General features: G+C 40.9%; 4 protein-coding genes across 5 annotated transcripts; 2 read left to right on the top strand and 2 right to left on the bottom strand.

The window, feature by feature from the left end:
- Nucleotides 1-3287: 3287 nt before the first annotated feature.
- On the bottom strand, nucleotides 3288-4185 carry LOC6562388 (NADH-quinone oxidoreductase subunit B 2). 2 transcript variants are annotated; one of them, XM_001988626.3, is made up of 2 exons: nucleotides 4095-4185; nucleotides 3288-4029 (listed from the first exon to the last, which is right to left on the bottom strand). In XM_001988626.3, exon 2 carries the CDS (start codon nucleotides 4026-4028, stop codon nucleotides 3399-3401), a length of 630 nt encoding a protein of 209 aa, XP_001988662.1. In that variant the 5' UTR covers nucleotide 4029; nucleotides 4095-4185; the 3' UTR covers nucleotides 3288-3398. The 2 variants fall into 2 exon arrangements, with proteins under 2 accessions (XP_001988662.1, XP_032592207.1); XM_032736316.2 differs by having other exon boundaries at nucleotides 3288-4034.
- Nucleotides 4186-30102: 25917 nt separating this feature from the next.
- Nucleotides 30103-36618, top strand: LOC6562385 (protein tiptop). The gene is made up of 3 exons (XM_001988623.3): nucleotides 30103-30513; nucleotides 31926-34504; nucleotides 35834-36618. The coding sequence occupies exons 1-3, from the start codon at nucleotides 30458-30460 to the stop codon at nucleotides 36490-36492; spliced, it is 3294 nt and encodes a 1097-aa protein (XP_001988659.2). The 5' UTR covers nucleotides 30103-30457; the 3' UTR covers nucleotides 36493-36618.
- A 17870-nt stretch (nucleotides 36619-54488) lies between these two features.
- Nucleotides 54489-55979, top strand: LOC6561958. Its single transcript, XM_043214736.1, has 3 exons — nucleotides 54489-55439; nucleotides 55502-55663; nucleotides 55869-55979. The coding sequence occupies exons 1-3, from the start codon at nucleotides 54489-54491 to the stop codon at nucleotides 55977-55979; spliced, it is 1224 nt and encodes a 407-aa protein (XP_043070671.1).
- A 2098-nt stretch (nucleotides 55980-58077) lies between these two features.
- On the bottom strand, nucleotides 58078-59145 carry LOC6561957. The gene is made up of 2 exons (XM_001988621.3): nucleotides 59142-59145; nucleotides 58078-59054 (listed from the first exon to the last, which is right to left on the bottom strand). Exon 2 carries the CDS (start codon nucleotides 59026-59028, stop codon nucleotides 58078-58080), a length of 951 nt encoding a protein of 316 aa, XP_001988657.1. The 5' UTR covers nucleotides 59029-59054; nucleotides 59142-59145.
- Nucleotides 59146-61049: the final 1904 nt, after the last annotated feature.

A 61049-nucleotide genomic window follows, 5' to 3' on the forward strand; every position in this document is an offset into this window, starting at 1 on the left:
AAAATTTGGCTTTGGATAGATGCTTTTTTTTATACAAATTTTAATCTTTCACAGCTAGCTCTACATAATTGAATTGAGTAATATGTTACCTAAGTTCTATTTCTATTTAAACTCAACCAATTTTCTATATACATATTTAAGATATCATAATAAATATTATATATTGATTTCTTTCCAACTCTCAGATAAATAAGATGACAACTGATAATAATTTTTAAATTTTTTGAGTTTTATTTGAAGAAAATTAGAGAAGATGATGGCAGAGCGTACAAAAACATTTAAGTATATGAACAGCTCCAAGCCGAGCACAAAAGTATTTAACAAAAACACCTCATTTAAATTAATTTTGGAGAAAAAAAAATAAATTGTTGATAGAAAAAAATGAATAAATACAAATGAAAAAGTAACAGAAAAAACAAACCGAAACCGCTAAGAAAAAGCTCATTAACCTTTATTTGTGTACTCTCGACTATTTGTGCACTTGAATCACAAGATGGAAAGAAAAGAAACCAATGAACGTTATATAGTAAAGTAAAGGCAACAGCTCAAGTGCACAAACACAAATACAACCAGCACACAGATGGATGGAATTGAATTGGGATCGGGTTTGGTTTTGGATCGATTGTCGATGATCTGTCAAATGATTTCGTATGTGCGCCATTGAATTAGAATCTGAACTGGTTTTCAGAGCTTGGCTCAAGTCGGTCAGATGGTCTTGGATATGTGTTTGATTTGTTGCTTTGATTGATTGATTGCTTGACGCGGCGCGCCGCTTGTTTGAAGTAATGATTTTCGATATTTTTGCGCGCGCCTGGAACTGAGCGTGATATACAAATTTCTGGATTGGTTCCCACAAATAATGACATTGCGTTATTTTGCGCACGCACAAAAATACTCAAATTGACACCACAGTGGAGCCTCGTCTCCGCTGCCTGATTGACAACTCACTGCCAGAGAGGCGAACGCTGAGAGTCGCTGCGTTAAATGCGTGACTGTTGCAACTTAACTAACCCAAATATTTTGCATGCCATACGAAAACCGAATCGGAATCCGTATTCGAATCTGACACAGAGAGTCCCAGTCGTTGTCCTGGACAGACTAATCAACAATGCATCGATATAAAGGTGAAGCTTCAGTTTCTGTGAAACGCCGTCAGCTGATGCTGCAGATATCTCTCATCCCATATATACTACACTATGCCATGCTAAGTAAGTCTGCCAATCGTCTGGCTCTGTTTCTCCGTCTTCAGCCTCTGATGCCTCGTCGTCGTCGTCGTCTGGCGCTATATCTTTAGCATCTCTGGCCATAAATAAGCGCAGACAGTCGAGTGCTTCTCGCAAGGGCTTCGGCTTCTTATTTTCTTTTTTGTTTTTTGACCCGGCATACGTTCGAGTAACCAAGTAGGCAACTTATTGTACGAGTACTCGCACTCGCACTCGCACTCATTCCTCCATTGGTAGAGTCACGTGTGTTTTGTATCTGAAGCGAAGCATTTCGCACTGTCGATGGCAGATTGGCAAACTTCTGATGTTGAGTATTTTAGGAGCATGCGAACCACTTACACATCCAAATAGACACCTACTTTACCGATAAAGGTATACTAGCTTAGCAGTAAGTTGAAGACTTACCATCATTTTTAATTCCCTTTTTAAAAGAACTTACTGAAATTTTGATCGGAAATTGTATTTCCAAATAGATATTCAGTATAAATATAGATTACAAATTAATTGCTTTTCAAAACCAATACGGTCTGGATGATGGGGATGTTCAAAAGAGATGGACCTTAAGAATTTCAGATCTGTGCATTTGAAATCGAATCTGAAAGGTAACTTTCTGCAACAAGTCAAAAGCTGTGCAAATGTTAAAGTCAACTTTCAATTCTGTTAAGACAAATAACAATGCCAATTAGACAACTCGTTAACAGATTCCCATTGCCAGTTGCAGAAGGCAAGTGGTCTTATATCTAAATCCGAGTCCGTAAGCCAAACCCAATTCCAAATCGTATCGGTAACCAAATGTCTGACAATTGCCACAGCGCTAAGAAATATCGCCAAATGCCAAAGAAAACTCGTGAACTGTCAACATCAAACGCTTAGGCACTGAGTGGCTGTTGGAGCTCGAGTTGGGGTTGGATTTGGTGTTGGAGTTGGAGTTGGAGCGGGGTTTGCGTGTATGTCGCTTGGCTCATATCAGTCAAGACGAATCTCTCTGGGCCGCCGAACAAGAAGAGAAACACACGGCCAAAACGACAGACAGGCCAAACAGAAGACGCGACAGAAAGTGAGAAGCCACAAACGAAGACGAAGCCGAGAGAGATTTTAATTACATCTGCAATGGTCGTCGACTGGGATTCGAATTGGAGTTGGAATTGGATTGGGTCTAGAGTATGGAACGATGGGGCGCTGGCAATTATTTACATTAACACGATCACAACTCAGAGACACTGCACATGCATCATCGTGTGTTTATTTATTTTTCTCTTGCTTCTCTGCGATGTCGATCGAGATCGTACCTCAGACCAGGGTCCCCAGACGGCGACAGGCGTCGTCAGAGTCGAAGTCGAAGTTGGAGCTGGGGCTGAAGCTGAAGCTGAAGCTGGACCTGGTGCCTGCCTTGTATGCATATTAATTTATTGGAATCATGTTAGTGAGTCGATATTGATACAAATCCATTTTCGATCGCACTGCTCCGATACGACAGCGCAAGTACGAGTTTACACATTCACAACCACATCTACATTCTGCATTCTGGAGCTGTAGCTGGGCTCCCCGAGCTGCTCGGGCTGCTGGGCACACATGCTGAGGCACAGACGGCAGCAACATTGCACAACACACACTGCAATCCGCTACCAACTGTGGTCCAGTGGTGGAGGCTGCAGTCAGCACCACCTTCCGAACTCACCCGCGAATCGCATGCACTGCGATCGTATTGAGCTTTAATCCCTCGGCAATGGCTATCATGCGATTGCGGACAGTTGCGGACAGGCGGACAAAATGGGGAGCTGCACCAACAACAGCTGCATGCCACATTTGATGGTTGCTGTTTTCTAATTAAATTCAATCGATTAAACATTCGATTTACTGCCGCACACACAAGTCTCATCCTTATCCAGCTTCGACTTCGACCGATCAATACACATGGAAAAATTATTGAGCTCCCCCACTTACAGAGTTTTCTACAATATGAAGAATTGCGAATTCTTTTAAATTTAGTGATTTCAAATAAATTTCATATATATAAAATAAATTTGAAAATTTACATTTGCCAAGCATTCTTATGAAGAATGGTTAGTGCTATATATTATTTATTGTAGCATCCACCCGATAGGGTAGATTTCTGGAAGAACAAACATGAAATTATATTAACTACATATCAGCAATAAACCGTTTGTTCGTTGCCTATTTCCTGTACCACATCTGCAGGGTCCTCATACGTTTGATTTTCTTCTGCAGCTGCAATATGCCATACATAAGTGCCTCAGCTGTGGGTGGGCAGCCGGGCACGTAGATGTCAACGGGTACGATGCGATCGCAGCCGCGCACCACCGAGTACGAGTAGTGGTAGTAGCCACCGCCGTTGGCACAGCTGCCCATTGAGATGACCCAACGTGGTTCGGGCATTTGGTCATAGACCTTGCGAAGAGCTGGTGCCATTTTGTTGGTCAGTGTGCCGGCGACAATCATGAGATCCGTTTGCCGTGGCGATGCACGGAAGACGACACCAAAGCGATCCATATCGTAGCGTGGGGCAGCAATGTGCATCATTTCCACGGCGCAACAGGCCAGGCCAAAGGTCATTGGCCAAATGGAGCCCTTGCGTCCCCAATTGAGCAAATCATCTAAGCGAGTCACCGTCCACTCACCCCAGCCCAGCTGGTTCCTGCCAAATGGGGAGTAACCCTTCCTGGACGGCACACCATGCTTGTCCACATCGTGCATAGTCTTCTGCTGTCGCATCCACATGCAGTTTATCTGCGGACCCAGCTTGGTTTTACGCACAATCTGTGCCAAAATACCTACAGCCAGCATTCTGCTCTGAAGGAAATGAGTGTGATATGAGTGTTAATGATTTTATTATGCAAAAATTATATTCACCAAGTTTATTTCTCGTGTTTCGCTTTCCCTTCAGCTTTCACAGTAGAAAGTTTGACTAATATTTTACAGGATTGTACAGCACTGGTTGAATTTTATCGATAGTTGCTCAACAGCCCTAGCTATAATTATTTTATTTACAATGTGAAGTAAATAATAAAAGTAAGGTGTATTAAGTAGGACGAGAAAAGAAACAATGGAGATAAATATATTATGTCCGAGAAATTGAAGAGTTCAACGTTAAGTGAGTAAGAAATATGTGTATATTCTCAAAATGTTTGACACGAGCTTTATCTGTGTAATCTAGTTTTGACTTGAATCTGCTCTTCAACAGTTAACAGAGTTCCACAACATGGTCTGGTCAAACACATACATACACATACATATATAAATACATATTTACTCTAATAAAAATGTGGCCTTTGGTGATAAATGGCAAACTGAAAGTTGGTCGAACGCCCATTTTTGGCGTTGTTGACAGAGTTGTCTGGCCGTGTGTGGTATGGCTTTTAATCATTCCGTTCGCGTCATGTCGCACTAATTGTGGCAATTAATTGCCGAGCATTTTTCGAGAACTTTCTATGGCGAATTGATTAAAACGTGATGCGATATGGGCGTGAACACACATAAAGACAGATCTATAACAGTATTGCTGCATCAAATCACACACAAAATTCCAGAGCGCTGTTCGATTCATCGATGTCATATTGCCCTGGGCCAATTGGGAGAGCATGCCGATGCCAAGAGGGAACAGGCAGCGAGAAATGACAACGACACGTTGACGTCCAAGTTCGAGTTCGAGTTCGAGTCCGAGTCCGAGTCGAGAGCCGCTTGTGTGTTGGCCTGTAGTCTGCCTAAGCAAGCTGGGCATGTCAACAAGCGCAACTTGGACTGGGCCGGCTAGGGGCTGCCAACGGGGCAGCCCCGAACAGCAACAAGTCAAGGCACGCTGACAGCAACATGAGCGCAACAGCAACAGCAGCAATAGCAACCACAACGACTGCAACAGCAGCAGCAATAACAAAACAAGAGCTAAACGATCGTCGATGCTGAGCTCAATGATTGGGATTGAGATCGGCATCTCGGGATCGGCATCGGCATCGGCATGGGGAATGTGGTTACGGGTATTGGCGGAGTATGGAGTGTGGAGTGCAGAGTTGTGCTCATCTTCATCTGTTTGGGCTGATCGCACGCACTGAGACACAAACCGCGTGTGTTTTTGTCGCAAATCGCCAGATTGCGATCTCATTAAAGCGAATTATTTGTGTTGCTGCTTATGTTCGGGCCTGTTGCAACTCTCACACTCACTATCCCCAAGACTCCAGTTCCAGTTCAGATCTCCACAGATCCAGGAGCAGGCATTTGCCATTGGGTTCGCTCTCAGTCGATTTTTGCTGTTGCTGTTGCTGCTGCTGCTGCTGCTGTTGCTGCTGCTGCTGCTGCTGTTGCTGCTGCTGCATTCGTGATTGTTATCGTTTAAAACAAAGTTGTTGTTGGTGGTATTTTTGTTGCTGTAGTTGCTGTGAGTTGTTCTCGTTGCTCTGCAGTCGCCGATTTGCCAATCGTTTAAGCTCCCATTCCCCCCTGTCTGTTGTCAGGTTGCTGCTGCTTCTGCTTCTGCTGCTGCTGCTGCTGTTGTTGTTATTGTTGCGAGTAAAATGTGCGATTAACGCGCTGCCTTCGCAATAATTTATGCTATGCCCGTTGTCAATAAGTTTTAGGGTTGTCACCCATTCCCTGTGTCACACGATCGGTGGCCAAATTCAAATTTATGCCCAACGCTTTCAATTTGACCAGCAAATACAGCTCTGTCTGATTACAACCAGGAACCAAATTCCTGTTTTAATACATTCTTACGATTATTTGTGACTAGATGTGATTTTACACTAAGAAGTGTAAAAGCTACGCAAATAAAGTGAATATTAATTAGTTTTGAGACATGTTACGCGAATTTCAATTTAAAATTTAAATAGAATTTATATTTTTGAATAAATACTAAAAACACATTTTTCACTCTATTTTATTTGCACATTTTTATACTACTTCAAAATAAGGAATGCAAAAATCTTTCATATCTCATTAAATTTTGCACAGGATTATATATATTTAAAATTTATTCATAGATCAATCTTAAATGCCAAATTTAGTGAAGTGAATGCTTTAAATTCTAGTTGTTCCAAAAATTTAAAGAATTATAAACGATGAGGTAAATGAAAAAATAAGGCATTTAAAAACTGAATGCTACTTGTATGTCAAATCCATCAATTAAATGAGCAAAATTAATCCCAATAGAAAACGAATTTAACATTGAGTGGTTGGTTTTTCGGTAAGCCACATGCCACACTAAAATAGTGAGAGTTTCAGTTTTATTTATTTGGACTAACACTTTGATTCACTGGCGAGTGTTGACTGCGGACTGGTGACACATGCCGAACCATATTTGTTTATCTCGAGCACCGGTTGAGCTATTAGATAGTCACAGACCACATCAATTCTGGCGCTGTTGTTGTCAGCCAAAACAGATGACTGTAGACGATAGCAGTACCCGCCGTGGTACAAGAGTTGAGGGAGCAACAGCAACAGGAATTTTGTCCCACGAGTGTAATCAGTTGGTAATTTGAAGGGCACAGCGAGTGATAGCTAAGCATCAGAGTTGGTCCAGTGTTGCCTGACTTATTGCAGCTGACTCTTTTTTGTGGGACACCGTTGAAGGGTATGAAAAGTGTTGCTCAGCCTTTGCACTTTTTAAGGATTTTTGTGGGCCATTTGTCCGCTTGCTGGACATTTGGTAAATGAATGGCCAGTGATTTGGCGGGGGCCAAATGAATGAATTAGTTCCTTGGAGACTTGCAGGGGTTTTGCGGCTGAGATTTGCACGCTGATGGATGTTGTACAGTTTCGAAGCACACTTTCCATCAGCCAGACCACTTTTTAAAAACTGAGTTCGTGTGTGTGTGTGTTTGTCTGATAAATTTACTTTATTGATAATAAATTTAATTTGCTTACGAGCTACAAAAGCGAAGCGCTTAAATATTTATTTTAATTTGAAATTGAAATATCGCATTGGGCCGCGCGTTGAGAGATTTATGCGTTTGCATCAAACTGTGAGATAAATTGCCGCCAATGGGCAAGAAAAACAAAACCAATGTTTACATTCCCAACAACAACAAAAAAGAAACAAAATCTGATTGTGAGTGGATGCGAGTTTGTGTGGGCAGCAGCAGCTCCTACAGGGCATATATGTACATATATTGATAAATACTTTTAGTTATTTTCTAATAGTCGTACTCAACTCATCTCATCTCATCCCATCTCATCTCGCTGATTGCCGCATTCAATTGTAATTAGGCGCTAGATTTGGCAGACTGCTGGCATTCCATTGCAACGAGCCCAATATGGATCTGTCCGTGCTCACATTTGGTCAGTGGGATTCCGAGTACGTTGCACGTGGCCAAAAACCTGTTGTGGTTGCTGTTGCGCATGCGTGGATTTTTTTATATATTTTTTGGCTTTGGATTTTTGCCTTTTGGCTAGTTTTCTATTAATTACACTGATTTATGTGCTCATTGTCCATTGTTGTTGCCGCTGGCCACTCACTGCTCCTTTAACCAGTTGCTCGCTGACTTTATGATGGTTCACTTTTAATGGATCGGTTGCCAGCGACAAAAGAAAAGAAAATTCGGCAATTGCATGCGACCATTGTTATCTCGGCTCTAAGAAAGTTGATTACAATACCCCTAACGAGATGCATAGATAAATAAGGAGTTACTCGCTCACCAAATTCCAGTTAACATTCAGTTATATTCTCCAACTGCAGTCTTGTGCATTTTTCCTGATTTCTTTACTTCTATTGTTGTACAAAATTACGCATGACTGAATTTGCAAATAGTATTTAAGAGCATTGATCGGTATTCAAGTGTTCCTCCAAAAATGTATAAACTAAAACCAGCTGCTGAAAAAATGCTAGTCAGTAAAAATTATAAACATTTTTAAAAATCCATTTACATTTTTATGATAATCTTTAAAGTTTAACTTAATTTATTAGTCATATTTCAAGCAACATTTATTGGATATACGCTAAACTATCAAAGATCGCTTTTCTTTTAAAAAAAAATGTATCACATCATGCTAAAATAATAAACTAAATATATGTGTATGTAGTCCATTCCAACACACTCCAAGTACATCCATCACAGGGTAATTATCTAAATTCCAACTAAGTAGAACTCGATGCTAGTGTTCGCTGGGCTAGAACTGTTTATTTGTGGAGCTCCCCTAATAGGACTCAAGTGCCAATGATGATGCACTCGTCGTGGCAACTGTTTTGACGGATTGTAAACCCATCGACAGCACATTAGGCACTCAGCGTACGCAGGCGGACAATTGGTTTCGATCGAGTATGGAATGGATGCTGGAACTCTGGCCACAATTGTGGCCAAAAGTGGCCGGCTGAAATGCTGCCCCCCCGTCACAAGTGGCGATGGAAATAATTCAAATATCGACAAACAAATGCAGCGAATACTCGCACATGCATGCCACAAATCGCTTGTCCGTATCCAAAAAAAATTTAGATACACAAATGCATCTCTGTCGATTGTTTATTTGTTGCCTGTTTTGAGTGTGAAACTTGTGACTAATTTTAAGTATCGAAAACACATAAATTAGTCGTCAGCATTTCAAATAGTTGCACTACCTATTACACAAAGCTTTTAACATCTACAATAAACATTTAATATTCAATTTAGTTTTCATTTATACCAGTTTCAAAAGAAATTCTACATTTTATAAATTAAATACCGTCACATAAACATCTACGTAATGTCAATAAATTCTTTTTTAATATTTAACAAATGCAGAATTGGAATTTTCATTGAAATTTGAAACATTTGTCGGGTGGACATCTGTTGTGGTGCTGGCCTGTTGGGTGTCTGGGTGTCTGTAGTTGGCGGCAATAAATTGCATCTATTTTGCAAATCATAAAAATTATTATTTATAATGCGTTAATTTTGGTGCTTCGCCATGGCCATAAAGCAGTTGGACTCATAAATTGGCCAAGTCATGCCCATGGCCGCCGTCTAGTGTCTCGGACGATGATGCACTGATGGAATCCATGAGATACAATGCCAATACTTATGGCAAAAAAAAAACGCAGTACTCACTCACTCAGCCTTTTCCCGCCAGTTGGCTGCTTGATACTGAGATTTTCCATGCACGGCGATGCCGACAACTTTGCCGCGAAAATTATTTCTGTTGTTTTATTTATGTTTACAAGCTGATTTATTCACGGTGTTGCCAGCTCGTTTGCCTGAAATTTATTTTGACAGACATGCATATCGCAAGGATTGCCGCATGTAGCTACATCTGCAGCTATGTCTATCTCTGTATCACATCGCATCTCGGCATTTGCCCCTGCATCCGTTTCAAATCTGTTTGGCACTTGATGCGCCAAGTTATCAAGAAAAGGCAATAACATTGCTGCCACTCACACCACACTTGCCATTTGGTGTTAGAATTACATACTAGTTCCAAGAAATACATATCTATATTTGGAGGGGACTTTCACCTAATAAACAACCAATAACCAAATATAAAAGTAATTGTAAATTATTGAATACCTAAGTGCAATTAATTTGAGTGTGATTAAATATTTTATTTACATTTTTAGCTTATTTTGCAAATCAAAATTCGAATAGGGTTGATAAATATTTTATTATTAATTTACAACTTCTGAATGTTTTATTTTCTAAGATAAATCGATTGACTTCTGACTTGAGTAAGACAAAGTTCGCTTAAGAAAGCTTCAGCAACGATAAGTGCTCTGGTTGTACTTCATATGGCCATTTGGCGATGGTAATTGATGTTCCCCCGGATCGGTCAACCAATGAGCATAAACTGGCCACAGCAAGTACGAAAAAAGAGAAGAAAACCAATTGAGAAAACCTGCTCGGCTGCTTTGACAGTGGCTTTGGCAAAAAAAGAAATAAAAAAATACTGTTGAACAATGGTAGCAGCTATCAAACTTACAGCCTGGCCATGTATCAATGTCAAGTTGGGTGCAACGGGAACCACCTTTAGCATAAAAATGAACAGCTGAAAAAAACTCAAGCTGCTTCCATTGGTGGAGCAACGAGCGGCAGCTACCAAATGTGGCCATTGTCTGTGCATCAAACGGGGGCGCGATCACTTGCAACCTGAGGCCGGGCCTCCAGATGTCAACTGTTTGAGATGTCCGGGTGCAGCCCGGTAGCTCATTGGTGGACCCAGCTTGGATGCCATTGTTTATGCCGATCGGCAGGCTTCAAGCTGTTCCCGCTGCTGCTGCTCTATCTCTCTCTGTCTATATGGACTCGCGTCAATGTTGTTGGTTGTTGTCATCGCCGTCGCCGCCGCTGTCAGAACGTAATCGCATGCCAAACAAAAACACTCCATAAGAGAAAATAAACAAATCATTTCGCTGAGGCGTTGATTCCAAGACAAACATTTTGCACGCATTCCGGCTGCTGGCCACCCGCACACGATGCCGATATTGATTCGATCGCCAGTCTGCCAGCCAGCCTGCCAGCCTGCCTGCCTGCCTGTCATGCAATGCCCGTGCCCCACCCCCAGCACCTCTCAATGAGGTAGGTTGCCCATCGCATTGCATCGAATCCAATCCAATTCGATACCAAATTCCCATTGCAGAGCCAACTGTGTGGCTGTCGAGCCACTTGATTTCATTTCTTATAATTGCATGTCTTGTACGGAAAAATTGCACACAGCCAAGAACCAAAGAGTGGAAGAGATGGAGAAATATGTTTCAGTTGCAGCCAGAGCGTATCGAACGATCTTTCTCCAATCCACAGAGCGCTGCATAATTTTATGGCAGACACAAATCGATTCTTCATCATTTGCTCTATTTTAATATAATATCTAATTATTTATTTTATATTTGGTACATGCTATGTGATAGACTAAATGAATTCTTATATTTCTGTTTATATGATTTTATTAAAACTATATTTTGACACCTTACCTATTATATGATTATGGATCGGAGTGTGCTTGCCTTACTCAATGCTTGGCAATGTCTATCAAGCTGGCAGGAATGCCAACTGCTGTGCAGAAGACAGCAATGTACCATGATGTTGCGATGTGTGTGTGTGTGTGTGATGCTACTACACACAGAGCACTAGCACTGGCAGCAGAGAACCACAAAACCACAATAGCACCACAGTCAACACCACTGGGGAATCGAAGCCAGCGTTTATTCTCGCGCCTGTTGATTGCTTGAGTGCATATGAGTATCGCAGCTGCTGCTCCAATCGATGCTTGTTTAAGTTGGGCAAACTGTCAAAGATATCCCAGCTTGTTGCCTTGTCCCACCGATCGCAGCGACCGCAATACCCACCCCCCACCCGCAATTCAACCCTAACCGATCGAATTGTTTGCTGCTTAATTCTTTGTTTTTGTTGTGTGTTTTGTGGCGTGCAGATCACTTGATTGATGATTTGTTTATTTTGATATGAGAAATCTCTTCGCACCAGCCAGCAGCCCAGTCGCAGTCGTGCAGGGTATATATGTATATGTACGTATTTTGCCAATACGACGCCCGAGTTCTATATTCGAATACTATTTAGAGCAGCCGACTGGGAGCCACCCCAGTGCGAAAGTGCGAACGGCATTGTTTTAATTTATGAATTATAATTTATTTTTTTTGTGAAAGATGAGGCCACATTTCGGTTGGCGCGCAAATTTCTACATCATTTTGATGCATAACAGCAATTAAATTGATCATTGCGTTGGAATGTTTTGCAGATAATACGAGTTCAACATTCAAAATTTGATTTTCAGTCCATCAATCAATGGGGGCTCGCATTAAAAGTGCTGATGGATATGCATCATATGTGGGCACACACAAAATTTGCAGATGTTGGCAATCTAGCACGGAAAATTTCAATTCGAAATCATAATCTGCCAGATGTGAAATTATATGTGCAACTATCAGAAACAAATTGTCTAAGTTTGGACTAATTCCTAAGTGTGATTCTGTGGGGAAGCAAAAGGAAAAGCTCAAATCATGTTTTTCAGATTTAAATATAGTATTATTTCAGAAGTGAAATCATGTTCAATAAACTTGAGAATCACAGTAACCCTTCCAACTTTTCTTTCTTTCCACTATCCTCAACTCAAACTCACTTGAAGTGTTGCATATTTGGCCCGTTCCATTGCAAGTAAGTAGCTACTTGGAAACTTGTGTTGCAGCCTCAATTCAAAATCCAAGCAGACGCTGGACTCCCTGGTCAGGAGTACCAGAAGGCGATGATAATTGCTTGGGACACATTTCTTATGCCTGTCGCTGACACTGACGCCTTCTTAGTCCAGTGCCAACGCCAGTGGCTATATGGAGAATGGGATTGGGGCATGGCTCAGTGAGTGGAGTGAGGAGAACGGCAGCTGTTATCAGTGGAATTTTAAAGCGCATCTTGCGCCTTGTGCCGAAACCGGCGCAAAAAATGTGAACCGACATAGACATGGACATGGGCAATTCATCGCCGACTCTGTGGTCTGTGGGAGCCTTGGAGTCTTGGAGTCGTGGAGTCGTGGATTGTCTTGACTTGGCGCGTTGCTAATTCGCTGGCATTTTCTTTATTTTAGCCAAATGCGTCTGTTCTGTGATAGCCGTTGTCGTCTTTTCGTTTTCGTTTCCTTACTTTTTTCATCTGTTTTTTGTATTTTCCTTCGCTTTGCTTTCGGTTTCCTTTGCACATCTTCAAGTGGCGCATTCGCCTAAGCCTGGGTCGTGTTTTTGGGGTTTGATGTTGGGGTTTGGGGTGGGCGGGGTGCCAAGAAATGAAATTCTTGATATCTTTTGTTTGTTGTCACTGCCCGACTGTCCTGACGCATCTTTGTCCTTTCGCAACGTCTCTAATTAAAAAAGTAAAAAAAAAAAATAGAAAATAAAAAAAAGGAAGGCTGCCGAGTGACCGCACTAATTAGCCTCAAAGCAGCAGCAGCCACATTTGGTGATGTTGCCGCTACCCCGAAATGCTTTTGATTTGTAAAAGATTTGTGCAATCCCTTAAAACACTCGAAAGTTCGAGGTGGGGCAGGCATTCTGATTGTGGGTGTAGTAGTTGCCTTGAAAATTCGCTGCCATTGCATTTTGTCCAATAATTACAGCACATTCCGTTCAGTTTTGTCTTTGGTTATTTGGTGAAACAATTCCGTAAACATGTCACATGCAACCGAATCAATTTTCGGATCAATTCGTGGGCATTGTGTGAAATGAAATGACAACTCCAAACTCGAAAATCCAACTCCTAGCTCGATGTCAAAATCCTGCCATGCTGTTGACTCTGCAGGCCAAAGGACAAGACAGGACATGAGTACAACAGTGTAGCCATTCAGTTACATGGCCAGCATTTAAAACCAACCACAAGACCAGCTTTGTTTCTGGCTGCGCATCAGAAGTCTCCAAAGAATGCACTGCAAAATAAAATTGAAAATCGAATTTTTGTTTGGTTTTTCATATTGCTTTTTTTTTGCCAGTGGCGCAGCTAGTTGGGTGCTTTCTTGGCAATCGCTGATTAAGAAAATTATGAAGTGTTTGAAAAGGTTGCTCGAATGCGTTGCGAAAATGCTGCAATTTTTACTTTCGATTTTATTTTGTGGTTTTCTATTTTACCTTCGATCCTGCGGTGTTTTTTAATTTAAAATTGAATTACATTTTTTATTTAATTTATTTGTTACTTTTTATAATTTTCATTCTTAACTGATATTGGTCGACATGAAAAAAATATTGCTATACATTTTTTCTCACACAGTTTTAAGACGATCCCTCTTGACCTCTACGCTCTGCTCTGCCAGGATGAGGATAACAGCTTTTATCGCAATTTCAGCTGCTGAGAATGCGGTTGCTGCTGCTGCTGCTGCTGCCGATGATGCAAGGATGACGCTGATGGCTGGACTTGACTTGGGTTGTGGCGCTGACCAGCGCGATTCAAGTTCTTGTCGACTGTAATTAAAAGCAATGCACTAAATATGTGTGCTGCTTGGAAGGAGGTGGGAAGGAAGCAGTGAAAACAGTACTTGTTTGCACACATCGAAATTGCGCAGACACTTGATGACAATTTCAGTTAAAAGGAAACTGCTAACAGAACACATTTCTTAAAACAGGATGAGCAATAGGACATGCGGGACTCTTGGGGCTGCAGGGGGTTGAACAACATTTTAATCAATGTGTGTGTGCTGGCAAGAGAGAGAGAGAGAGAGAGAGAGAGGGAGAGAGAGAGAGACAGAAAGAGAGAGAGAGAGAGAGAGCGATATAGTGAGACAGAGATAGAGCTTAAAGAAGACGAATAACTTTTGACCAAAGTCTGCTTGCTCGAAATTAGCCATGGCAAATAGAAATCACAGATGGACAAGGACAATAATGTCGGCGAAAGGTCCTGCTAACGTTTGCGTTCCACCTAATGATAACACCCCTCGCCTCCACCCCGCCCATCACACAGAAAAAAGTACGTGTGAACCGTCGAACAGCCAAAAGAATCGAAATCAATTAGCCAATTGCTCTCGAAGATGCGCATCGCCTTTGACACAAGCCTTGGCGGACAGTGTCCTCAGTGCAGCTGCTGTTGCTTCTTCTTCTCCTTCTTCTACTCCTGCCACTGAATCTGCTGCCAATTGTTATGTGGAACGTCTGGTGCTTTGAACCGAGGGTAGCGACATCACAGGACGTGAATGCGAACATAAACGTGATGTGGCTGTGCCGTCAACAGGGCCACAACAATTGAGATGATTGTATGCGGAGCTTCTTGGCTTTTCCTTTGAGTTCCCTTTTTCAGGGCATTTCGGACCTGAAGGACAATCGTGGCTAGCTACACTCTTTAATATGAGTTGCCAGCTAAACTCTTGACCGCATTGAATGCAACTTTTATGCAGAAATGGAACACAACAACAACAAAAGCGACTTGCACAAGAACAACAACGGCAATAAGGACAACAACAGACAACTGAAAAGTGTGCTTGAATTATTGATGAATATGTCCCAACCGAATTGAGTCCAACTGAAATCACTCATGGTCAAAAACTACCAAAAACAAAACCAGTGAGAGTAGCTAACTTGAGCAGGCCGAGGTTTAGATACACTTTCAGTCTGATGTCCAGCTAAATTGTAGCTAAATTCAAATATGTATTCATTTAAAAAATGTCTAATTTGTTATTCACAAAATAAACTTAACTGGCGAGAATATATATATCAACTATTCAGAGCTATTCAATTGGGATGTCCCAAATAGTACCATATAAATAGTTTAAGAAATGTATATAGACTAACTTAAAAAATGGGCAACAATAGTTCTGAAATGGTTAATATTGAATTTTGAAGAGAGCTGAACTCATCTGCTTACGAATATATATACCAAATTGTTTTGAATATGTCCTTTTCCATTTACCATTTGCAAGAGTATAACAAAACGAGTGTGAGACAGGGACCCACATGAAAGGATTCATCCTTTGAGGTACGTCGCCAATGAATGGGAATGGATAATGTATTGGGCATCATGATGAACAATGATTTCATGATTTTGTTTTGTTCTTTGCACTTTCCACCTCTGGTCCCATTTCCACTTGCACACTTCCACATCTATTTCCACTGCAGGACACTACGACTACGACTACTGCGGTCAAGTCAGGGGCGCGACGCGACCCCAGGGAGGCTTCTTTTGGGGATTCTACTAATGGGTCAACCGTCAACTTGGACGGACGTCAAAGTGTCTGTAAATCACCCACAACAAAAACAAACACACACACATACAAAAAAAAAAGAGCTGACAAAAAAAAACGGGACACAAAATGAAACCAACGCCTGACAATGGACACTCGAGGCTGAGGCTGAGGTTCGGGTTAGGGTTGGTGATGAGGTTGAGGGCCTGAGGTGAGTCTGAACCACTGGACACTACAACAAATACATCATGACAAACCTGAGTAGGCATTGGGGCGACTGTGGACCTCACCTCACCTCTTTTTTGGTCAGCTATTTTTATTTCTATTATTTCTTTTTTTGTATTTGCTTTTTCTGGTTTGTTTTGGCTTTCCTATCTATCCCATGCCGCCACAGAAATTCTACTCTGCATCTAATAAAGAAGGAAAGCACGTAAATTACTCTCAAAGGTATAATTTAGTTGCTCACTTGTTGTTGCTGTTGTTGCTGTTGTTATATATAGCTCAGCTTTTGATATCCCTTTTGCATCAAAGTCTGTGACATGCAATACATTTTTATGCGGCTCTCCCTTAGACAGACTGTACTTTAACCTCAGAATGGAATACACTTTTTGTGTATTTAATTTATAATGGATACTATCATGTATATAAAGATCATTAAGTAGATTCAGTATGTACTTCAACACATTTAGTTGAGGCTGGCAAATAATGTTAAGACTTAAGTCAAGGATTATTATAGATATTATATTGTATTGTCTGCTTAGTCGTATTACATTAATTTGAATATTCTTCAGCAATTTATATGCTATGATTATGGCGGCAACAGCTTCCCATGCCAAGTAAATTCGAAAAAATAAAGATAAATGAGAATTTGGACTAAACCGAAAGAGCATTATGCGAAGTAGGCTTAAAGCGAATGGCAACATTTGCCTCAAAACCAAACCTTTTGGATACTTATAATAAAAGTAAATCATATGCAGTTGAAGCAGCAATAGGTTGAATGGGTTTTGGGAGAGAGAGAGAGAGAGGGCTTTCGAGGGTTACCTAATCCCCAGTTGGCATCAACTTACCTTCATTGCTGAACTAATCACCATGGCTGAGATTTGGCCGGGACAACTTCTTAGCCATGCCAACAAATATTAAAAGCCAAAAGCAATATTCATTAAAATGACGATAAAATGTGCCCAACTTGATGCAAACTCTATTCGTTATTTTTTTTCTCCCTCTCTCTACTTACAATTTTTTTTCTTCGTTTTTTTGCACAGTGTACGCCCCACACAAATGAAATTCATTGCTCGTCAAAGGGTTGAGTTGGGTCGAAGAGTAGTGGGGAGATTCTGGGCCTAGACGCTGTCGTTAGTTTGCTACGTAATGCGCCAGTCAACGAGTTGACTGTGTGAACATTTCATTTTAATGTGGCGACTACCCGTAACACGGGAGGTGATCCCAGCCCCAACCCCTAAAGCACACACATACACAAACACAGTCGCACACAAACACGGAGTCGCCACTAGCCATGTGAGACGAGAGTTGGCAGTTGGCCGTCGCTGCCCGTTGCTTCTTCATATTTCGTACTTCAAACGTAATTACTTTAGAAAATAATCGTTAAAAGTAATGGTCTGTATCAAATATATTAAAATATAACGCAACGATGTCGACCAGCAGCACCAGCAGCACCAACAACACCAGCAGCAAAAGCTAGCGTCCGACGCTGAATGTTGCCAACGTCAGCAACAGCAGCAGCAGCAACAGCAGCACCAGCAGCAGGCGGGTTAAGTAGGAGCTGGAATCAGGAGCTGGTAACTGGTAGCTGGGTGCTTGGCAAGTGGGAACTGGGTGCTGGGAGAACTCGAAGCATTTGCACTCGTCATGTCAGGAGTCGTCAAAACGCGCAGCATTTGTACGTCAAGCGAAAGGAGTCGAGACACGGCGAGTGCCGAGCGGAAACGGAGCACTTCTATGCACTGCAAAAAATTTGGCGGACACACAAAATATTTGTAATACAAATTTTATTTCAATAATTATTGTGCAATGCATTAAATCGTTTAATTAAATTCAAAGTTGTTGGTCCATTTCTTTATTTTTTAATCAAATTATTTGATTTATTTTATAAGAATAAAATGTTGTATATTTAAGACTTCGCTTTTCTTACTGTGTGGGCGCCATAACGCTCCATTGGACACCATTTGCTGTGGAGGGGTGGGGCTGGTTTCGTTTTGGGTTGGTGAGTTTGGCCATCAGTTGAAATGAGTTTTTATCAACGTCTGTCTGGGGCTATCGCAGTCGCATCTGGTCTTCTTCGCTGCCCTGGCGCACATTAGTGAGCACAATTTTATTGCACCTCTGTTTCCATTCTACGATTATAATATAATTCTCAGTGACATTAAAAAAAAGCAAAAAGAAAACACAAAAAAAAACAAAGATGGCGAAGAAAATGAAAACGCAATTCGCATTTGGCATCTCAGTTGCAGCATAGTTTGTTGTCCAACTAAGACATCACTTTCATAATACATAAGGCAATCGGGTGCTGGTGCTACCCAATCTTATCACACCCCTCAACAGCACCTCCTCGCCGGAGGACTCGTCTGGGAATGGAGTCGAGGCACCCCACTTCCCTTTGTATGTTAAATTTAATTTCTTTTGTTTCGTTACTCGCACGTCATTTGCAAAATGAAATTATTACAAAATGTTTTTCTCGCTAGCTATTTGCTTGCCATTTCTTTAAGTTGTCTTCCTCAACAGTCTCTTCCACTTTGGTTTTTTTGGGGTTTGAGTTTCGCTTTTACTTTTCCTCGTACATATTTCTCGTTGCTTTCTTCTGGTTTCATCTCAAGGAACGGTTCCCGCGGGCATATCATCTGCTCCATCAGTGTGCGGGATTCTTTCTCATTTCATTTCATTTTATTTCTGGTTTTTGGTTTGGTTTTACGTTCATTTCTTTTGTGGCACCCCACCAGCCCCCGCCGCCTCCCAATTACGCCCCTTCTCCAACTACCTTTCTCTTTCTTGCTCTGTCTACCTCTCTCTCTCTCTCGTTATCAAACGCATTTCTTTTCATTTGCCTTTTGTTTTTGCATTTCTTAATCATTTTTGAGTGTCTTAATTTAACTTGTATACTCGGCTTTTAATTTCGAGTGTGTTCGCTATCTTTCCTATGTATTTGTGTGTGTTTCTGTGTGTGTTTCTGTGTGTGTGTGTGTGTGTGTTTGCCCCTTAACTGGCCCTGATAGTATCATTACCATTTTCACAGTTTCCCTCGCGTCATTTTGCCCGCAGCAAAATATTTGAAGGAATTCCAAAGTAGCTGCAAATTAAATTTGCGCATAAACTGGAAATTCATGAAAACTTCAAATTAGATGAGTTAGATTTACAGCACTTTTTAATACGGACCTTTTCAATTTGCTAAGGATCTGCTGCAGATAATTGTTTCAAAGGTTCAAGCTTTGGTCAGTCAACAATTTTCAATAGACTACAATTTTCTATACAAAACCATAAGATGCCTTAAGTATATTAAAGCAGATACGAGATAAGAACTGGAAAATATTCCTGGATTAACCGTTTAATGTTCAAATTTATTTTTGGAATACAAAAAATATTTTTGGGTTGAACTAATACTAATAAATGAATCAGGCACAGATTTAAGGGTAAAGCTGCTGACAGATTTAATTTAGAACAAATTAATTTACGATATTTCCTATACTTAATCAAATTTAATTCAGCTAACATTATTATTATCACTGGCAAAAAGTTTACAGATCGAGCTCAGCGATTCATCAGTTTTAGCACGGTTCCATCGTTGTAATCCCAAACAATGCTGGCTATGCGTTTATTTTGTGGCATCTTTTACTGTCAGAAGGGGCATCTAACAATTTGCACAGCACTCAGTGCCAACGGCTCACAATTCTCGATGCTGTGGGCTGTTTGGTATTAATTTCAATCATAATATCACAAATACCACAAACCAGGCGACAACGAATCCTCGCTCTCCTCCCTCGACATCATCTCCTGCTACGCGTTGCGATGCGTTGCGTTGCCCGGCAGTCCAATCCTAAGTCCACAACAAAAAGGTGACAAATGACATGGTGGACTCAAAGTAATTTCTTTCAATTAGGACGCTGCGCATGCGCTGTCCGAGATCAGCAGCCACTTTTGTTGCCGTTGACATTGACATAGCGCGCATGTGCAGCACTCTCTCTGTCTCTCCCCCTCTCTGTTGCTCCCGCTCTGTCCTCTCATTTACTATCTCGCTTGCACGAATCAAATCGGACTTCGTGTCAGTTATTAATGTTGCACATTTTGTGCCTTAATGGCTAATTCAAGAGCTGACAGATGTGCGTAATTTATTCGCGTTTCTCTTTCTCCCCTCTCTCTCTCTCCCGCTCTCTCTCTCTCTGCCTCTCTCTCTCTCTTTCTTTCTCCCTCCCTCTCTGTTGCCCCCTGCCGCATGTGGCATCCGCAGATCCTTCACACCAAAAACGCAGGCGGCCACTTGATAAACGATCCTCGCATTGTGGTGTTGAAAAATGTTGCAAAAATATGATGAGGCCATCACGATGGCGGCCAAGAGATAAGCCAGAAGACATCAGCCATAAGCCAAAAGGTAAAACGGCTCTCAGTGGATGCCACAGCCAACTTGAAAGATTCGGTTTCCCTCACTTTGACAAACGGCAAATCATTAGCAGATTTGAGATCAGCTATTCAATAAACTGCTTTCTGCATTTTGATTAAAATTCTGCTTTCTATTTGAGCACTGCTTAAAAATAAATAAAAAGTACTTTTTTATAAATAGTAAAAAACCGATTTTAATTAAGCTTATTACGAACATTTTTGTATAACAATTTAAAAATTAAAGCAATTTACAATGAAGTCCTTAGCAAGTTATCAGATTTCTTAGCTTGAGTACATTTAAGGCAAAGAACGATAAAGTTCTCAAGTCTCTAGAACTACCTTTGGAGAGCTTCTTCTTAAGTCTTTTAATATTATTTTCATGCTCGACTTTGATTTATTCTCAAGGAACGAAAAGGTTTTCAAGTCCCTAGAAATGTATTTAGAAGAGTCTCTTTGACTAGTTCAAGGCTTGATTAAGTTTGATTTGTCCTATTTATTAATTGGAGTTTCCGTCATATCAGTCGAGTAACAACCACAATCATTGGCCAACAATAGTAACGATAAATATATATTAGGAATTAAGCTAATTTAATACAATATAATTCAGCAAATGACTCTAATTGTGTGTTAATTTTCTTTTCCTTAAAGTTGTGTTTATTTTGCACTGTGTTGACTTAATAGACAAAACCCATGACTGCCTAGCCACAGCTTAATAAACTGTTAACCAGCTAGTGTCTAATAGAAAGTTAAGGTAATCGCATTTAACCTCTGAGCAAATATGGCAAATTAACAACAACATCCTTCAAACACACATCAGCCACAATTCGTCGAATTGACAGCCAAAATTGTGCTGTAAAATTGTTGACCTCGGAAGCGGCATTGGCTCGAACAGCGACTGGGAATCACAAATGGTGGCAGTGTGGCACGGTGGCAGCGCTTTTGTGGTCAGACAAATTGCATAGTCCTGTGGCCAAATCGTCAACAACAGCAACAACAGCAACACAGACGACGACAATGAAAATTGCTTAGATTTGCGTTGGACCACAAAGCGTTTCGACATGGTCAAACACCTGACCAAGGGTAGAGAAAGGGGCAGGGGATTGGGACTGTTTGGTTAGCCGTCATCAGGCATCAGCGAGTGAGAGACTGCCGTTGAAGGATTCACGATGTGACAGTGCCCAGTGTCCAGTGTCCGCTGTCCATTGTCCTTTGACATGCGGCATAATGTTGCCGAGTTGCTGCTGACTGTTGCTGATGATGGAGGCGCCGACAAAAACTAAACACACACACAGATAGACAGAGAGAGAGAGAGAGAGAGAGAGAGAGGGAGAGAGACAGCTCAAACTGTTGTTGACAGGAACAGCAACAAGGACAACAGGCAGCAACAGCAACAGCAACAATGTCGGCAATAAACTTGAAGCTGACAATTGTAAAAAGCGAGGCACACACACCCAAGCACACACACGTACATGTGTGTGGCAGTCAAACAACTGAAATGTAAGCAGCAACAAGCAGTAAAAACAACAACAACAACAAGCAAACGGCAATCATAAAATCAACAACTATGAAATTCATCACCGGCAACAGCCTCAGCTCAGTGAAAGCCGCTTCGTTGACACTTCCGCCACATGCTCTAACTGGAGTCACTGGATCAGCAACAGCAACAACAACTACAACAGCATCAAGCAGTTGTCGCTGTCGCCCCATCAGCAACATACAACGTTGTTGCCCGGCAGCAACAGCATCAGCAGCAGCAACAGCAGCAGGCAGCATCATCATTCACGGCAGCGACGGCGACGGGTAAGTGAAATTAATTGCATTGTTTTTGGCCAATGAATTCCTAGTTGCCAGTTTTTGTTTTCGGCTTAAGCGCCTTGACGCCTTTTTGGCCAAGAGCAACAGCAACAGCAACGAGCAAAAACAACAACAGCAAATTCAAAACACACAGCAGCAACCACACAGCGCGTAAGGCCAGCCACCTAACCCAACCAACCCCCCCTTCACCCATGGACTTGTCCTAATCCTGTGCGCCTCTACAGTTCATCACACGTGATTGCCGCAGTATGTTGCAAGCATTTGAAAGCATCGCGCGGCGCACACTGATGCCAAACATAGCAAAAAAGTGTGTTTCAATAATTGAAGAATGCATTTTTTAAAGTTTCTTTAAATTATTAACAGAAAACACAACGAATTTCGACACAAGTAACTAGAGTCAATCAAAGATTATATATATATATAGACTCGATATAAAAAATATTTCCGACTGAGGCAAATCTACATCAGATTGTGGAAAAAGGAATTCAGCATTAAATTTTAATTTATAATTCATAAATTGTTATTGTTTATAGAATATATGTTAAGAAAAAATGGTAAATTTATTTATCAGTTAGAAAATATATATAGTAGATAATGAATATAGTAATAAATGACAGATGATCTATCTACGAAGTTCCAAGTTCTTTAATGCCTTGTCCTGAAGTCAGATGAATTATTTATAATTTATAACTATACAAAGCATCTGCAAATTCAACTACAACTTGCATCAATAAATACATTCGTAGCAGTAAACAAACATTTTCTAACACTGATTTTCAGTCATTTACATTTGCCAGTTGTTGCACCACTGTGCAGCACTTTGAATGTGTTTAGAGTTGTGCTCGGTCTGCTGGCTGGCTGAGACGAAGCTCTAACATGCCAGCCACCACATTTCACAGGCCATCCACACTCCACTCTCCACATCCACATTTGCAACAACATACTTGCCCCGTTTTGTGCTGCTCCTTGTTGCCATCGTTTTATCGCGCTGCTCTAGTTAGTTACCATCATCAACATGTTGACATGTCTATGACTGCACACACACACACACACAGACACATCTATCTCTATCTCTGTCTCTATCGCTCTGTTGCCATCTCTATCGCTCTATGCAATGCTCTAACCGAGCTGAACAGCGTTTATCACTCATGCTTATGGTCTTGTTTTTGCGGTGATATATCACACTTGACACCCATTCATTCACTTTTAGAGTTTAGTGTTTTGGGCTCGTTACACCCCTCTCACTCTCTCACTCCCTAAGTCCCTTTCTCTCTCACACACACACACACACACACACTTGATGACTGGCTGTGTGACCAGCTTGCAGCTGTCTGCTTGGCAAACGCTGCCATTTGAATTTCATCACAATTTGGAGCAACGCGAAACCAACCATTCAAAAACTAAACCCCCACCTCAATAACTACACTGACCAAAAAGCATGACTAATTAAAGAATGTTAAATTAAAGTTAGAATATTTGAAATTAAAGGTATTTCAAGCTACGCTTCTCAGAGTCTCTAAGAGCCAAAGATACAGGATACTCCCTGTCGAGTTCATCGTATTCTCTGTCGAGCTCTCTCGACTAGAACATCCTTACTTCATATGATTCTTTACTATACTATTAGAGTCAGAGACTACAACGACTTTGGATCAGTTTATTTTCAATAGTGTTTATTTTACTTCATAATATTATATTATATAAAGCTCAAGCTCTCTCGACTTGAACTTCCTAACTTTCTTCTGTTATTTATACTATAACAGCTAAAGACAATACAGACTTTGATTCAGTGTATTCTCTCGCGACTAGAACCTCGTCTGGGTTCTTATTAATTTGTATGTATTTCAATTTTTTCTATTTTTTTCTTCTACATTCTTCCGCACATTCTATTTTTTCTCTGAGTGTATTCACATAAGCACTTGTACACATCGTGACACTGTCTGTGGCACAGTCAATGCCGCAACTATCGTCAACATGTGATACCCTGTTGCACCCTAGCCAAGAGCCCTACTCTGTGATATTTTGGGTTTCGGTGAATGCTCCTTCATCGCTCTGACTACTCGGTTCGCATTCACTCGCACTCACTCGCATTCCACACAGTCATCAACCCACTCATCATCCTCAAACTTATTGTTGCTGTTGCTCTGTTAATTTGTGGGGGTGTGCTGTGGTAGGGTGGGTGCCGTAGTTGGTGTAGTTGGTGTGTTTAGTGTGCGGAAATTCATTCACTCGCATCACTCACACGCATTTCGACACTGTTTTTGGGATATTTGTCCCATTGTTGTTGCTTTTGCTGGTTGCTTGTGTTTGCTTTTCAATTGCTCCACAAATGTTTATGCAGATGAATTGTATTTTGAGTTGTGTTTCCGTCCGACTCTGGCGAGTGAAAGGAGTCGGATGGGGGAAGGGTGTTGGCTGTGTATAAGGACTGCACTCCTTGGTTCTTTGCCATTTGATGAATGTGGCAAATGTTTGCTAAGCTTTCCATAATGTGACTGTAAGTTGTGGCCAACAATATGAATGTCTTAATACAAATTTGTCTGCATATCGATCCAACATGAAGTTCAACTAATAAATGAACTGATAAAAGCACAAAGAATTGTGGACAATTTCGACGAGAAAGGTTATTCTATGAATTCTAATTGGAAAGAAATCGTTTAGAAAATCCATTAAAAAATTTAGTTAAAATTCAAATTGTATTAATTTTAAGTAACTAAAAGGAGAGCTCCTTATTAGCTAAAAGGATAGCCATAATGAACTCTTCTTCTAGTCATTAAAATGTGTACATTTCTACCAATTTTATATAGGATTTTAGCTTAAGCCTTTTGGAGTTTTCAAAACACTTATTTTCTATTAGGCTTCATTTAGTTTTAGATATCAAAAATGTCTTCTTATTTTTTCTTAATAAATAATAAATAAAATATATATTGCGAAAATTAAAATGCATTTGAAAACGCAAAAGCAAAGCTTTTGAGTGGCTCAGTTCATGAGAATTGCTGCCTCTCAATATTCCCTTGCCGCAACCGCTTTCGAGTGCCCTTAATTATTTGAATCCTTTTCGGGTTGTGTCTTGTAGTAAATTAATTGGAAGCTATACACAGGAAAATAAACAACCCGCGGCTCTGAAAATTTCACAAAAATATACTGACAGACGCTTTACCACAAGTCATAAACATTTCCAGAATATTTTTGGGCAAAATATAATCGCATATAGAAAATGCTGCATGGATATAGACTTTGTTTTATTTTCATATATATATATATATTTTTTTTTTTATTTTTTTTTTTTTGCAACATGAGAAGTGTAATTGTAATTTAGCAAGGCGGCGGGGGGAGTTGCTTTAATCGTTCGATGCCTGGCTGGGGAGCGAGTGGGGATGGGGGTGGTGCATTCAAAAATGCCATTCAAATATGAAGTTGTTGTTGGCACAATGTATCTGCATCTATGAGTTGCAAATGTATCTGCTGCAAATGGGGTGTCTAAATTTAACAGCAAAAAGTTCGTACGCAAAACAAATGTTTTTGACGCATTTTTCGCAACGTTTCGGCTGTGGGGGGTATGTGTGTGTGTGTGTGTGTTGGGTCGAGGCTGGGTGTGGGGTGCGGGGGGCGTGGCTGGCGCCAAGCATTTTACAGTTTTTATGACGTCGCCGCGACTGGCGTCAGCTTCAGCATCAGCATCGGCATCAGCGTCTGACGCGTCCGTCACCGCAAAGGTGTCAGAAAATTGCATGCAGCAATTTCAGCCGTTTGACAGATGGACACGAGACGGCAGGCAAGGGAACGGAATGGGAATGGGAATGCAGTGGGAGTGGAGCGGAGTTTTGAACAGCGTGTGATAAAATCGTGTGTCAATTCGATTCTTGACGTTAACCGCCGCCTAAACAACAGCAACACACAAAAACAGAACAAAAAAACACATCATTTTTTTTGTTATTACCTAGAAATGAAATTGGGGGAGGGGCTGAAGGGGGCAAAGTGTCTGTGACTGTGACTGTGAGTGTGCCACGGTTTGTTGCAATAGAAACGGACGCGCAACATGACAGCTGTGGCACCGAATTGGCAGCTGCAGCAACGCAATTGCGGGCAACCAAGATTCAACGATGCCGTCGACTGTTCGTTGACTGCTGACGGTGACTGTGACTGCTAACGGTGACTGCTGACTGCTGGCGGTGACTGTGACCGTGACTGTGCCTCTGGTTGTGACTCTCCATGTTGCAATGTGGGCGAGCGAAAAGAAATGTTAACCGGTTCGGCCATCAACTGACTGACAGCAGAGCGACAGCCCTGCCAAATGCGGCATGCGATGGGGCAGTGGCAACAGTGTGGCAAGGTGTTGACTGTCGCTGTGTGTGTGCAACACTGCACATTAATTGAATCAATTCCATTATATTATTGCACATCTAAATAAAATATATAAATTGATCCATTTGTCAGTCGTCTAACAGTTATTTATCTCCACATTTTAGCCAATTAGTGTTATAAATTATAAATTGATTACTGCTTTGTTTGATGTATTCGAAGAGATAAACAATTTATTTTTAAGCCTGCCAAGTATGAGTGAAAAGGATATATTGGAACTATGCAAAAGTATGCAGAAGTAGGCAGAATAGATAGATATATATATATTCTATCTGCTTCTCAGATGCTGAACAATGAGTTCTTATATACCCCGGATAGATCAAGTTTAGTTAATGTTATCGATAGCTGCGCGTTTCGCAAATAACGCGATACAAATCGATTTCCGATAGTCGTAAAATACGCCATTTTAAAGCCAGAGCCTTCCTATTGGAATATTATATACCTTGATATATTGTTGATCAACTGCACAAATATCAAGAGATCGAATAAGAAACACGCAAGTTATAGTCCAAAAATAAAGAGCATTAAATATGATATTGTACATTTTATTAAATTCTCTAAATATTCATAAATTTTATATTCTTTCAAAATCTACATGCATAAATATGAGCGTAATTTGATGATTTCAGTGATTTTTAAGCTAATCCCGAATGTTTTACAATCCACTCTTGAGCCTTTATTAAACATAGAATGCTATTTTATTTGATTTGATTTGATTTTATTTTATGGCAAGCCTCACTCCAAAGATTTACTCTGTTTTTGCTCATCAAACAAAGGCAGGACAACAAAAAGTGCATTGTGCAATTGAAATGTGACAGATGAGAAAGAGAGAGAGAGAGAGAGAGAGAGAGAGAGGGAGACAATGAGAAAGAGAGGGTTGGGTGGTTTTTCTTTTATTTAGAGGTATGGCAACATTCCGTTGTGTCACATTTCTAGCCCACAAACAAAAAATAGCGAATCCAACTTTTGACATGTGACAGCAGTTGGCGTTGCATTTTGGCCACAATTGTCAGGTGCCGCGATATTCGAGGACCTGTCAATCCGATTTCAGATATTTGAGCATATAATGGTCGAATATGAGCAGAAAGAGGAGGAGGCGGGGGAAGTGGGTATAAGCTCAACAAACAGCTCTTTGCCATGAATGCAACAAAGCAAAAAACAAAGAGTTGCATTTTTATGCCCTCTGTCTTTAAAAAAATATATATGCATTGATTTAAATTGTAGATTAAAGAGTACTTCATCTATTATTTATTTTCAATTTGTAAGAAATTTTGAATTTGAAATTTTTGTTTTCTTTGCAAATTCAGAAGAGTTAGGAAACTCTAACAATTATAAATATGTATCTATGTGGAAATGCAACACTGCGTATGGTGAATATGTTGAAAACTGCCACATTTAAATTTTGAGACGAGATAAGAAAACTCTGCGTATGGTGAATATGTTAAAAACTAAAATAGTAACAGAAAATAGCAAGGAAAATGGCAAGCAAGAAAAAAAAAAAACAAAAAAAGAAACGAAAATTTTTGCTTAGAAACGGCGAACAAGAAACACAAAACTAATAAAGATGCGTAATGGTTATCTGCGCAAAAGTATCGGAAAATAATTACAGACGCGCTCAAAAGATGAAAAACTCGACGAAAGCAAACGAAAAATTGATGAAATTCAATTGCTTCGGAACGAAACAAATTCATTTTGAAACGTATGCAAATCAATCAAATGCTGCAAGTCATGTTTCGCACTCATAATAATTGTTAAGCAAACCACAGGCAAAAAGGCGATGTTGTCATGTGCGAAACGAAAGAACTGCCCATTCCACTGTTCCGCCTGACGCAGCCTCAACTTTTGCGGTCGCCAGAAGCAGAGCAGAGCAGCGCAGCGTAGCGCATTCAACAATTGGGCAGCAGAGACAACAAAGAACAGGGTGGGGGTGGGTGGGGAGGGGAGAGGGTGTTGATTTAGCATTTTATTTTTGTACGCTTGATGCAAAGCAATAGCCACCCAGCAACCACGCCGTTTTACGTGTTCAGTCTGCGCATGCGTCGTCGTCGCCAGCTGACTGCGGCAACAGTTTTGGTTATATGTATAGCCGTCGCTTAGCGACTTTGGCTCTGGCATGAGGAGAAAGCCCCAGCGAAACGTTCGAAATACAAACTGAAACAAAACGGGCAGCGGAACAACAACTGCAATTCGACTCTGAGAGCGAGCGCACGAGTGTGAGTGAGAGAGAGAGAGAGAGAGAGAAGACGGGGTTTGAGACCGGCCCCCACACACAAACACCTGTCACAATGCACATTATTGTCGCACTGCACAGCGTCGCTCTCTTCTCTCTGTGCACAGCGCTCTCTTCACTCTCACACGTGCGCTCGCTCTCAGAGTCGAATTGCAGTTGTTGTTCCGCTGCCCGTTTTGTTTCAGTTTCAATTTCGAACGTTTCGCTGCAGCTTTCTCCTCATGCCAAAGCCAAAGTCGCCAAGCGACGGCTATAAATCAAAACAAAACTGCAGCCGCAGCCAGCTGGCGACGACGACGCATGCGCAGACAGCAGACAGTAAACAGCAGCAGCAGCAGCGACAACATCGCTCTCTTTGAGCACGACGTAACGCTCTCTTTCTGCCTGCTGCCGGCATATATCAATTTAATGGGGAAAACGTCGTCGGCTCTCTCTCTCTCTCTATCTCTCTTTTACGCCACAACTCATTTTGATTGCCTTTGCTCTCGCTGCCGCTGTTACTGCCGCTGCTGCTGCTGTTGCTGCTGTGGCTGCTGTCAGCTCTCAACGTTGTCAGTGTCAAAAAGATGTTTTAGTCGACAACGGCAGCGCTGAACGAAATCATGTCGCATATTTTCATTGTTGGATTTTTGTGCGCAAGAAATTCAACGGCGACAGCATTTCCTCGGGCAGCGCAGTAAGCGTCGCTGCCGGCCGCAGCGCCAATACCAATACCAATACAATTGCAGGCAACGTGTGCGCGCGTGTCAATCAGTCGACGCTAATAAGTCGCCTCAAACGGTTTAACCGTTTCAAAAGTACTTGCAGTTTTTTTTTGTTGCTCTTAACCGTTTGAAGCGCGCGCGTTTTTCTAGTCGCCAGCAACAACTGCAAAAAGAATAATCAAAAAAATAATAAAAACATACGCAAAACACAGCAGAAGAAGAAGAAGCAGCAACAGCAGCAAAGAATAATAATAAATTTTGAGGCAAGCGTCAGTAAATCATTAAATTAATAGCCTCACACACACACACATAGACGGAGAGACATACAGGCAGACAGACACGTGCATGTGTTGGTGGCATTCGCCAGGAGAAGCAGAAGTAGAAGCAGAAGAAGAAGGAGGAAGTAGAATAAGAGGAAGCACTGCTTGTGCTGCCTTTTCGAAATTGGCGGCAGTTGACCGCAGCGACGACGACTGCGACGCATGCAGTATACAAACACCCATACACACAAACACACTCACACAAACAAACAAACATATTGAGTAAGCGAGAGTTCGTCATCAGCAGCAGTGTGTTGGAGAGAGAGGGAGAGGGAGAGGCGCCCATTGTGACATTTGATTTATTTGACGTGTGTGTTTTTGATAGAAGCTCAACACGAAACTGACACATTCACACACGCACACACACACACATACGCATACAAAGTGAAGCAGACGTTGAGTCGACGGCGCCGCTCTTAAGAATTTCGAATGTGGAACGAAAATAAAATGAAATACATTTAATTTGTGTTTGTATATTGTATTGCATTGTTTCGTATGCGTGTATTTTGGATTTGGATTTGGATTAGTTAAGTGCCAAGTGTGACCAACAACAACAGCAGCAACAACAACAACAAACAAACAAATGCAAAATTAATAACGGCATTAAAACAGCACAAATAAAGTGACAAAATGATGCTACACGAAGCGGTTATGTTGGAAATCTATCGCCAGGCGCTGAGTGCAAGGTGAATTTTGAATACCGTTAACGCAATTGATTTGATTACTTAATAAAAATATATTTGTGCAGTGCTGAAAAGTGTGTTTGCAGTGCTTCTAAGATAGACAAGACGAAGTTAGCCATTCTTTGACAACAGTTATTCAAGTTTTCGGCTCGAATTTTAATTTTGTTATTTAGTTGAGTGAATCAAATGGAAAAAATAATCAATTCTTAAATTGCTAAATACTACTTGCAATTAGTTTTCATTATTAATGCTAAAGTTTGCATTTCTTCTATTTGTTTACACAAATAATTTGAAAACTTGCCTGTGATTTCATCTTTTTGTTTTCGAAATATCTTTTGTGAGCTTAAATCAATTTGTACCAAAGATTTATGGTTTTTTCTTTTCTTTTCGAGAACTTAAAGTTTCCATAATTTAATATTTATTTGTGATTTCGCTAAATAAAAAACAATTTTGAGTTATTATTTGTACTATTTATTATTATTAAATATATATAGCTATAGTTTCTGGCCAAATATTAAATTTTCTTCTTCAATTTATTTGGTTAATCATATCAAAATTAATAATCTGCTAGTTTGTCTAATATGTTAATCATTCAACATTTATTTAAACACTTTTTAGCCAATCCAAGGAATAGTTTTTTTTTGTAAAGCTTCCGCAGTAATATTCTGCAGTTGAGTTAGTTTAAGCCAATCTCCGCTGAAAAACAGCCAAATATTTCTTTAAAACTCTACTGTAAATGCTGGCAATTCATTGAGAATTATGATGAATTATGGTTGAATTTTAATCTCAATAATAGATTAAAGATGCAAATATATTTACTCCATTTATTTACTTATTATTTATAAAGAGTCAATTAGAACTTATTGTTTAGTTATTTGTCGCCAAACAAATGAACAATTCAAATACCAAAATATTTTTGTATGATAAAATTAGGATTGTATCGCTAAGAACTATTTCCAAATGTAGAATTAGAGATAAGATACAGATAGGGAATGACTTGAGTTAAGGGAATATCATTTCAATAATGATTGTAAACACTTCTATTATGAACTCTTCTCTTTTCATCGAGAGATCATCGAGAATTGTATTCACTATTGTAAATATATCTTTTGATCGAGAGATCACTGTACGGAGAAATCGAGAAATAACTGTGATGTATTCCAAGCTTATCTTTTATCAACTCAATTGACAGATCACTGTAAGGCTATTCCATTAACTTAAGTCACATCGAGAGATCACTGTAATTATGTTGCCTTAATTTAAGTCACCATTTTCATAAAGAGATCGCTTTCATCGAGAGATCACTGTAATTATAATTCCCATTCTAAACGCATCTCTTATCAACTGTTCTCTCTTTCTCCTTATCTTTCTCCCTCTCTCTCTCGCTCTCCATCTCCATCTGCATCTCTGTCTAGTGAGCTGGCGAGTCCTCGCTGTCAGTCGAGGGAGTCGAATGCATCTGCTGCCGCTGGCGACGCTCGCTGCCCGTCGAATGAATCCCACTGCTCGGCCAATGATTGCCTGACGCCGGCGCCGACGCCGACGCCGACAGCGAGTTCACCGGTTGGTTTGCCGTTGACGGCAACGTTGGCTCCGTCCGCGGCTGCTGCGCTGCTGCCGCCGCAGTCGGCAGCGATGGCTGCCTATTTGGCGGCCGCTCAACAGAATCATTTGCTGCTCACAAATCCGTTGGCAGCGGCTGCCTCGCTGGTGCAGCAGGCGACGTCGACGTCGCACCAGGAGCGCGATCGGGAGCGGGAGCAGGAGCCGGAGGAGGAAGAGGAGGCGGAGGTGCCCGCTCTCGACTTTAGCCGGAAGCGCAACTCGAGCGACTGCGAGGCAGCCACCGGCAGTGAAGAGGAGCCGGAGCAGGAACCGGATGCAGATGCGGCGGAGGTGGATCACGAGTCGGCTCCACTGGATCTATCTGTGAGCACGCGCAAGCGACAAACGCCCAGCTTGGAGCAGGAGGCACCAGTTCACAAGCAGCCACGTGGCACGGACTACAAGTCACCCCTACCCCTGCCACCCGGCAGTTGGGTGCCCCCCATCAATCCGTATCTGGCCGCTGTGGCGGCAAAGTCAGCGAAAATGGCGCCAAGTGAGGCGAGCAAAGCGCTGGAGAAGATGAGCGAGATGAGTCGCAGGGAGACACCACCACCACCACCGCCCACAAATAGAGTGGGTGGGGGGGCAGGTGCGGGAGGTGGGGCAGGAGGAGGATCGGGTGGTGGTCGCCACAGTGCCTGGCAATCGCATTGGCTAAACAAAGGAGCCGACGCTGCCAAGGATGTCTTCAAGTGCGTCTGGTGCAAGCAGAGCTTCGCCTCGCTGGCCCTGCTCACCACCCACATGAAGGAGACGCAACATTGCGGTGTCCAGGTGCCCTCCCCCTCACCCGCCGAGGGCAGGGGTCAGGCGACGCCACGGACGAGCAGCACCAGCAGCGGCAGCGCCTCGAGCAGCAGCAGCAGCAGCAACTCGACCAGCTCCGTCAAATCGGAGCTGAACATGCTGATCAAGGAGACGATGCCGCTGCCCCGCAAGCTGGTCCGCGGCCAGGATGTGTGGCTGGGCAAGGGGGCGGAGCAGACGCGCCAGATACTCAAGTGTATGTGGTGCGGCCAGAGTTTCCGCTCCCTCGCCGAGATGACGAGCCACATGCAGGAGACGCAGCACTACACGAACATCATCTCCCAGGAGCAGATCATCTCGTGGAAGTCGGGCGATGAGCGTGCCCCCAACGGCAGCCAGACACAAGCCGGCAGTGCAGGTGCCACTGCCGCTGCCCCTGCCACGCCCACGGTGAGTGCGGTGCTGACGTGCAAGGTGTGCGACCAGGCATTCGGTACGCTCAAGGAGCTCAGCACGCACATGGCCCAGCAGTCGCACTACAAGGATGCCGGCTCCAGTTGCTCGGCGGTCGCCGTCTCACCGCCGCCGCTGCCAAATGCGAAACGAGGTCGCCAGCCGCGCAATGAGAAGCGCAAGAAGTCGCTGCCGGTGCGCAAGCTGCTCGAACTGGAGCGTTCCAGTTCGAATTGTAGTCTGGACTCGGCGCTGAAACCGTTGCGCGACTTTGCCGCCGCCACCAAAATCACTTGCGAGAAGTGTGGCACTAAAATTGAGACGGCCCTGTTTGTGGAGCACATCCGCAAGTGTCTCGGCGAGAGCATGCCCATACCGCCAAGAAGGCAGCAGCATCAGCAGCAGCAGCAGGCAACGGCAGCGCAGCAGGAGCAGCGACTGTTGTCCAGTCCGCCGGGTAAGCCCAATTCGAGCGGCAGCCCATCCGTGCTGAATGCGCTCGAGCAGCTGATCGAGAAGAGCTTCGAGTCGCGAGTGGGTCGCCTGGCGGGCCATGCTGGGGGGTATTCGGAGAGCGGTACTCCCTTGGGTGCTAGCATATTGAAGCGTCTGGGTATCGATGACAGCAGCGATTATACGAAACCCTTGATGGACGCCCAGACGATGCATATGCAACTGTTGCGCTCCTCATCCTCCGCTTCGTCCTACCAGGCGCGAGATCGCAGCGCCAGTGAGTCGAGCACGGCCAGTCGAGTGGAGTCCGCCTATACGCCGGACAGACAACTGCCGACGCCGCGACGCACACCCGACACGCCGGTGGCAACACCAACAACAACACTTCCAGCACCACCCAGCTGCAGCAGCAGCAATAGCAACACCACCAACACCACCACCACAATCAAATCGGAACCCTTGGAGCCGGCAGACACCTACGAGCTGGAGACAAGTTCGAGCCTCAGTCGGCATCTCATCAACGTGAAGAAGGAGTTCAGCATGGAGCAGCAGCCGATGGCGAATCCTCGCGAGAGTCCCAGCGCCAGCAGTGAACGCTCCAACACATCGCCACAGCCCGCAGCACCGCCTGCTGCTCATCCCCCCTCAGCTCTGGCGGAGAGTGGCAGTCTCCTGGCGCTCAACTCCATGTTCGATCAGCTGAGCAACGTGGAAACCAACAACAACAACACAGGTAAGTGCAGAGAACTGATTTGGGATTGGGGATTAGACGATTTAAGTGTCCACTTGCTGCTTACTGTTGATGTATATATCGGAATATAATCTCAAGAGATGGATTAGGGCAAATTCATTTACATATCTACTTTGACTCGGACAAGAAATCCGGCAAGCTTAGAGACCCGATTAGCGATTCCGTTCTAAATAGTATAAATGTGGAATTGGGATTAATTGTTAGTGTATATATCCCATAATAATACCTGGAAACATACCAACTAATCAGATTAATTACCATCGATCTTGGGAATCTATTTGTGGTTCGCATTTTGTCATTGTCCAATATAGAAATATATCTTAAACTACAGCGAATCTAGAAATATATTCCGTATGTCCAAATATATTTTAAGCTGTAGCTAATCTATCTTTCATAATCTTTAGATCTTATTAGAAATTCCAGAGACCCTTTCATTTATTCATATGACTTTCTTGCCTGGATCTCCTGGATCTGTGTAAACTAAGTCTTTAAAAAGTCGCTTGAAAATAGGTCTTTCAACTTTATTTTTAACAAATTAATCATTTCTAGAGTATGATCTATTGTTGGCTTAAATTTTGTCAATTTTCTTAAGACTAAATACCATTAAAGAAATACATTTTAAGCAATGGCTAACTTATCTCTGATGTGATTAATGGAAAATCCTTTAACATTTTAGTTTCTCTCTTAAGAGATACTTTCATCAATTTATAAGGCTTCTCATTAGCTATCCTTGTCTTGTTTTTGTAGAAATCATATCTGAAAGTTAAGATATCTCTTGAGAAATCGCTTAAGTTACTGCTATTATTGTATGTCATTCAAAAGCTGTTTTTCAACATATTTATAATTTAAATAGTCTATAAAATTGACAAAATCGAATTGGAAATATACAAGTTTTATTGATTACTAATTATTATTATTAAACTATTGAAATACCTTAAAACTTCGCTCGAATTACCTTTTATCTGTGCAAAAATTATAAGAGTATTAATTAGATTTAATTTTTAAATTTAATGCTTAATTTAAAGGGAAGATCACGCTTTAAAAAATGCTGTATACAATCATAAATGAATGAATAAATGATATGAACAACTATAATAATGATAGGCTGCCAGATATAGTAATGTGTAAATAAATTTCAAAAATAAAATAGTAATTTAATTTTAATGAATTATTATTTAAATATGCTTTTTGCTTGCTAACCCATTAGAAACCCTTTAATGCTAATAAATAGATTTTAACCCCTTTCTTTTGCTTTGTTCTCCACACACACACACTAATCAGGTGCCTACACATTATTTGCTCAATTTGCAGGACACTGTTTCAACAACAACAACAACAACAACAGCAGCAATAACAACAACAACAACAATGCAAGTGCAACAAATAAGAAGCCGAAAGCGCATCCTTTGGCTGCACTCCAAAAGCTGTGCGAGACAACAGATCCACCAGCCTCGAATACGCGTAGTGCCTCCTCGTCGTCCTCGTCGACGGGTGGAGTGGGAAATGGGGGCAGTGATTTGGTTGCGTTTAGTTGGGCCTGCAACGAGGCGGTGTTGAGCGCCAGTGCTGGGTTAACTGGTGGCGACTCCATCATCATCAAGTGCTCCTTCTGTGATACGCCCTTTGGCTCGAAGGGAGCCTATCGCCATCATCTGTCCAAGGTGCACTTTGTCAAGGACACCATCAGCAACAACACCAACTCCAACTCCACCAACACCAGCACCACAACCGGGGCAGAGTCATCATCGCCGCCACTCAAATCGCCAGCTGCTGCACACTCACCCAAAACACTGCCGCTGGCATCCCCCAAACGCTCCGCTTCCCGCAGTCCGGCTGCTGCTGCCCAACAACAACAACTGCTGCAGCAGCAGCTGCCACAAAATTCGCCGTCGCCCTACGATGAGAGTCCCCAGTCAAAGTTTCTCAAATACACGGAGCTGGCCAAGCAGCTGTCCTCGAAGAATGCCTAAGCGTAAAGTATGCCAGAGTCTAATTTACACTATGCAACAAATGTGTTGCAACAAATAAAATGACACCATGCCACAGCACACTAAATGCAACAAAGTAGCTAAAACAAAAATACAAAAAATTTTATTGTTTTTGAATGGTAAGTTTCCATATTGGTTTTGGTTTTATTTTTTTTAAAGTAATTTTGGCATATTTTAAATATTTCATTTTCACTTTTGAACTTTTGAAAGAAATGTTTTTTGTTCTGCGATTTGAGATACAATTAAATTGATTATTTTAAGTTAATAGAAATCTTACCGCTCAAAATATCTTATTACAAATTTTCGGTTTTACAAAGTTGCCACTTTTTGTGGCAGTAGTCAAAAGTTAAGCACAACACACATTTGTATTTGTTGCACACTGTAATCGAGTTCGAGTTCGAGTTTGTCGCCAGCCTGCATTGATTTCTGATCAAAACGAGAGCGATTTCTAGCTCTGCAGAGCGCTCTCTCTCTCTCTCTCTCTCTTTCCGCTCTCTTCTGCTCTCTCTTTCGCTTGAGCTCTCTCTCTGCAGCCAGATTTCCCCTACTTTGCTGAATAAGCATCAGTATTTCCCCAAGATATCGCTGCGTCTGTTTTATTTTTCCCCAAGCAAGCAAATCTACTTGGGGGGGCATTGTGACGTCACAGCACTGACGTCTTCTTGGCCAAATCGGCGCAGCTTGCCGTCGCATTCGCACTCGCGCGAATCGTCCGAAATTCAATTACCACCACTTTGACGAACTGCTGTCCATCAAAGAGCTGCACACACACACACATACGCACACACAGAGAGACGAGCACACACACACACACACACATACGTGCAGAGAATAGACAGCCACACGCGCATTGTCAGTGCAGTTGAATTGCAGGCGTGCTAAAGAGTGAGATGGCTGTAGTGTGCACAGCAGTTTGACGAAAGGCGACGACAACAGTTCGTCAAAACTGAAAAACAAACAAACACACACAGGCACACACACACGCGCGCACGTACACAAAGCAAAAGCAAAAACAAAATACAAAAGCAAACGGTTGACCCATGCGATTGGATGGAGCAACAGTGGCAGAAAAACAGCAATAACAAAATGTGGGTGGAGTGGATTGAGTGGAATCGAAACAGGTCTGAGTGCAAATTGAGTGCGAAACGAATGTGTAACGAACGAGAAGAGCATTAAATTCATTGAGTGGCATTTTGCTTGAGCAATTTACGAAATCGAAATCAATTTCATTTTTTCGGTTCCCCTGGTCAATGAGTGTGCCAAAAAATAAGAAACACAAGAGAAAAATACAAAACAAACTTAATAAATTTAATTAAAATTAAGTAATTACAAAAAATGCAACGCAGTATACGTAAAACTATGAAATAAAGAAAATCTCAACAAAAAACAAAAACAAAAACAGAAAAAACAAAAAACTTAACCTCATTTATAAATAATATTTTTGTGTTCCTTTTAAGCGAAAGATAAAAACTATTGTATACCAAGCCAAGAGGCGATAATTAGGCAACTTTGAAATACGCATTCAATAGTTTAATGTAAATAAACTTAGTAATTAGCAATTTCCTTCCAGAAAATCATATATATTTAAAATATAATAATATTATTAACTACCAATAAATAGAGTGGAAAACAAATCAAATCAAAATGTAATCACGGCAACTCATGTATACGCATAAATTATACAAACGAAACAAAAAAAAAAAAGAAAAACAAATATATATATAAATATATATATATATACTTAACAATATTAACAATTTAAAAATTATATACACATATAATTATAATTATATATGTATACCAACAACAGTTTACAACTCAAATCTCAACAATAAATAATAATAAAAAATACATTAAATATGTATTTAACCTAAGATTAAACCTAAGACTTCCAAAAATCGAAATCGAAACATGAAACTTAAAAGAAAAGAAAAAGAAAACACAACTAAAAAGTAAAAACTATTAAAGAAAATGTCAAACATTTCATTGTCATTATCAAGATCATCATCAGCAACCAGAAACTAATTTAAAAGTTCTACTTATTATATACGATTATGTACGATATATGATATATATATATGTATATGTATCTAGATATATGTATACGACTTGTATTTGAGTTTTTGTGATATTATTTTTAAAACTCCTTTCGCTTCCTTTTCGCCTAGAACTTAAGTATGTTAAACGACATGCAATAAACATTTAAATGTAACACCAACAGCAACAACAACAAACAATGTTAATTCACTTGACCACTTGAGATTTTAAAATGAACAACATATATCTGTATCTGTATCCGTATCTGTATCTGTATCTGAAACTTGAAATTCAAATCGAAAATTACCAAAAGCAACAAACAGCTTGCAAAACGGCTCAATGCAGATCAATGAATGAATTCAATAAAAAGTTGTATGTTTCAAATTGAACACATTTTTGACTTTGATTGCGGGTTGCGGCCACAAATATTATTCTCAAAAGCGGGACGAATTTTGCCAAATATCAGCTATTTATATTCATTATAAAAAAATACTTTAAAAAATGATTGAGTTTCAGAAATCAAATCAGTTATTTATTTCATTTAATATCATTATCATAAAATATAAAAATAAATGTTATTTTTGCATTTAAAAATTATTAATTTCTACAATCATTATTTGGTTTATTTTTAACATTTTTATTTAGCTGGAAAATTCTACAATTTATATGCTGCTTGTAGAAAATACTTTCTGTTTTTCAGACGAATTTTCTTTGCAGAAAATGCTTTTTTTCAATATGTTTGTTTCACAGACTTCAAAGTTCTCTTCAATGAAATGCAGCATGCTTTTTGAACTTTCAAAGTTAATAATAAAATACAACTAATAACAAAAGAATTCTATTCTTATTTTTTTAAGTGTATTTAAGTTTTAATGCTCAGCAACTGCCATGATTCACTGCTGGACTTCGGCGTCCAGTTTGGAAACGGCGAAATCCCAGTTAATTGTGGATTTCGCGGCAGGCATATCAAATTGTAAACTAATATTTGCTAATAAACACGACGAGTTAATTAAACTTGAATTATGGGCCACATCGTTATGTAACTAAGGTCGAAAAGGGGGCGTGGTGGGGGAGGACTCGTGGAACAGGAACAGGAACATGCGCAAAATGCGAACGCGATTCGCTGATTTATGGCCAACAAAGGATTAAGACGCGACACCAGCGAACGCCCACAGATACGAAACTTCATATATGCCACACACACACACACACACACACACACACAGTCTGCATGTGTGTGTGTGTGTGTGTGTGCTTGTCTCGCATCTATTGCGACACTGATGACGATCTAAAATGCCAACGAAATCTCCTCGAAAACTTCAATTGCCAAAGGATTCATTTTCACTTAAAATTTATGATGTGTTTCGTGTTTTGTGTGTGGCATGGAGACGGTCACACCCCCAGGCGAGAAGTGCAGAAGCGTGGAGCGGGGGGGTTGGCATGGTGTGGGTGTCATTTGGTGTCACATTTGCGTTAAGAGATAATTTTTGTGGCAAATGTTTCACAAAACTTTTCCGCCTGTTTCAGTTTTCATTGACGGCTCGTTTTGCGTCGCTTTTTCTTCTAGCACAACGCACACACACACACACACACACACACACACACATACCTTTGGGCCGGCAAATGTTCCCACGACCAGCAACTCTATAACTGCCCCACCTCCTTGCAAACCCTTGCCCCAAGCCCCGGCCACACGTTGCTGCTGCTGTTGCTGCTTCTGCTTCTGTTTCGCTTAATGAGATACAAACACATAAATTCTCAAAAGTGTCATGCATCGCAAATAACGGTTTACTTTTTTGCCTGCTTTTGATAAGCCAACAAAACTGCCTTCATTCACTCAGTGAGTGTGTGTGTGTGTAGTGCTTAGATATGTATATAAAATGGGTATATATATATATATGCATATATATATGCTCGAGATGGCAATATCAAATTTGTATACTAAACCAAAATGCATCTGATTATCTCCAGTTGTAGTAAATCATATGGCCAAAAGTATAAGTTATATATAAATTTAATATATATATGTATATATATATATAGTTATATAATATAATATATTCACACTTAGAAATGCTGCTTGAATATAAATTTAACTTTAATTTTACACTTTTCCTTAAGATTTGATAATATTTATTAATTGAATCTGGAATCTTGAGATCTTTTGCTGAGCTCCTTGTTGCTGGTGATCAGATTTGTATTTGTTATTTATTTAATTATTTATATATTTATTTATATATATTGTTTTCAAGCTATAAATATAAATAAATTGAATTAAAATTCTTCTACAGAATATATAAACTTTTATTACACTTTCCATAAGGCTAAAATAGAGTATTTAATTCCCACTGCTTCTTGGTTATTTGTGTATTTAGCTGAATTAACATTCAACAATATATATTATTATTATAATAATAAAAAGAAGATCCTAGCAGTGCAACTATTTCTTGGATATCTTAGTGATCACTCTGAGACTCGATCGTAATTTTGTCATCTATTTTAACACCTTCAGAAGCAACAACCCCTTTAGTCATCATCAAGATCTGTCGTCAAATTAGAAGAAAAAATAGCAAGAAAAAAGCAGAATGCTTGAGATAAACGTACACAGGAATATTTTAGTAATTCGTTGAGCAAAAAACATACGCAGACAACTGAAAGAAACGCCTTCCATTAGCCACCACCAGAGAGGACTAATGAGACTAACACACAGACAGACCAGGACTCGGGCAGGACTCGGGAAGGGCTCGGGGCAGGGCAGGGCAGGGCAGGGCAGGGCGACAAGCGCCTGCAGTGTGAACAGCAAAACTTTTGCAAAAGTGTCAGAAAATGTGAATGCGATTGTAAAAGGGGATGACGAAGAGGGCGGGGGTGGGGCGGGAGGCTGGGCTGGCATCCGGTGTGGGTAATGTGCCGAGGTAAACGCCAGCAAACGAGATGGATGATATCTAGACGAATGATGCATGAGTCGCAATGGGGACAGGGACAGGGGCGGTGGCAGCAGGCAGCAGGCAGGAGGCAGAGGCGCCATTGCCTGCCAGTGTTGTCATGTGTATTCCAGTGTTGGCAGTGCTGTATGTGTATGCCAGTGTTGGTCTGTGGGTGGGCTACGTAAATTCCGACGCTTCATTCGCCGGATAGATTCAGGCGCAGGAGGAAGACATACATGGCAGCCATTGCCATTGCCACTGCTGAGAGGGAGAAGTGTAAGCAGCAGCGAATGAGCATGCGAAATGCACACACACACACACACAAGGACAACACACACACACACACACACAGATACACACGTAGAGTGAACAGAGCATATCCAACTCGAATCTTGTCTACAATAAATCAAATTTTATTACACTTTTCTTTATGCATGCCACAGGATATGGCAAGCGTATGGCGCACTGATGAGCACACCCACACACACACACACACACACACACACACACACACACACACACACACACACACACAGAGTGTCCTGACATACACTCACTGAGATTTTCACATGCTCATTTAGTTAAGCGCCAAAAGTGTGAGTGGGTGAAATTATATACACATTTACACACACACACACACACACACACACATATATATATGTATGTATATATATGGATAGAAAGGACATTATGAGCCATTGGCATCGCTCTACGTTGCAAGTGATTACGAGGATTCCATTTTTAAGCGCATGTCCTTGATAAAAACAAAATGCATAAAATGGCTCAAAAATGCCGTTTGCCAATCTGTGCATCTTAATTAATGTTAAAAATATGATAGTAAGATAACTGTTTTTTCAAAGCGTACCTCTGAGAATTTAAACACAAATGTGAAACATTATTCAACACTATTTTCATAGATGTAAATATAAATATTAAGATATAAAGATTTATTATGAAGCCAGCTGGATTTGAAAGTGTTTTTGTCTAAATTTCAATTAATTGTGAGGCACATTTTTTACAGTGCACTTTAAAATATGTTTATTTGTTAACTAAATTTAAAGTTTTTTTTTGGAAATAATTATTTTGATTGCGGAAAATTGAATAAAGCTGTCAGATCAAGAGGATCTCCTGGCACACATATTTTCTATGGCTTATGGATATATATAAAATGCATCAGGATAATTTGTGTAGATTCGGATTCTGTCTTTTTGGGATTCGTAACAGTTTTACTGGCTGCTCTTCTTAAAAGATCTGCTGCATTAAGTTTAATAATATACATTGATCAAGAGAAACTAGACTATTACAAGCATTATTCATCGATTGGGGACATTAATCGTGGCACGATTTGTCATTTGTCATTGCTGGAATTGCAATCGCATAATTTAGCCAGAAGAATCCTGAAACGAAATACGTTTGTCAGAGTATAAACAATTTAATCGGTTTGTTATCGAAGAATGTGTTCGGGCAATCAATATTTTGCAAACATTGCGTATACGTAATACGTATCGGTAAATGCATTATTTTAAAATTTCCAAGTGTTTGCCAGGGTTATTGTGAGAACTTTTGCATTATGGCTGGGTGAGGCATAAATCAAAATTCCATTACGCCCGAAAGGTCCCGCCCATATCAGAGACAACCCATGCTGTGATTTATTAGAAAAAACTGCATGGGGGTAAAACAGAGCGAGCGAGAGAGAGAGAGAGACACAGCTATATATATATATATATATAAAGAGAGTGAGAGAGAGAGAGAGGGAGCGAGGCAGTCAACCTGAGTGAGAGAGGAAAACAGCAACAGCAGCAGCAGCATCAGCAGCAGCAGGAACGCGTTTCTTTTGATAAAAATTTTGAACTAAATCAAAACTTCATTTCACATCGGTGCCATTTCTTGCGCCAGCGCTCAGTTTCAGTTTTCAGTTGAGTTGAGCGGGCCCCAGGTCCAGCTCCCAGCTACCAGCTACCAGCTTCCAGTTCCCAGCTCCGCCCTACAATCTCTGGTTGCAGCAAAAAGCGTGGCGAGAAAAGTGCACAACATCGAAACAAGAAATGGCGGCAAAACTAGAAAGTGTAGCCAGGACCTAAGGACAGACACTACTGTGTGTGTGTGTGTGTGTGTGTCCGTGGCTCGTCCTTGTTCTCATCGGTGTCGCAGTCAGCGACGAACTGCGAGCAGCGAGAGGCGGCTGCCGCATCGTTGTCCTGCGACTTGACTCGACAAAATTCACTGCTGGCTGTCAGTTCAATAAATCATTTCCATTTTGACACACCGTCGTCGTCGTCGTCGTCGTCGTCGTCGTCGCTGCTGCCTCAACAGAACTAGCGCTGTGCCAATGAAAATCCATAAATACGAAAACAAAGCAAAAACCGTCGTCTGCCACCAGCCAAGGCAAGCAAGGCGCGACAAGGACGAGCGCAGCTCCATGTGGGATGCACATAAATTGCAAGCTCTTCGAGCAGCAGCAAAAAGAAAGAAGAAGAAGAAAAAGAACGCCTTCTCCCCTGTAACGGCTATGCCAATACCCACCCCCGCCACTGCACCCTCCCACAGCATTGCCTGGCAAGTCGAATATGAAAACGTTGCCACGCAAGAGTCCATAGATCATGGCTGAGCAAGTTGCAGCGGAGAGTTGGCGGCGGCGGCGGCAAACTCAAAGACGATGATGATGATGATGAGGATGTCCCCGTCGTCGGCGTCGTCAAGATGCACGCTGGTGCAAGGTGGCTGGCAGGCGGTAATATATGGCACCTGGCATGCCCTGACACTGACACTGCCAGCCACTCGAGCGTTGCTGCGTTCGAGTTTGTCCTGCGTGCGCAGGATGCAGCCATAAACAAGGCGGCTGCGAGAGGCGACTAGAGATCCTTGCAGGCGACTGCATCGGTGTGGCTCAAATTGCCACAATAGCAAAAGGATACCCAGACAATGCTACCTCAAATTGTCTTATAATTCACAATTGGTTTTAGCTCAAGCGAAATGCTGATTCATCCCTGGATCCCTAGAAAAAATCAGAGCATTAATTTCTTATAGTAAAAGATCTAGAAAATATATAAAACTTTTACTTAAACATGCTAAAAATACACTTGAAATTATTAGTTGCCCATATTAACCAAAAATGATTTATTTTTGGAAATGTATTTATATGTTTTCTGTGGTACAATTTTCACGAAATGAATATTAAAATTTTCGTTATTCACTTATAATTCCTCATGGCTGGACAATAAATCCTTTCAAGTGTTGTATACCTCAAAAGCAGTCGATATCCTTGCCGCGATTTATGACTTTGTGACTCACTTGCAGTTTATCATTACATCCATTTAACTATTTAACTATAATGTCTTCATATGGAATGAAATAATGAGTGAAGCAGCGTCTGCTGCAATTGTGTGTTGGCTTCAAGTCGGGCTACAACTGCAGCACTTACTTGTATATATATATATATTGATATATAAAGGGATAAATATGTACATGAATATAGATGCTCTGAACTGGCCATTCATTCGTCTGGGGTTTTCATTATTCACGCGACCGAACACAGCGAATTTATTGCAGGGTCACATTTAATGCTGATTTTTATGCCTCGCATATAATGTTATTTTTATTCTCAACTTTACGATCATAAATGTCGAAAATGGTTTTGATTTATCACACAAACTTTTGTGCTTTACTCCATGCCCCCGTTGACGTCGCAAATATGGTTAACTCTCGACTCTAGGCTCAACACGAAACAAAACAAAACAAGTACTTTAAAGAGGTCGCAACTTGTTGACGACAGACACCACATCGAATCCAATAAATCTCTTGCCTTACAAACTGTTACTCTCCTCATTCAATAAAACATGATGCAGAGTACCAAAAACCCCATCAGCGAGCTTTTATTTCGCCCCTGAGCATATTAATTGTAACTTAGAGATGCAAATCAGCATATCATACTAAAATAAGAGCAGCCCTTTGCTTTTTAAATTATTCAAATAGGTAAAACACTATTAAAACATGCTTTTTGTTATAAATCTTGATAAATATGCGCAACACTATTTTTAGACACAGAATGAATTAAAAGTGAAATCTTTAAATCGGTTCAGTTTGCACAGATTTATGCAATAAAGTGACCAAAAATTGTGTCTTGATTCTTAAGACAAAATTCGAAAACTAAAATTTTGCTGAATTTTTATTTGAATAGTTTCAACATGTTCAGATTTAGATACACCTATGTATATGGATTTATTTACAGGTGTGTATGTATTTAATATTTATTAGTGTCTAAACAAAAAAAAGATAAAAAACAAAAACAAAAAAATAAAATGCAGCTTTTGCAATTTTTGTTGTAATTACAGTTGTGCACTAAATTTGAATAAAATATTTAAGGCAAGAAAAATCTGAAACTAGTAAACAAACAGAAAAAGAGCAGGTGAGTTTGAGAGGGGGCACTGGGAGTGGGAAAGGGGAAAGGGTGTCAAACAAACAGAATGAAATGCGCCAAGCGACAATTTCTAATTACAAATTCGCCACAGCATTTAACCCGTTTTTGCTGTTTGCATTACACAGCAGGCGCAGAAGGGGGGGAGAGGGTATGAGGTTGGCAAACGAGGACATGACATACTCGCACATACGTGTATAATTTCCATTCCATCCACACACACACACACACACACATCCACACACACACACACACCTTTTGGACAACAGAGCAAACAGTGCGGCCCACAATGGGATTGGGCTGGAGATGGGTAGGGGGCTAAGGGGTTAGGGGCTGGTCCAAGAAAAATAGTGGAGGGCAACAGCTCAGGCACAAACGGAAAAAAGCTCAGCTTGCAGCATTTTATGCTGATCCCTGTCAGGCAACAAAACACACATAATCTTCAAAAAGGAAAAACAACAGCACGATGATAGAAGCACACACACAGCCCAAGGTGCGACACAAGCAGACAGAGACAGAGAGAGAGACAGAGAAAGAGAGGCAGATACACAGAGAGTGAGAGAGAGGGTGTGAGAGGGGTAAGTAAACAAAATATTTATGCCCCAACTGCAACAGGAACAGCAGCAGCAGCAGCAGCAGCAGTCGAGGAGGTGAAAGCGATAAAAGTGTTGCTCGAGCATTTGGGGTCCGGTTTCGTAGTTTTTTTTGTTGCTTTTTTGTATTATTTTTATGTAAAAAATGCAGGCAGCAACAAACATCAACCAATAATGCAGACGCGATTATGTCCAGGCGCCAGGCGCCAGGCAAAAGAGGAGCTGAAGTTTTGTTGGCCAGCTCCAAAAACGCTGCCAGAGCCAAAGCAGAAGGACTACTCCGAATGTGAAGTTGATGCCACCGACCGCAGCAGCAACAGCAGCAGCAGCAGCAACAGCAGCAGGACGAACAGAACAGAAAAGCTACCACAGATACTCGGCGCACACAAATCGTTGCGCAAAAAGGACCTGCACAAATTAAAAGCAAACAAAACACGATGAATACAACAAATGACATTACAACAACAACAACAAAAAAATAATAGAAAAAATAATGAATGCAAAAAGGAAATACAACATTAAAAAGCGAAGCAAACGAACAAAAAATTGAAAGTGTTGCACAATGGGCGTTGCTTCAAGTCCAGCTCACACACACTTACACACACACACACACACACACACACACACTTACACACACACACACACACACACACACACACACTTACACACACACACTTACACACACACACACACACACACTTAGACACAGATTGCGAGACGAAGCTGTGTCCTGATTTATGTCACTGACGAGCAGAGCACAGCAAATACACTGTAACAAATCTAATTTGTAGTACTTTTTGAAAAGAAAATAAACCACATTGAATAATACTTGATAATATTGAAAAGAAAATAAATCATATTTATATTATTTCAGCAACCATTAGCAGAATAGTTAATGAAAAATAAAAATCTTTCTTTTAGAGACAAATTAGTCATGTAGATTTCAAATATATTTGAATTCTCGTTAATAAAAAAAGGAATTACTGTGTTTTTGAATGATAACATTACTGATATCTATAAAAATTTAATTATTAACTTATGTATTCAATAATTTCTTGAATATATTATTCCAGTGTTTCCTAGTTACTCTCACATATTTCGAATCTAGTCCGTCCAGTCAGCTGTATATAACAAATAAAAAACAGTAACAAATCTTATTTAAATTACGAAAACAATTCAGCGAACAATAAACAATTATTCACCAATGCCATTTGAGAACTATGTTTTCATGGAACAGTTTCATAGACTTATATTTATGTATTTGATGAATGTGGGCAACACGCTCCTTTGCCAAATTAACTCCTTTTCAGCACTAATATTGTTACTTAGCACATCTGCATTTCCAGAAGCTTTTTGCCAGTGTTGGCTAATGCCAAAAAAAAAAAGAGTGCAAGGAAAACAAGCACGCATCGGATTCGTTGCAACAACAAAATATAACTAAACAAAAAAAAAAAAGTGGGGGAACAAGAAAGAACAAACGAAAACTTACGATGACGACAGCAGCGACGACGAGGATGACGACGACGACGGCGATGTCGTGGATGTCGTGGATGTCGAGGATGTCGTTGATGTCGGCTCGTTTCCGGCCAGCGACGAGGACGATGCTGATGTCACTGACGAACAACAGTGACCAGGCGCTGGCAGCGGGAGGCGAGGCACTGAGCTTGCTGCTGAAGCGTAGCCTCCACCAAGTGACTCCCTACACACACACACACAGATACAGGCACACACACGCACACACACACAGCGATGGAGCTGCGCATTCGTTGGACTGTCCTGTGAGTGTCCCATTTTGTGGTGTGTGTGTGTGTGTGTTGTGCGCGCGGTTTTGTGTGCATTTTGGATTTCTTTTGTTTCGCTTCGTTCAGTTGAGTGGCTCGACAGCCAGTCAGCGGCGTCAGCGCCGTTGCCACCCCCAGCCTCCCCCTTAGCATATCCCTAGGCATGCCCCTTGCACCACCCATCAAATGGTTGGAGTGCAGCCCCTTGGCCCACTGGCTGCGTTGTTGTCTTGCGTCGAAGGACATTTTGCGCCCCAGTGCTGCTGTGTCGTTCGTTTGTTTGTTTGTTTGTTTGTGCAGCAGGTCCTTCTAACAAAATTTAATACTTATTGTGCCTTTTGCGCCTTGTACTTCGATGTTGTTGTTGTTATTATTGTTGTTGTTGTTGCTGCATAAAGAAACGCAAACAGAATTTATGTTGTGACATTTTAAATTGCGCAATTTTTATGAAATCCTTTTCGGGGCGACTCCCGTCTGAGTGCGCGCCTCTCATGCTGTCCTTTCTGTTTCCAGCACATCCTCATGAAATACTATACAACAACAACAACAACAACGGGAGCTCTAGCTGCGCGCAGCAGCGCCATCTCTGGGCCAATTCTTGACTGCATCGTCGAAAAAATGCGACCCAATGAAATTTTTGTGTGCTGCATTTCTTTTGCCGAGCTTCGCTTTTGCCAGCTCCAACCCCAGAAAAAAAAAAAAAAGAAAAAACAAAGTATAAACATCCCGAAGTCCAAGCCCAAGCCGCCTGTCAGGACGGCGTATATTTATTTTTATGTTTAGAGTCCACGCCAGAGTTGTCCACTAACCGAAATGTCCGAGCCATCCAAGCGATGGCTCTGCCTGCCCCCCCCCCAGCCCCAACCCCCTTTGCACCTCCCGCCTGCCTGCCTGACAGTGCGCAACTGCGATCCACCAAAAGCCCCACCATGATTTACGATGATGATGTCCTCTGGAACGCGTCTCCAACAGGACTCGCAAGACGCTGCTGCAACACACACACACACACACACAAACACACACAGCCCCATTCTCCACTGGCTGGTGTTTTACATAGTATTTGGACAAAATGCATTCCACAACTGACTGGGTAAAAAATGCACTTGTAGTTTTTTTGTTTTGGTTTTTTTTTTTTTGTTTACAATATTTACTGTTAATGGCTATTGTTAAATATAGTTTAAAATAGAGTTGTGCTTGGCTTAAGACCGCGAATTTATTCAAGATTTACTAATATTGACTGTGTTTTGATTATTTTGGAGCAATTTTCTCACTTGGTTGTCAAGTTTAAGAATCTTATCTTATCATGCTCTGGGTTTCAGACGTAAAATTCTCATTAAATATAAATTTAATTGTTATTTACATTTTGTATACATTAACTTTAAGTATATTAAAATATTGTATCGACACAAACACAAACATGACCAGAGTTTCAGCTGCATACAAGATTTACTATGAAGCCAAATTTAAAATCAATTTGAAAAACAGTTTGAACTGTGAGACAATGGGAAATAATTGCGATTACTTTTTGTCGACGAGTTGTTGGCCAGCGAAAATTGGCAATGCACATTTTATTGTAAAGTTACTGTTTTTGTGGTCGTTGTTGTTGCTGTTGTTGTTGTTAGTATTGCTGTTAATAAAAATTTATGATTATTGTTTTCACATTTTTCATGTTGTCAATATTAAAAACATTATTTTTCACGCGAATTGTCGTCGTCAATGGTCGCTGGACATTGGATGTGAAACGGACGCGTTTGCATCTTTTCGTCTGTTTTCCAAATGGAAATTGTTATTGAAATTCGTTGATGGAATTCGACCAAAAACAACAACAACAACAACAAAAAGAACAATAGTAGAATCATGTAGAATCCATTCAATCGACTGGTCGGCCACCACTCATAACTCAGACTCATCCTCATCCACATCCTCATCCACAGTATCGGAGTATAAGTTGGAGTTGGGGTTTGGATCTGAAACTTTAGTTGGAGGCAGGGCAGGCGCCATTTGGACGGGTCCGAACAGGACACAAATCCATTGGCATTTTCCACTGGCGGGCATTGTTTGGGAGGATTCGGCACAATTGTCAGGCAATAAATCGACGTATGTAGGGTTGTAAATTTGTGCAGGATGGCCCGATGAAAAAGTGCATATTATGCAATTCGACAATACGCCAAACATGTCGACCTACGTACGCACAACACACACTCAACACACACACACACACACGCACACAAACAGAGATACACACACCCGATGCATAGCAGCGGAAACGGAAACGCGCACACAAGTTCAGTCTCTTCTTCATCTTCGCCGGACGACACGCCCCCATTCCCCATGTCCCATGCCCCCTTCAGTGCGACCGATTGCAGTGCTTTGCATATCAATGAAAATGCATAAATTTTTTGCCTGGCCGCGTTGATTTTTTGCTGCACTCGGCTTGCATTGCCCTGAAACCGAAACCGTCCACCAACGTGCATAAATCAGTTTGGAAAGCATCGCCAAAAAAAACGGGGGCACACCCCAAACCCAAACCCAGCCCTCACCCGCACCTCGCACCCCGCACCCATGACCACTGCAATCACACAGGATGCTTCACATTTGACAAAAAACGCAACAGCCTCCGTGCTGACTGCTCGTCCCTGTCCCAGTCCAGGACACAACCGAGCAGTGCACAGGCTTGTACACTCATACACACACACACAAACACACACAAATACCATACACACACACGTGCATTGACGAAACGTAATCCTTACGAAAAACTGCACCATGCAAAAACATTGAAAATCCATAAAAATGCATCATAATTTCGCACCACGCCACTGAAACTGGATCATCATCATCGCGCTTAACAGCCAAATGGGTAACAGCGTACACGCACCCTTACCCATAAATTCCAGCGGCACTAGGGGTACTCAGGCTGATCAATTTGTGTTGTTCAGTGCTTGCAATAGACAACATTGTCGTCAACAGCAATCGCAATATTTGTTTGATTGAGGGATAATAATAGACGAAATATATTTTAAGTCAACCCATAGCATTATAAACTGTTTCACAAACTGACATTTACCAACACTTAGTGCCCGTTTCTTCAAGAATTCAAAAAAGATGGCAACACTCTGCTCAAAATCAGCTGTCTTTTCTTAGTCAACTTGAATCGGTGTCGTTGCAATTCTTTATAAACGTCTGAAAAAATATCATATGAAAGAATCTCAACTATGACTAAAGGATATTCTAGAAAAACTAGCTCTAATTTTTGGATATTACTATGTATATATTATATAATATATATATGCCAAAACTCAAAATAATTCCAGATTTTTTTATATTTTTGTGGGACTAACCCTAATGCTTACACCTGAAGGCTCCCCGCATCCAGTGGAACTGATAGCCATCAAAGACTGCTGCGTGACTGTGCAAGGGTTGAGCTGCTGAGCTGCTGTTGAGTGCATGCGCAGCCTGCAGGGAGCAGGACAAGTGACGCATGTCCTTGTCTGTGAATGTACTGGGACGCAGGTTAATAGATTTGCACTGCTCCTGGTTGCCTTTTTCCCGATGGCGAGAGTTGCACGGGCATAACGTATTCCATACGCCACGCTAGGCTGTGCCATCTTTTCCGCGAGACTGCATATAATCACCAGGATACTCCCACACCCCACCCTCTCGATCCACGTAACCGTGTTTTTGGGCGGCTTTTTGTTTTACTTAACGAATGGGCGACCGTAAATTTTACTTCATTCATTCGGAGGTTGCGTCGAGGTATTTCAGGCCTCATCCGCGCAGTTTTTACCGTGCGCATCTGAGTGCATTCGATGCGATATGTTGCCGCGCTGTCCACATGTCATCCTTGCATTTATTTATTGAATTATGACTTTGCCACACAGCCACCCAGTCAGCCATTCGGCCATTCAGCCATTCAGCCCAAAAGGTAAAAGAGACTTCTGCCAACAGCAAAGAGTAATGGCTTGTAAGCGAGCCAAGCCACTTTCCGATGCTTTAATACTGATTGATAATTGTAAATCTACCGCTGAAAAATGTATATTGTTTTTTTTTTTGCATCAAGCGTAGTTTGTTTATTTTAAGAATTGGACCGGCTTAAAGTTTGAAATATGAAAACGATTTGCAATATTTTGTATATCTATAACCTTTTAAGGCCACACTTGCCGAATGTCAACATTAAATAGTACAAATATTGAAAACAAAATATGTATAACAAATTATTGGGTTAAAATCTTGTTGCTTATACTATAATACTGAAGGTACGAGAGTATATTGGCTTTGCTGTCTGAGAGGCACCCAATTTGGAAGATTTGTTACTGTAAACATGCTCTAAAGATCGATAAAAAAAAAGTAAGATCTTGCCCACTCTGGCTCCCACATCGATCAACCCATTTATCTCCAGCCATTTTAGAGCTGAATTTACCAAATTTAAAATTTTGTTAAGAAATCGGAGAAGCCAATATCTCTTGTGATTATAAAGCTACAGACAAATTATGATAATTCAGGGTTCGAGGCACCCGTTTATTACAAGCTAGTACTGGTATGGTATGGTGGTTCATATAAGCAGACAGATTGCAATATTCTTACTTGTTTTCAAATTGGGTTTTGTAACGGCTTCAATGATATCAGAGTATATTGCTTTTGTCTTGAGCCATCATTTGGTCTACATGCAGTTTGTTTGCTTTTCACCAGAAGACAGCTTCTTAAACATTGCACAGAGACAACGGCAACACAAAAGGAAATCTGGCGTAGTTTCTAAGATTTTACAAGACTAGCAAATATTTGAATACGTTGACGTTGGCGGCGTTGCCTTTTAATTGTTTCTAATTTCGATGTTGACACTTCGCTCGCCGAGTGGAACGGGAACGGGAACGTGAACCGCACCGGCACCTGTACCGGTAGCTATAGCCCAACTGTGACGCTATCTGCTGTCTGTTGACAGACCACATGGAAGCGTGTTCCATTTCCATTAGCCGCTTGTTTGGCTTTACTTGGTACTGGCTCCGACACCCCCGGTTGTGAGTCGTTTGAAGTTGAGAAATGCCGCACACGACATGCATATCCACATATCTAATTAGCCGTATGTGAAATGCCGCCCTTTCTCCCTACCCTTGTTCGGTGTGCTTCTTTGAGCTACCCCCGATTCTTTGGTTTTTGCCGAAACTTTATGACTTCTCATTAGGCAGTCGCCTTAACCTGTTGACTCCCAGGTGCAAACACTTCTAGTTGGGCTGTAAGTCGAGCACGTCGCTTGCCTTGCATCTTTTTATTTCCCTTCAGTTAAGCAATCATCACAGCATCAAAAACCACTTATTTATTTTTGAAACAGTCTGAATTTGGTAAACAGAGCGGCTTTCAATGACAATTCAAATGCTGGGGTTGTCTTAATGCATTCAATTGAAATGTATACAATTGAAAAATAAAAAGTAATTACAAAATTCTAATTTGAAATCCATTTCAACAATAAATTATTGAAATTGAAGTTTTATATGAATAATTTTGTAATGAAATATTCAAGTTTTATTGAAGAATTTATTAACATATTCTGATATTTTCTGCAATTTTCTTATAATCACTTGATATTTATAATTGTGTAATGCCAAAAACAATGTTTTTTCTTATGACGCAGAATTTTAAAGGTTTCATAACTGCTCAATATGATTGGTATGAGCTCTCAACTACTTTTAAGCAATTAAAGCTTAATACTCAGAAAGATAATTATTATCTATTCAAGCAAGTATATATATTTAAATTTAAATATTGTGCATGTGTTCAAAATAATTAAATAAATATCATTTAAATAAAAGAAGAGCGAATGTTGCCTTGATTCAGTCACGATTCTATAATTTTACATATCATACATTAAAGTAAAGCATGGCATTATATATATGATCTTAATTTAAAGTCAAAATTGTTGCTGTTTTCTAGAATTTATTTTCCTAATACTTAAATTTTAGCTTAGGCAGCAAATCTTTTATCAAGGTGTTATGAAATCATGCAGATCTGTGTTAAAATCAGCTTTAATTTCAAAGAGCGCTCACCAAAGCGATCTCTCTGATGCGGTTCACTTGTGTTTTATTAATGTATTTAGTGTTTGGATATTTTTCACAATTCGATGCACAGATAAGCACCAAATAATTGGTCAACGTTTTGTGGCCAAAATTTGGTGCTTCATGTTGGCCAGGTTAGTCGTCGGCTTGTCGAGCAACGGTTCAGAGTCTCACTTGCCACAATGAATACGCGTCGAGTTTTGCGCACCTCGAATGTTTTGCTGCTGTTGACTGGCTATCAGATGCACTGGTTCGACTCCCAGCTGCAACGCTATCGAATCTCTGCGCCTGGAATCCTGAATGTGTTTGTTTTGGCCTGCATTTATGCCGGCTGTTTCAACGAGCACTTTCAGCCCTCGGCGCTGCTGAAAACTCTCCTGGATGTGTCACCTTTTCTGTACGGATTGACGCGGCTGCAACTGCTGCTGAGCATCAAGGTGTTTGCCTATGCCATTTACGCCTCTGTGCGAGCGGTGGGCGTGGCTGGCGAAATAACCGAGTCCTTACCCATGACGATTATCTCAGCACGAAGAGGTTGCCTTAAGCGGGAACTTATTGCATATCTTTTGCTGTTCTCCACATTTGTTGTGCTGCTCTGCTTTGGATTGTACATTGGCTACGAGATGCAGTTCAAGTTGCCACCGCTGCAGCACATCATGATTGGCGTTGCTCTGTTCCTGCCACATTTGGTGCTGGCGGGTGCATTGCGCTTCTATTGCATATTCGCTTGGCTAACACGAGAGCGATTGCGGCAGCTGGAGTCGGAAGTGGAGCAGCTGCTCAGTGAGAGCAAAATCAAAACTGAACTGCAACTGGTGGCAAACAGCAGCTCTGTGGCAGTAACTGTAGCTGCCTCCAACGAGGACAATCTGCTGAAGCCGCTGCAGCAGCTTGCAGCACATTTTGGCAACTTCTTTGACCACTTGCAGCGATCGTTGCTGCTGCTGCTGGGCGTCAATGCTAATTGCCTGCTCTTTGGCTTCTACACCTATGTCTACTTTAGCAACACGTGGCACGTTCTCTTCGATGATCACATGCGTCGCGTCTTCTACGCCGGCAATATATCCATCTACGCCTGCATTGGCTGCGATTATGCATGCTTGCTCCTGGCTCAGTCGCTACTGGAGCAGCAGGTGGGTTTTCCGGAATAATTATGCACTCCTTGGTGTACTCACACACAGTCCTCATCTTACAGCGTTTTCAATTCCTCGACAGACTGAACTCTGCCCTGGCTCAAAGGAATACGCTGCCCAAGCGTATTCGCAGGATTCTCAAGGATATGCGTTATACTTTGTCAAATTGCTTTAATTTGAAATTTCTTTCCATTTGGCGATTTAATGTGGCTAATTTTGCAGTGGTGAGTATTGATTTATTGATTATACTACATATTTATCCACATATGCAAATAAAAGTAAAGTAAAGTAGAGTAAAACTAACTCAGTGAGTATTAAATTCTTATAGACCCGAAACTTGAATCTGCATAAGGTCTAAAGACTCTTTCTGATTATTATAAAGACTATATAGTTAGTATACTAACTTATTTCCATGTTGTACCCTTGCAGATACAATTGATACAGTTGCTAGTTGTAGCGTTAATTGTGACTTGTCATTATCTGAACGATGCCATTCTGCAGACAAATGAACGCTTTGATAGCAATGATGAAGACGATTAATATACTTATTCATATACATATATATATATATATATATATTTACCCATTATTTAAGCTTAATTTATCTGTATTATGTGTGGTGTACTGCCTGCTTTTCGGTTAGTTTCCAGTTATAGTTTCCCCTTATAGTAGGATCCTTTTGAATTTGAGACTAGCCTCATAGAAAATGTTTGCATGTAAAAACATTATCTATAAATTTATACGTGGTCTAAGGAATGAAACTAACCACAAATCACGATTAAGATTCTAATAAAATTGTTCCACAATCAAAGTAAAATTTTCTGTTGCCCCAACTAGAGAGGAGATTTTTGGCTGAACAAAATGCGTGTCACACTTGGATGACTATAAAAAATGTATTTATAATTGTTTTTAGAGGAACAACTTTAGATATCAATATATATATGTATATATAATACAATTATAATTCTAATTATTATATGCAAATTAGGTAATATTCTTTTAATTTGGTTTATAAATGCTTCAAATAGTTTAGAGCTGCGAACATTATAAATATATGCGAACATATATAAATATGATGGTTTTGGTTCGCTTTCGGGAAATAATATGTGTTTTTAAAATACAATATTCAACAATGTTGCAAAGTACACGATGACTTAATAATTATCTTTTGTTAAGATTTCATTATCAGGTATTCATTCTGGCCAGTTCACTTCCATCTCTAAGACTTATGGCAGAAACAGCTGGCTTGGAGGATATGCATACATTCATAAGAGGCCCTCAGGCCAACTACAGTCAGACATACAAACGTATGTAGAACGGGTTTTTCATAAAGTTTTCACTCAGCAGTGGTCGGGGAGGGGGCAGAGGGGGAGCGCTGTTTCTGTTGCCCGGGATAACAACATGCAACGCCGGCAAATGAACATAATTTGTGTTAGGAAATCTACATAAAATTTACTGTGACTTCCCGACACCCCTCCCCCGCACCCAGAAAGGCTTCGTATACACACCCACACATACACACACACACAGTGGAGATGCTGATGAGCAGATAAATTCATTAGGCAAAACCATGTAATTGTTCCACCAGGACAACAGGAACGCGACAGAGCTGATGGCGGGCTAAGACGGGGCGCTAAAGGAAAGCAAACAGCAGCAATGCCAGCGGCAAGGATATGCGGATAGTTGCCCCATCTGGCAGCAGTGCAACGAGGCAACCAAGCAACTCGCAGATAGACGACCACAGGCAGATCTTAAGTTTTGCGACTACCACTACGAATCACGGGGCAGAGAGGCACGTTGCCGGCAGCTGGTTAGGTTGGATGGAAGGTGCCGGCATGCGAAACGTTACTAAATACAAATTAAACAAATCCATAAATAATGTTTAATAATATTAACAAGGATATTAGCAAGAACCACACTCACACACACACTCACACACATGTGCACACTTATTGCAATCAGTGTGAGACTGCACATTTTGTGGTTTTGCGCCGTTTGGGTTTACGACCAGGCGGCAGCCGGCTGCTTGTGTACACCTCAAGGATACACGGGTGCCAAGATGACAACGGATGTGTCCAGCTTGTCCTGTGGGCTATCAATCCAACTTTAGTCGAACTCTTAATCTCCAAAGTGTGTCAGTTTACAATTCAACTGGATTGTTTTCCGAACTGACGGAAATATTGGTGAAGTTTCTTACGCTTCATAATACAAGTTGAGATAGTATCAAGATCAAGATTTCTGACGATCTTGAAAGAGATCTTGCAACCTTATGATCGTAAAAACTCTTGAATAGTACGGGTATTCTTTTCTGTTTTCTGATGAAACTTATTTCGTTTGAGATACAAAAAAAAAACATTTTATTCTTTTATGTATTTACCTTAAGTTTATTTTTTGACAAATCATAAATTAATAAAAATGCTAAATCTTAAAATTCAGTTGTATTTTAATTCAGTTGTAATGAAAGGAACTTAAGAATTGATTCTTCATTTTGGAAAAGTATAAAATATAAGCTACTTGTTTTCCTTACAAGTGAAATAAATCCAATGCAAATGCTGCGTAAAAAATAAAATAAACTTTTATCCAGTTTTGCATTTAAAAAGTTTGTTTTTATATACTTTTTTCTTTCGAATATTTAGTTTTATGTATGGGTCGTGAGGTCTGAGTCTGAGCCTTTCTTTTGGTAATTATTATTGCAAGTAGATCGGCTGCGACTCTTATAACGGCCTCGCGAGTAACGCCTTGGATTATAGCTGTCGGATGATCTTAGCTCCGAGCTGTGTGTACTGAAATCACAGCTAGTATCACTGCTCGAGTCCGAGCTGCTGCTAAGATAACGAGCCTTTCTCGGTGCTCGCTGCACATTCTTCATACGGGACGGACGGGCAGAGTTGAGGGGTGTCCGAGACGCCTTTGAACCTTGTGGATGACTCGCACCTGACGAACTACTCGAATTTGTTGTAGATGTGTAATCATCTGTGGTGGTGCTGCTGCTGCTGCTTGAGGATCTCCTGCGACATACGGTCACTATTCTGTCTGGCGCTTTAGGCGAAAGTTGATATGGCCTGTAAGGAGTGGATCCATGAAGTTTTGGCAAGCGTTTATCCAAACGCTCAGACCGATGCGTGTCACGAACTTCGACCTTAAGCCAGGGTTTACGACTGCGACGCCGCGGCTTCGGCTTGCTTAAATTATAGCCAGAATCTCGCATCATTTGCCTGTGCTCCTGCAAACTGGTGTTAAAGGAGCGCTCAATTTCAGTTTTGTGGTTGACGGGATTGCTGTTCTCGACTACCCGACTTGGAGGCGTTGGCAGTACCAGTGGGTTAACGTTGTCAAACATCACATAGTTGCCCATATTCATGCAACCCAGATGCCTGTAACGGCAACTGCTGCCCCACGTGCAGATGTTTCTCCGATAGAACGGGCAAATGGGAGCTTTCTCCGGATTGCTATAGTCGCTATCATAAATCTCACCATCCTCCAGTTCGTCTTCCAGTTCGTTTTTATTATCGGGTGGTTTCTTGTTGGCATCGTCCAAACTTGTTATCTCCTTCTTCTGCTCAACTGGTGCCTCAGAGTTCAGCTCCATTTTAATTCCTTTTCCTCGAGCAACAACTTTAGAGTAGTGACATAAAGCACACGTGCTTAGTTAATATTATCATAATTTTTTGTTTTTTTTCCCCAATAGATATAAGAGCTTACCTATTCGTGGGGTATTCTGATTTACCTGATTCTACAACTCCACGTGTTGTTAAGAACACTTCAATTAAAACAACATATCGATGGTGAAAGTTCATCGATGACAACATCGATGTAAGCTAATAAGCGCACTTAGCGTTGCCAGACTGATAGATAAATCGCAATGCAATCACTGCAACTGAAACTTGGAATGTTATCTTAAAAGCTGTGCAAACTTAAAGTAGTGTAGTAATGAAATAATACATATTTTGAGAGGTTTGTCATTATCTTTAAAAGATACATGTCCAAAATTATGGCCTACGATCGGGGCCTAGTTTTTCTTCCGATTTTTGTTAGTCTATATGAACAGATATGTGAAGACATACATATATAAAAAATTAGTTGACTTTCATTTGGCTATGTGAATTGAAGAGAACAACATTTCGAGAGGCAGACTAACCGATATCTAAAGTATTTGGATATTCCTGATTGATGGCTTATTCCTTTTATTATAAATTTATTTGTAAGAATTTCCGAAAAGAAGCGTAAATCAAATCTCTAAATTAATTAATTAATTTCCCCTACGTTTTGCTTTTGTAGATCAGCACAGTGTATACCCAGATACATATTTCTGCAGTGTATCTTTCAATCAAATATATTGAAAGGGTTTCACAGTTTCCAATTGCTAAATTAAACACAATATGTATTTTGAGCACCGCATTCAAATGTATATTAAGAAGCAAGCAGTTAGCTGAAAATTACAAACCAACTGGCAACTTATAGACGTGGCCAGCAGCGTGAGTTCCATGCCACCATTTGCCACCCCCTCTACTCTACAACTTCCCCCTTCACAGGCCGTCCAGCATATTGAGCAACAGCATCAATTTCCGCAAAATTGCGCTACTAAATTACCATAACGGGGCAGCAATCCTGTGCACCACCTCAAGGAGACGAGAAACGAAAAACTAACGGAAACATATTACGCCAACTTAAGAAACCAAACAAAAACGGCGACAAGTGAGAGATGCGGACAGGGACAAGACAGGAGGACAGAAGTGCGACAAGGCGAGACAAACGCCGAACCGAACTGAACTGAAAATAAGCAAAAACCAACACAAAACAAAAGAAAAACCGAGACAAGCGCGAAAAACGCAAACATCAGCAATGCGGCATTGAAGCTACCTGTGCCCCCAAAACCCAGGACGAGAGCGGGGGGCAGGGCGCCTGTCCCACAGGACTTGTAAATAGCAACACGCAAACAAGTTAAAAAGTTCTGCTGTTGTTCTTCGGCGCTTCTTTATGCTCCGCCTGGCTCGGGCCCAACATAATCGTTTCTCATTTCAATGGTGGAGGCATCCGTACCAGCTTCAGCTCCCTGCTCCCTGTTCACTGCTCACTGCTCAACTCCAGCTCCATCTCAGCAGCTCACCTTTTGTGCTGGCCCGCAATTTAGTTTTGAGCGTAATTTCTTTTAATAGCGCCAGTCGACAGATAAAATTCACCACACACACACACACACACACACACACACTAACAAGCAAATGCAAAAACACACATATACACTGCAACAAATAGATAGGTACAAGCTGGATAACAATTTTAAATTAAAGTTAAAAAAATTAAAAGCGATTTCAAAGTTTTTAATTCAAAATAATATGAAATAATACAATTATTCTGCGTTATTGAAATGTAAAATGTTTTAACATAAATCAAACCAAAAGCTAACCTATAATATAATAATATAAAATATAATTTAGTTTTGTCTGCTGCTCGATCTATCCTTAAAAACACTTTATTGCTTTATTTGAACTGTGACTGGACCAATCTAAAATATACAAAAAATTCTTAATTGTACATTTTGAAATGTAAGTAAAATTGAAATTGATATGATTTTAATTTCTATAGAACTAATGTCAGTAAGAGTTAACTTGC

This window comes from Drosophila grimshawi, unplaced genomic scaffold, assembly GCF_018153295.1.
Source record: "Drosophila grimshawi isolate 15287-2541.00 unplaced genomic scaffold, ASM1815329v1 contig_1377, whole genome shotgun sequence".
Classification (NCBI taxonomy): domain Eukaryota; kingdom Metazoa; phylum Arthropoda; class Insecta; order Diptera; family Drosophilidae; genus Drosophila; species Drosophila grimshawi.

Bases quoted from the DNA above. Each gene is read 5' to 3' on its own strand.
- LOC6562385 (XM_001988623.3), top strand. From the start codon at position 30,458: ATGATGCTACACGAAGCGGTTATGTTGGAAATCTATCGCCAGGCGCTG. The intron at 30,514-31,925 runs GTGAATTTTGAA...ATCTCTGTCTAG, and splicing joins CGCCAGGCGCTGAGTGCAAG to TGAGCTGGCGAGTCCTCGCT. The intron at 34,505-35,833 runs GTAAGTGCAGAG...CTCAATTTGCAG, and splicing joins AACCAACAACAACAACACAG to GACACTGTTTCAACAACAAC.
- LOC6562388 (XM_001988626.3), bottom strand. From the start codon at position 4,028: ATGCTGGCTGTAGGTATTTTGGCACAGATTGTGCGTAAAACCAAGCTG.
- LOC6561958 (XM_043214736.1), top strand. From the start codon at position 54,489: ATGAATACGCGTCGAGTTTTGCGCACCTCGAATGTTTTGCTGCTGTTG. The intron at 55,440-55,501 runs GTGGGTTTTCCG...CTCATCTTACAG, and splicing joins AGTCGCTACTGGAGCAGCAG to CGTTTTCAATTCCTCGACAG. The intron at 55,664-55,868 runs GTGAGTATTGAT...GTACCCTTGCAG, and splicing joins ATGTGGCTAATTTTGCAGTG to ATACAATTGATACAGTTGCT.
- LOC6561957 (XM_001988621.3), bottom strand. From the start codon at position 59,028: ATGGAGCTGAACTCTGAGGCACCAGTTGAGCAGAAGAAGGAGATAACA.